This window comes from Macrobrachium nipponense, chromosome 33 (assembly GCF_015104395.2).
Source record: "Macrobrachium nipponense isolate FS-2020 chromosome 33, ASM1510439v2, whole genome shotgun sequence".
Classification (NCBI taxonomy): Eukaryota; Metazoa; Arthropoda; class Malacostraca; order Decapoda; family Palaemonidae; genus Macrobrachium; species Macrobrachium nipponense.
This window is the reverse complement of record NC_087219.1, coordinates 26,587,762-26,659,850: the sequence shown is the minus strand read 5'-3', so window position 1 is coordinate 26,659,850 and position 72,089 is coordinate 26,587,762. Positions and strand designations below refer to the sequence as shown.

General features: G+C 41.2%; 2 protein-coding genes across 3 annotated transcripts in view; both read right to left on the bottom strand.

Moving 5' to 3' along the window:
• LOC135203037 (LMBR1 domain-containing protein 2 homolog) overlaps nucleotides 1-12,074 on the bottom strand; it is a 73,496-nt gene extending 61,422 nt beyond the window's left edge. The window contains exons 1-2 of the mRNA XM_064232619.1: nucleotides 11,567-12,074; nucleotides 10,764-11,023 (exon numbers count right to left, since the gene is read on the bottom strand). Coding sequence (XP_064088689.1) covers nucleotides 10,764-11,023; nucleotides 11,567-11,740 — 434 coding nt within the window. The 5' untranslated portion in view covers nucleotides 11,741-12,074. The remainder of the gene's footprint in view (nucleotides 1-10,763; nucleotides 11,024-11,566) is intronic.
• Nucleotides 12,075-22,851: 10,777 nt separating this feature from the next.
• Nucleotides 22,852-40,803, bottom strand: LOC135203036 (sarcosine dehydrogenase, mitochondrial-like). 2 transcript variants are annotated; one of them, XM_064232618.1, is made up of 15 exons: nucleotides 40,613-40,803; nucleotides 34,907-35,040; nucleotides 34,369-34,525; nucleotides 33,405-33,568; nucleotides 32,931-33,078; nucleotides 31,273-31,461; nucleotides 30,959-31,164; nucleotides 30,218-30,380; nucleotides 28,421-28,568; nucleotides 27,986-28,124; nucleotides 27,369-27,563; nucleotides 25,157-25,357; nucleotides 24,228-24,555; nucleotides 23,854-23,978; nucleotides 22,852-23,486 (listed from the first exon to the last, which is right to left on the bottom strand). In XM_064232618.1, the coding sequence occupies exons 2-15, from the start codon at nucleotides 35,024-35,026 to the stop codon at nucleotides 23,043-23,045; spliced, it is 2,727 nt and encodes a 908-aa protein (XP_064088688.1). In that variant the 5' UTR covers nucleotides 35,027-35,040; nucleotides 40,613-40,803; the 3' UTR covers nucleotides 22,852-23,042. The 2 variants fall into 2 exon arrangements, with proteins under 2 accessions (XP_064088688.1, XP_064088687.1); XM_064232617.1 differs by having other exon boundaries at nucleotides 40,638-40,803.
• Nucleotides 40,804-72,089: the final 31,286 nt, after the last annotated feature.

The following is a 72,089-nucleotide window of genomic DNA, read 5'->3' as shown; positions in this document are numbered from 1 at the left end:
GTGATGGGGAAGGTTCAGAAGGAGACAAATTTTCAGTTGATATTTCCTGACTAACTAAACCTTTAGCTTTAGCTCCAGAAGCTGCTTTTCTCTTTTTAACTCTTTCTAACTTGTTAGTGTAGTTAGTAAAGATTTTCCAAGTTCTCTTGTCCCAATTAATACAATCCCCACAAGTTTGATCTGGTGTGCAAGTCTGACCCCTACAACCCATGCAAATTGAATGCGGATCATTACAAGTTTTAGCAATCCTTGTTAGTATCGGACATGTCTACAGACTGACCCAATACTAAGACTAATTCCAGGGCAAAATTTAACTATTTATTGAATTCCTAAATAGTTAAATATTGCCAAAATGGCTATCAATATATTTAAGAGTACTTCACCAAATAACTCTAACAACGAGTGACGGCAAAGTAATTCCAAAAATTCTGCTGATTGCTGAACTGTGTTAACAGTACCAGTTGGCAGAACAACTGAATTTCATGAGGTGTTGGTTCCTCTTTCCCCCGATAGTGGGCGGGGGGTATCACCTGACCAAAACAAACTACAGCTACCACAAATTTCAAAAATTTTAGCTGCTGACAAATTTAGAAACTACAGGCGGCCCTCGGTTAGCGGCAGGGGTTCCGTTCCTGGCCGCCGACGCTGGGCAATTTTCGACGCTGAGCGATTTTTAAGTCTACAGTCGCCGCACACCTTCTTTCGGAATATTAGACCAGTTAACAGCGCCCTAGACCAGTCAAATGGCGCTGTAATCCCACAACAAGTAAAATGACAATTTGTCGAAAATTGCATTTTTCCTAACTATACAAACCTGAGGTCCTTTAACAATAGGAAGGTAACTAGCGGCAGCTGGGACGGGTCGTAAGCTTCGAACAAGGGGAGAACGGTAGTTAACTGCTTGTCCGATCGTGCGCGCGCCCGCGCGCCCGAGAGGTGAAGAATCACTTTTGCTTTAGGCCCATGCAAAAAGTTGCAGAGTGAGGGGTGGCATGATGGTGGGACTATATGTAGGACCTCAGGTTTTGTATAGTTAGGAAAAATGCAATTTTCGACAAATTGTCATTTGTTCCGATACGTAATACAAACCCTCGGTCCTTTAACAATAGGAAGACTCACTTCTTGGTGGGAGGAATCTGAGTCTTTTTGGTGAACAGACTGGTGTTCGTCCAACCCTGGAGTGCCTCCCTGGTCGTAAGAGCAAGGGAGGGATCCAAACCTCTGTCCGATTGATCGGGGTGTGCACCTGCAGGATCAATGGTCAGACCTCTGGCCAAGTACTAAGAGAGAGGCAGCGTATCTCTTCGTACCAGCAAGCAAGAACTTGTTCCTGTTTGCAAGAGACAATCATAAAATGATGGGTTTGTCTCAATTTGGCATCCACTTCCTCCCCCCCTTTGTTGGAGGAAGTGGTTGGATAGAATTTACTCCTATCCCTACTGAAAGGGATAGGATGGTGCTCTATTGAGTAGCTCACCTGCATCTCGTCCTTACCCAGCAGGGTGACGACCGTGTCCCTCTACCCAAAGGTAGAGGGAAGAAAAAAGATGGGAAGAGGAGCCAGTCACACTCTCTCATTCCTCATCCATTCTTACGGTCACACCAGGACTCGATGCTGTTCAGCCTGCGAGGGTCTGGGTTAACTACACAACGTGTTGAGCAACCACCACGGTTCCAAGGAAAAAGATCCAAGGAACTGTGGGCAATATCCTGAAGGTAGAAGGAGGTGCATGCGGTCCGGTTGGACCAGGCGCCTGCCTTCATTACCTGCGCCACGGAGAAGTTCTTGCGGAACGCGAGAGAATGAAAGAAGAGGCGTCCACACTCATCCCGGGTGTCGAGTTTCTTCAGACAGCTCCGTCGCACCTTCACAGGACAAAGCAGCATAGCCTTCGTATCGGAGGCGGTGACGTCCATTAGGGAGGGTATTGTGAAGGACTCGAACCATCGTCAGTTACCGAAGGGTTCTGAGTCTTCGCTACGAAGATCGGTACGAAATCGAGCGTCACAAATCCCCATCCTTTTGTGGCTTGACTTCTCAAGAGAAGTCATGCAGTTACCTAAGAACGAAAAAGAAAAGGGAAGGAAAGTCGTATGACCTATCCCTCTTCTCGACTTTGGTTATGTACAGTACTCATACTGGACAAGCTATTAAGACGAAGTAATGATTGCTCTGGAACAACCGAACTAAGTCCACAGCATAGTTCGTAACTGACTCGGACGCTCTGACAGCTGCCGACTGACTGGTTCGGAATCAGTAGAGGCAAGTTGTCCAAGCATCCGGGTAAGTCACGTGACCTTCGCCCTTTAAAGAGTTATGCTGAGAGACCAAACAAATAAAATATTTGTTAGTCACCGATGCCGGACGGCGCGGCGATGATTCTCTTAATGCATAAGCTCAAAAGGCGAAAGTCAATTGCCTTCAAAGACCGAGGTCCCTGATGGCAAGAAAATCTCATAGACGTTGAATCTCAGCTTAAGGAGAAACAACACTATGTGACGTTGAAGACGAAGGTAGGCAATGAATGCAACCTACGTCTTCCAGTTGAATCGAGAGAAGGAATCTCAAGATTCTAAACCTGTGCTTACAAATGACTGGAAAACGCTAACCGCCATTTCATTGCTGTCCGTTGTGCAATGAAAGCGGGGCGTTCTTCAGTAATGAAACACAGGGGAGAGCCGCTTGAAGAACTGCTTCTCATGGGCTGAACGTTTGGAAGTAGAGCTGGCAGGTGTGGGAGTAGGCGATGTCTTTTCAATACATCTGCTAATTCCCGGTGGGGTGAACAATGAACAATTGTACACCTCCGAATACAAGATATTTTTTTGATGCAAACTCAGATTCCGCAAAAATCATTCGCATTATCGGGATACGATGCAGCAAGAGACTATTACAGAATTCTGTTACCGTGCGGTAAACAGAAAGATGAGAGTCGAATAGATATCTCTGTTTAAAATTCTCGCAATACCGAAGACGATGAATACTAGCGTTTCTCAGCAGTAGATGGTCATTCATGTATGCGAGAATCCCCGTTAATCAGAGACTTAAGTCCGTGATTGTTTGGGCAGAGATACGGTTGTTATTCAATCAAAGCAGGTGAGAAAGACATAAACAACCGTCTATCTCAAAGCGGCAGCTGATACTGAAATGCCTCGGGCAATTCAATACGCAGTAGCTGTCGCTGACTCGTCATCCTGAGTTGCCAAGTAATCCGTTTCACGAAGGAATGCGTTCGGCTAGAACCACCGAGCATAAAAAAGATATGCTCGAGCAATTATATTTAAGCGAAACGAATTTCGGTAAATATAAAAGCTAAAATGGTGTTGTTGTGACAACACCATAAGTATATAAAATTGAAACTGAAACTCCTGGGAGGTTGCAGGCAACCCTGGGTTTGCAGTTCAATTAGAATACTTTTCGTCTAAGTCGCAATCCGTAGAATAACCAGGATATGCGCCTACCCCTCGGACCATTCAACTGCTTAGCAGAATCATGTCGCGAGGTTAATATACGTAGTATATTTGTAGGATTCTGAACAACGATCTCCATCCTAAATTCTTTCCTTCAAGAAAACAAAATAAGGATTGGAGATCGACCACCTTCGTTCTCTATTAAAGAGAGTGAAGGAGAAGTCTTCCTCGAAGGAAGCTTCAATGGTGAACAGAATACTAAGACGATAGTTCCAGCCAAACTGGATATTCCCCGTCCGTTCTTCTCTATTCCAGGTTGGTCGCCTACTGTGAGATAGTCTCTTCTTTCAGCAGCAGTCTTCTTCCTAATGCTAGAAAATTCCAGGAATTCGAGCATAGGCGAGGTTCCCGATTATCGTGTAACATATCGGGGATTCTCGTCTCGCTCACTTTGGACCGTGGTCTCGCCTAAGTGTTTTGGAGATCGTAAGAAACTCTAAACACTCTGAATGCGCTAGAAATTCCGTAGTAGAATTCTAAGCAGTCTGTACGAAAACCCCCACCGAATTCGTCAACGATATCGGCTGGTGGTCCTCTCGATTCCCGTAGAAATCGAGAATGGGGCAGGATCCCTCCTCAACGACCGGGGCTTACGTCAGGTAGGACCCGATGGTCCCCCCTGGTAGCGCAGTCCCCAACGTGGGATCCTACAGAGAAATCTCTGTAGGATCCTTCCCCTTTCCCTCGTAGCCGTAAGGAGAGAGGGAATGGGGGAGGAATTGGATACTCGCTCGCCTTCCCAGTGGAACTAGCAGTTGGAGAAGAGTAGGAGCAGCCATCGCCTTGCGGCGATGGCCTCTCAGAGTCTGGGAAAACGTATCGTTAGGAGAAAAACGTTTTTCCCCGAGGAGGGTTACGAACTCTCACTGTAGGTAAGGGTCTGCCGCCACTGTGAACGTCGTCTGGGTGGGGCTGATCGACACCTGACAGGAGAGAGCCGATACCGTCCTCCGGACTCATTCCAGTCCTCGTCGAGGTCGAAACCTCTCAGGAGGACCGAAGGAGTATTTAAATACGGTGTCCGAAGACACGTAGAAACGCCGCTGTCGCAGTAGAGGAGGTGGAAGTAGCTTGATCGACCGGCCAGAACTGAGAGAGCCTTCTTGTCCGGAGACGAGAGACTCTGGTTCAAGACAGAATCGGTAAGCTCCGATCGCGGCATACCCACCGTCGGTTTGGGTTCCCTCTCGGGCCCCAAAACGACTCGAGCAGAGACATGGGCTCTGCTGGTGGGAGCGGCGATCCTTCCCCCCGGTCGTTGTGCTGACGAATCAGTGCAATAACCTGGGTAAAGTTACTCTGAATCTCGGAAGTTACAGCGTCTTGAGGAGTAGGACGTCCAGTCCCTCCAACAAGAGCAGCTCCCAGGACCCTCCTCCTTCAGAAGAAGGACCAGCAACAGATCCCTGACGGTTGCCTCCAATCACTTGCGCGTAACGTCCTGGTTGGTCCTAAGACCAACCTGGCACGTGCGGCGTCGTGACGGGATCGTGAGCAGAGCATCTCTCACGATCATCTATATACCTAGCTCTTCCTGGCGTATGCCGAGGAAGTTGAAGGTATCGGAGAGACAGAACTGACCGCTACCCCACCCCCCCTCTCCCCCTGACGGTCGCCTCCAATCACTTGCGCGTACGTCCTGGTTGGTCCTAAGACCATACGTGGCACGTGCGGCGTCGTGACGGGATCGTGAGCGGCGCACCTCTCACGATCACTCCTAGCTACCTCGCTCTTCCCCGGTGTAGCCCGAGGAAGTTGAAGGTAGTGGAGAGACAGACCTGACGCTCCCCCCCCGCTCGCTGGCAGGACCAGCGGTACGTGGGGGGCTGCAGCCGATCACCAACCCGCGGTGGGGATCGATCTGCAGGCCTGGCCGTGCCGCTCACCTGTGGCGAGCGGCTCGACTGAGCACGTCGACCCCGGTCCCGTGCGTCAGACGAGCTGCTGCTGGTCACCCGTATCCGCCCGGTCCCTGTGGGAGCGGCGGTCAGGTGACCTGCAGAGCTCGCTTTCGCCGTGAGACCGGTGAGCGTCCTCGCGGCACGTCAAACCGCTGGTACCAGCCGAGGCTGGTACCGTCGGTCGAGGGGACCTGGGGGACCTCTTCCCAGCCTCAACCCGTGGCCGGTCAGAGACCGTCACGTCCACCCGAGGTACCGGCTGGTCGCTGCGAGAGCGGCCGCTGGCCTGGCGAGAGTCACCTGAGCGGCTCTCGACAGTCTTCTGCTCCGTGCCTCGGTCATGACGCTGAGCGAACTCAGGCGTCTTAACTTTGGCTGCACGGTCACCCGAAGGAGATCGTACACTCGGAACTTCTCGCGGACGAGAAACCGAGCCGGTACCTGGCTTAGCAGCAGAGCTGCCAAGACCAGGCGAGGGTGTACCAGCGGTAGCCAGCACACCCTTGGTCCCCGTCTTCTTCTTCTTCTCAGAAGGGGAGACGGGCCCCGTTCCCGAAGGAACAGGAGGACCAGCAGAAGAACCCCCCCGTCACACCGGAATGTGACGAGCCCTTCGAAGTTCCCGAAGGAGTCTTCTTAGGGGAAACAAAACAAAACCCGTTACCAGCCATGGTCGCTGCGAGAGCGGCCGCTGGCCTGGCGAGAGTCACCTGAGCGGTTCTCGCCAGCCTTCTGCTCCGTGCCGTGGTCTTGGCGCCGAGCGAACTCTGGCGCCGAAACTTTGGCTGCAGCGGTCTCCCAAAAAAAAACCCGAGGGAGAGCGTACACTCGGGATCTCCCGCGAACGAGAGACCGAGCCGGAACCTGGCGTAGCGGCATCGCCGCTAGCACCAGGCGAGGAAGTACCAGAGCTAACCGATACTCCTCTGGCCCCGTCTATCTCTTCCTTACGAAGGGGAGACGGGCCCCGCTCCCGAAGGAGCAGGAGGACCAGCAGAAGGACCCCCCGTCCCACCGAGGTGGGACGGGCCCTTAGAAGTTCCCGAAGGAGACTTCTTAGGGGGGGAGGCAGCCTTCTTCTTCTTCGGCTTATGGGCACTTAGAAGTCGAAGGGGAGAGGGCAGCAACAGACGAAGATGACACCTTCCTCTTCTTCGTCAGCTCACGCAGGACAGTCGTCAGGTCCTCCATCCAGGCCGGAGTCGGGCCTATTTGCCGAAGCAACACGGCCCGGACTGCAACCTGTCCGGAAGGACCTGGGACTGGGGAAGACACACCATGGGCAGGACCAGCATGGACAGGCGCAGGAACCAGGAGCGACAGGAACAGCAACCAGCTCAGGAGCGGCAGGAACAGCGGCAGCGGTAAACACAGAAGGGACAGCCAAGCCAGTAGCGGGAACCACATCAGCGACAGGTACGGCAAGGCCCAGCCATCGCCTCGTAGAATCATCGGCAGCCAGCGTGGTACTGGCGGCCGGTCCAGGGGCGAGCTGCTGGAACAGCGGAAGTCTGGGGCAGGCAACACGAAGAAAACACAGGCGGCGGCGGCATACCCCTCCTCGGTACGGCGGCGACCGGCCCTAGAAGCGGCATGACGGCGTCACCGACACAGCATGGGGAGTGTAGACCAGCGGGGGGAAGCAGCATAAGCGGCCGTGAAGGTTGTAGTGGAGACCACTCCAAGGTCACCGCCCCAGACCTCGCTAGACTCTGCAGCAGATCGTGGATGCTAGGCACGCCCTGCAGCCGCAGTGGTCCATACCTGTCCAAGGTCGTCTCCCACGGCTGTAGCACCTGCGGTAGCACAGACAGATTAGTAAGAGGGGTTCCTCACACACGGGGGGGGGGAGACATGCCCCCACCCCGAACGGAAGGAAGACCCCAAAAACAAAATACGAGGAAGCTGAGCGGGGGGGGCAGGAAAGAAGACGAAGAATCGGATACCAAGGGAGTCGCGGGAGAGGCTTTCCGACGACTTCCTGGCAGACCTTCGCTTCCCCTAACCCCGCACAGCAGTGAAAAGTAATATGAAAATGAAACAGAATACTGCACTTGCGATTTCACTTCATAGAACTTAAGAGGGAAAAATCAATTCCCGGTAAGAGCGGAAACTTGATCCATAATAATATGATGCTCATAAAATATATATGAAAATGAACAATACTGCACTTGCTATTTTCACTTTCACAGCAATAAATCGTAAGGATTAATTCCCGTAAGAGCGGAAATTGATCCAAAATTAAATTTGATGCAATTAATAAATGAAAATGAAAAGAAAACTGCATTGCGAATCCACTTTCATTGCATTCTATTCATACAAAATAAGAGGCTCTTGCCGAGCGCAATCAAGCTCTCGGCAACGAACGCACAGGGCAAAAATATAATGAAAAAAGAGTACTTACATCTTTCAATTACACACTTTCGCCAAAATACATGACTCGGCGTGAAGTGCGCCCGCCCATCGGCCACCGACACACAATTCAAGGGTTTCCAATTCATGAAAAGAGCGGAAATCGCCGTCTCTACGGCGATAGCTCCATGTTGATTCATAATTAAGTAATGAAATGAAAACAGTGTACTTACAGTTTCATTTTCAAGTCAAACCAAACCATTAGTAGAAAACACAATATAAACAAAGCATACGACGATGAAGCGGGCAGAGAGCGATGACGAACACGTCCTTCACACCCGCGGCCGAAAGCAAAAGTGATTCTTCACCTCTCGGGCGCGCGGGCGCGCGCAACGATCGGACAAGCAGTTAACTACCGTTTGCTCCCTTGTTCGAAGCTTACGACCGTCCCAGCTGCCGCTAGTTACCCTTCCTATTGTTAAAGGACGAGGGGTTTTGTATTACGTATCGGAACAAATTATATTTTAGCAGTATAGTTACTATAGAATTTTTCAGTAGGAGTACTGTACAGTACATTATAGTATTATAAATACTGTAAAGTGAAAAAAGCCTAGCTTTAATCCTTTGGGTGTCTAGAGTAAGTAAAGATATAATAAGGTTTTAAACAGTGTACAGGTAGCTGTAGTGTTCAAGTTAAGATAATTCGTCTTCCGATAATCCAATTTTATGAGAGACCAAATTACAATAGCCTAACTTTATCCCATTCTCTAGTTACATAAGTTCAAAAACAGCAAAGGAGAATGATGAAAGTGTGGCTTTAACATTATACTACTTGTGTAACTGTGTACAGCCATGACCAACTGAACGAGAAACAACTTTTTTTTTTCTAAGTACAACCAACATCTGTTTGGCTTGTATTTCAATCATTGTACTATAGTACATTATTACCGTGGTTGTTATAAATGACGTTATGTAGAATAGGACTGCAATATCTTAATGTAATAACTTTATTCACTATAGATCAATGATCAATATATAGATCAAAGGTCAATAGGGAAATATACTGTTAAATTTAAGCCTAGTAATATCTGAAGCTGAGAAACTGTTCACAAGCTGCTAATGACCATTATCGTGCATTGACAACAAGGAAAATTCCAGTAAACGTATGCCATCGAACACAACCGTAGATAAAATTGAGATAAAATAATTTTAATCAAAACTTTTGTGGTTGAAAGAACACATTTTACTGTTGGTTTCATGCCGATAAAAGATAAATAAAGTAAAGTTCGTATTACGATGATGTAAAGGAAAATTGCAAACGGAATCACATATTGTTGTACTCAATAAACTCGCCGCCAACGCAATCTGTTAACGAGAAAAAAATTAGTTCACAATCACAATGAGACATATTCAAGTCATATTTCCACCTAAAAACACGTCATATAAGGAAAAATAACCTTGTCTCATATACGTCAAGTATCTAGATATTCATTCATGCTAACTAGAAGCAAGAAAGTTCGCTCAGAATCGTGTTAAATATGGCGAAACAAACTCGTATTTGCCATCAGCTTATTTCCAAACCAAAACATTGGCCACTCCGCGGAATACCGGCTTAGATCTACTGCAGTATTTAATAATACAATAATATGAGAATACATACAATATTATTGGTTACAGTGAAGTAATGTATAACTTTTTAAAAGATTTATGGAAAAGATGCATACTTACTTTTTCTTCTGTGCTCATCTTAATTTTCGTCACTACATAGCAGCAGCATCTCGAGCTCATACAGTTGTACCTCAATTTTTTGCTCTCGTAACAAAGCAAAATAAAATTGACTGAGTTGCACAGTTATATTTTGTACTTATATCCCATGGAAAAACAAATTGCAGTGTTGCAAAATCGAATGTATACGCAAGTTTTGTCTTTTAAAATCAATTTATACAACAATTATAAATATAATTTGTTATAAAAATGGAATTCAATTATATAAATTAAAATTTTATTATTCGGGTGTGACTGAACAACCTATTGTCCTCATTACGTGAAGGGCTGTTACAAAGACTTCAAATGGACATGCGTACTGCCACTGTATCATATTCACGTACAAAAATAAAAAAAAATACCCTGTAATACATTTTTTGGACACATTTTAAACATAAATGCACGAAAATTTATAACAAAAAGCTGAAGTTTCATTAACAAAATGAGTTATAATTAGCTCCCAAATTTATATAACATAACCACGTGAAGTCTTTGTAAATGCATTTTTCGGAACAGCGGCAGACAAGAACGGACATGAAAAAACATCCTCTTTGATAACTGGAGGGAAGTTTCAAAAGCTGCCTTTCTATCATATTTATGTGCAGAAATAAAAATGCCCAATACATAATACATTTTCATACACATTTTAAACATAAAAGCATGAACATTCATAAATCCACACATCCACAGCAAAATTAGCACTTATTTAACTTGATATTTTTGGCATAGAACAGCATCAGGGGCATATATTTTACTCTAATACCTATGTAATAACTCTCAATAAAAATTTGTAATATCATTTGCATAACCTTTATGGTCTGAACTGTATTTCTACAAATGTATGTACTCGTTAGACAAAATGTTAGACATAATGGCGCTAGCGGCACTGTTAACCGAAAATTGTGCCATAAAAATACCTTAAAATACCTTATTTTTTTTAATGAACATTTTTTACGACAGCCATAAAACTGATTCGCTGCTAAGCAATTGCGCCGTTAACCATGGGATGCCTGTATAGCTATGTAACTACTTGGTAAGTTGCATACATAAAAGCACATTTTTTCATCCTAAAACACACTACACTGTTCATACAGTACTGTACATGTGTACAGAACAGGTGTACAAAACAAAAGCTGAACTTATGGGTGGCTGGGGGAGTGCTCTGAACACAATTTTAATTTGAGATCCTGTTTATTTGTATCTGAATACTTTTAAGTTGAATGTTTGTAAGCAGGGTGGTGTATGTACACTAAATAAAAAAAACAATAAACAAACCATGTAAGAAATTGTGACGTCCAGTACACGACTCTCCAAAAAATAGGGAAAACTCCGTCGGGCACGAGACTCCACGGCTCATGGCAATCTTGTTGAATGGGCACAGGTCCTGGTGTGACAGTGACTGTGATATTTACATCATACGTAGTAGGAAGAATTCCTGTTTGGTTGGTTTCGTTAATTGCTGCCTCTGTTACCAAAGGCTGAGATGACTGTAGCTGGGACTCTAAAATTTTCTCTCTGCAATTCCCATAGATGGTCTGGGTTGAAAGAAAAGATGACATCTTAGCAAACAATATGCAATCATTACATATTAAGAGGTCTAAATTGCATGAAAGTACTACCTGGTAAATGTCAACTATAGAGGTACCTCATACTGTACTAACAAAGTTTGCATACAACAATTAATACAAATTCTTGATTAATCAATACTTATAAAGAACAAAATACATTAAATATATTAACACACTGTCAAGAAATTAGCATAAAAAATACTAATCTAAACAACATTATATTATTTTCTATTTCCTAAACTGTTTCAATAGTTTTTTTTATTATAGCAGCAATCAAAATTCTTTTCTATAATGGCACTTGCAAATTACATGATACTAACAATACACAACTACTACAATTAGTTATAAAAATATAATATACTAATTATGCAGTACAAAACAGCAACATAAAACCTGCTTCAGCATCCAGAAATAAAAAAGTCTTGACAGAGCAATGGAGTATTCTGGAAAGTTACAATTTACCTTGAATATCATACAAGAAATTATGACAGTGAAAAGCCATATACTTACATTAGAAACATCAAGTGGAAGAATGAAGACTATAAGCATGGAGAAGTACCATGCTATTAACACAGACACGGTAACCACCAAGTGGTGCCTGTACCAGTTTCCGTAGCGGAAGAGGACAGTCGCAGCGACTAAAAAAGTCACCAGCACTTCAGCAACTAATGGTCCAACACCCATCTTCAAAAAGTGCTCCTCTTGCTGACTAAGCCTATGTGAATTCAAGTGACAATTAACTTGTCAAAAGCTTCCTGTTGATTGTTACAGCTTTAACTTGCTTGTTTCCAAATAACAATATGCACTCAAGTTGCTGCAGTTAAAAACTATAAATGTGAACTAAAACTCTTCCTTCTTGCATTGACCAATATCTCCATAGTGAAATGGCAAGTGGGGGTGTCAGTGTCAATATGCACAATCACTTCCGGCTACTCAAAACAATTTCGTAAATCCTAAGACGTGCAAGCAACTAATGCAAACATAAGGAAGAGGTGCAGAAACGCGAAACGTGAGCTATCAGAACATGTGAGCAGAACCACGACCGGATCCCTGCGATTCCTGTAGCTGCTGTTCTTGCTGCAGTTTCCCTTTCTCTTGTGCAGCCTTTTGCATGGTCTCCAGTTTCTCCAATGTGACAGATTTCAGCGGCATCAACTTGGGTCGGCAGAGCGCCAGATTGCCAAAATCCTCTTGATAGAGCAAACCCTTGCGTGGCAAAACTTCCTTCAGCACCACAGCAGATCCCGATCCTTCCTTCATCCTCGACGGAAATGAAGCATTTAATGCTTCAGCGCTGAAAAGAACATGTGATCCATTATTTCTCTGCCTGCAAAGAGGGGTGAAGCACAAGTATTGGTAAACAATTTGTCATTATTATCCAAGGTATGATATTTCTGAATAAGTTGCAGAGTTCTGTTTGAAAAGAAAAATATACCATATTAGCATTCATAAGATAAACCCCTATTTTTATAGAACAAACCCCCAGGTGTAACTGACTTGAAATTCAAGCTTCCAAAGAATATTAAGGTGCTCATTTGATACAGTAGCACCTTTGCTTAACAGAAACATTGGGGGTCTGGCTTTCTAATAAGCAACAAAGAGCTTTCTGATAGGTAACAAAGAACTTATATTATGAATGGCCTGGACTTGAGTAATTTCTGGATAACTTACAGCTAACAGCAATTACACACAGTTCTTAACCTACAATAACCTTTGCTTTACCCTCTAATTCAATTCTAAAGATTATTTATGAATAAATCTTATAAAAATGTATCACATTCAAAAGTAGAAGTCTGTTCAGTAAAGGTGTTAATTATTTTGAGATTTGTTTTGAAATGCCATCAGTCCTGCCTAAGTGTATTCTGGTAGACATTCTGGCAGTGAGCTCATGCATCCTTAAGCAATCCTTATGTAGCCTTCTGAAAATTTATTATCCATGTTACCTACAAGCATTGAAATCATTCTGAAAGTAAAATGTTATCCGAGCACAAGAGTTATCAATTAGCCTAAGACTATTTTGTTGTCATACTTCTGACTAATCCTGTGGTAAAAATATCCTGTTTATTACAATCTCATGAAATTTCTTTATATTCCAAAGTCTATGAGCTACACTAACAGCCAATGTGCCACAGCCTCTTAGCTGTAACTTTCTAATTACTTCTGATTCAGATGGTAGATAAAGTAATGCTGCCTTTCAAAAATAAAGTAGGTTAAAACTGAAGATTACTACCATTCCCCTCTGGCACAGTAACTACCCGTTTAAGCACAAAATTAGCACCATGTTTGGTACAAGCCCCTTGGGGATGGAAGCAAAACCTTAAAAATTTGCTAATCATACAGCAGTTGCCTACACCATACTGTCATCACCAAAGCACCAAAACATTTTGACAGTAAATGAAAATATCGAAAATTACAATAATACTTAAAACATACTTAAATTTTGACTATATACATGAAAAATAAAACTAAACTAATCTATCGGTGTACTTAAAAATTTAATCTTTTTTTAATCTCCTCTGAACCGTGTAATAATACATCAGTTTTCGTTGAAAACCAGATGTTTTCAGGTTTCAACGAGCTGAGAAATGCAATAGTAGATGTCTACGAAGAGCCAAACTTCCAGAAATTGTATATCCGTAGGTCACGAACGATTGAATCGGCCCTGAAAAGAGCTCCAAAGAGGAGATTCAAAGAAGATTAATTTTTGAAGTACACAGAAATCATGCCCTGCTGTATTCATGGTGGTAAGGAAAACTACCAAAGTCGATCATCTGGTAAACAGCTTAATCAATCATAAGTGATCATCCAAATCAGGTCTATATTAACAGCATGTTTCCCATATTGGACGCACTGCTGACTGCTGCACTACTTTACTAGCTAGGCTTCAAATCTTTAAATCTCCTCTTCGGAGCTCTTTTCAGGGCCGATTCAATCGTTCGTGACCTACGGATATACAGTTTCAGTTAGTTTGACTCTTCATAGACGTCTATTGTCTTTTTCAGCTCGTTGAAACCTGAAAACATCTCTTTTTCAGCAAAAACTGATTTATTAATACAGTTCACATTGCTCGATCACCATTTCCTTGCTGTCACTGATATGCTGAGGCGGTAAACAAGGGTTCGCAGATGCGCAATTGACAGCTGTACCAATATCTATAGTAATCAGGATACAGCTGCCGTACCAATATCCAGTTCGTAAATATTTTGGTCAGCTGTTGGGGACCAGGCCACGGTAAGTCTTCGGTTTTACCTAGAGTTGAAACAAATGGTGATTTTTGTATAGCCTAGGTATTGTATGGATGTATGTGGCAAGTCATTCAATTCTGGCAAAGGCTAGGTTACTATACTCTGTTTTTTCCATCTGTCCACCAGCGTGTGGTGTTTGCATATGGTAACACTGCGTCCCGGGCTTGAGATAGTTACATTCAGCTTACGTTCAACAATAATAATAACCCTATTTCGAATCTTAACGGTGTAATTCACATACAGTAAATTATTAAAACACTTTTCGGTTGCAAATGTACGCCCAGATATCCTTTTATTTACCTAAAACTTACACATAGGGTAACTATCTAAAGCCCAGGACGCAGTGTTACCTTACGCATACACCACAGGGGGGTGGATAGATGGAAAAAAACAGAGTATAGGTAGGTACCTATGTCACAAATGATTAGGGTTAGGTTATTCATTCAAGTACCAGGTAAATATGATTTGCCTGACTGTGTGTTTTTCCTCCAAGGTTTTGTGTAAAACACTGATGTGATTCCTTGGAATTATACATCAGCCTATCAATAGGCTACAAGTCTCACTTCTAATTTGTAACTCATCCTAGCTAAAGTAGCCTAGCCTAGTATATCCTACTGACTAGTTCGGCCTAAGTTCTCGGGACAAGACTGATATGAGTACTCTAAATTGTAAAACTAGCCTAGTATATCTTTCCTAACCTTAATTGTAATTCATGTCCAATCCTGTGGGTAATTCTACGATGGCTATGCTATTAGGTATAGCCTAGTAGGTAGCGTAGTTAGTAGGTGGTAGGGTAATTCTAAAGAATAACTCCGCACGGACTGCAAGGAACACAACCGCAAGTACGACATCCACTAGGGATTGGGGCGTCCAATGTAGTATTTCGCCGTGATTAGTACTGGCCACTGGGGGTTAATTAGAGTCGACCGCCCAAAAATAACGGTAAATTCTTAATAAGCAACCCGAATACTATGGGAAACTGTAATTTCCAAAGAAATACCTAACGCGGAGTTATTCCTAGGCTATTAAGATTTACCGGTGGTAAGGAGGAATGTTGGTATTTCTACAGATGCAGTCCGCACGGACTGCAAGGAATGGTATTTCTACAGAAGCAATCCGCGGTGGCCTAGACTCTGGCAATTGACGTTTTCCTATGTTATTTTACTTACTGAACAAGAATTTAAAGTAATATTTATTCAGACGATTGTAATTAACCCCCAGGGGCCAGTACTAAACACAGCGAAATACATTGGACGCCCCAATCCCTAGGGGATGTTCCTTGCAGTTCGTGTGGAACTATTCTTTAGAATTACCCTGCAAGAAACGTAACCGCGGATACAACATCCACTAGGGATTGGGGAGTCCAATGTATTTCGCCGTGTTTAATACGTACTGGACCCTGGGGGTTAATTACAGTCGTCCGAGTAAATATTACTTAAAATTCTTGATCAGTAGTAAAACTCCATAGAAAAACTGCCACTGCCTTAGTCTGGGCCGCCGCGGATAGGTACCCTAGATTTACCCAAGGAACTTAACCGTGGATACGACATCCAATAGGGATTGGGGCGTCCAATGTATTTCGCCGTGTTTAGTACTGGCCCCTGGGAGGTTAATTACAGTCGTCCGAATAAATATTAGGGTAAAACATCACCGACTACCAACACTTATCATGCAGGACGGGTCTTATTCACTCAATATTTAATCGGTGAAACCAGAATACAATTACAACTCTAAGCATACCATTCAAAAGACTGAAGTTTCGTCAACATAATGTGATATATGAAAGCCTCATACGAACTAAAATAAGCATGTGACGCTCTTCGTAAAATAAGTTTTCAAGGCAGTTTTGAAATCCAATCTGGCGGCTACCATGTGGATGGCAGGTTCTGGTCAGTGACGGACACCGTCTTTCCCAGCCTTCCCAGCACTCATTTGAACAATGTTAGCGTATATATGTAACGTTTATTGATCTTACTCAAGATTGCAGTTGTAATCAGCACAATAAAACATTTTGTTGCCTATATTACTGAAAGTATGAAACTTGTTATTCCCGGGGTCATGGTTTGAACTGAATTCATTTTTACCTTATAATCGGTGGTTTTTATCCTCACTGCCATCACAACTGAAACTCCACAGTGCTTATTTGATTGTTATTATACACATTTTGGTCTCGATTCACTCCACATTGCACTTTAAACAAGTTGCTGTTCCTGGTTCCTAAGCGCGCGCCACAAACACAGTTACGAACAGCAGACGACCACACTGCAAAGATTTATTCCCTAAATTGTTTACTTTACTCGTTATTTAGTTCAACTTTACTTTGTTATTTAAAAACGTTAATTTAATTCATGTCTATTATCCCTTTTTTGCAACCAAATTGCCCCCAAAAATTACAGATACGTATTTCTAAAGTAGATACAATCCAATGTTTTTAACCTTGTCGTACATCTGGCTGCCGAATACCATAGAGGAACAGACTACGGATAAGTGGATTATGTTTTTTTTTTTTTTTTTTTTTTGCTAGCACTTTTCATTGATTTAAGTCTATATTAGCATTTTGATTTTTTAAATAACTGTAAGCCAGAAATAAATGTTACCTTTAATGTTTGCATGCTAAGAATGACAAAATCATTGTTGCCACATTAGTGGAGCTTAACACATACGCCGATGCATTATTATAAACCGTTTCCATGAATTCTAGTTGTCATAGTAATGCAATAATGATAAAATTACTTTAATATTTATGTATATATACTTTCAATACATGGGCTGATTTCACCAATTTCAACGTTTTGTGTAAGTCTTATACCCAGTTTGGAGGGTGAAAACATACCAATTGGCAACAGAGAGAGAGAGAGAGAAAGGAAGGCGAAGGAAGGAAGGACAGGGGTGGCGGCATAGGGGGGGCAAGGAGAGGGTAGGTGGAGCTTTTTACGCGTGTTCGTATCCATTTCTGGATAATGGAATTTTTGTCTCTAGGTACAAGGACAAGTGTCGTTATTCTTTACAATTAATGATTCATGATACCCTTATAAATTACGGCACTGGGTGTAATGCACTATAACAAAATCTCGTTCTCATACGAGTGTTCGTTACAGAAATATTGCCCAAAAACGTGCTTGCACTGCCTCTGAAACCAATAGTAGGTATGCTGCTTAGTTGTCAATCAAGTTTTTTGTAATCAAGTATTTTTTACAAGCTAGCTATTGTATAAATTTGTATTTTTCTCAATCAAAACATATGCCCCTCAATGCCAACTTTCCTCTTTTAACGACTTTCTGGTCATTGCAAATTCGGCCCCATTAATTTCTTATGGTTCGAAAACAGACAGAGGCCCAGGGACCAAAAGTGATTGCGTCACACTACGGCGGTAATCCGGCAGTAAAACATCTTCATATATCCAAAAAGTAAATAATAAAGATATATATGCGCATTACGATTATGACAATTACATGCATAGCTGATAATCTGCATGAATAACTGGTAAACTGTTCTGCAAGAAAGTTGAGTATAGCAATTATTTACAATAGGTACGAAAGTCAAGATGTCGTGACGTCATAATACAGGAATTAAAAGAACGTTCTAATTCCGAAGAATAATTACTTAAATTTGAGTCAGAATCGAGTTATATACTTTTTCAATAACGAATATTTTCAAATTAATCATCATAAATATGTAAAATATTGATGTTTTACTATTTATTTACAAAATTATCTAAGTGCACGCTTCGTCGTCTTCTACCAAAACAGTTGTTTACTTAAAAACGTCCCGGTAAGGGACCGTGTTCCGATTGTTGTGATGAAAGTGACCCAGCGTCTGTGGGTACAAGTGGTGTGTGGATTTATCACAGGAAATGGGAAGTTTGTTGACACAAACGACTCCGTAAACATCGAGATGGCGTCAATCTTCTATAAAAATGAAGTGTAACATCGAGATGGCGTCAATCTTCTATAAAAATGAAGCGTAAGTAAAAATTTTGAAAGCGTTTTGGCGAGATTCCCACTGCCGTGGACACCCTTTTCACTACCCTCTGTTTAAATCTTAAAATTTGACCTTAATTTCTAACTTTGGAGAAAATACTTACTTCGAAAAGAGAGTAGAGGTCTTTAGCTCAGTTTCTCACCAACAAGAAGTCGCGACTGATGCCCATCTCTGGTGTCAGGACGCGTTATAATGTACTTTTTCAGAGGGTGGCATGCATTGGTAGACGTTGGCCTGCTGCATGCCATGCGGTGTTTTACCCCATACTTAAAATTCTTGTTCAGTAGGCAAAACTGCAAAGAAAAACCGCAAAGGCCATTGTCTAGGCCGCCGCGGATAAGTACCCTAGATCTACCGGAGTGTTTCTCATCCAAACATTTGTGTGGTTTTCTTAAGATTGTCCAAAAGCCTATCAATTCAGATTCATAACCTATCTTAGCCTATGGAAAATCCTACACATGCTACCCAGTATAGGTAGCTACTACTATATGTCGTGGTACTAGCTAGGGATTGTAGACAGGTAGCTAGCTAGTACCTAGGGGTCGTAGGGGCTCTACCTAGGCTACTATACCTACTAGTAGTACCTACCCTAGTAGGTAGTATACTACTACTAGGTAGGTACTACTACTAGATACCTAGGTATAAATAGACCAGGCATTCCTAACTTAGTATTCGCCCTGCATACCTCACGTTAATTTAGGATGAACTGCGCATCCTGAACCCTAATTAATCCGAACCATCCTCGGGGAAGGATTCAGTAATCCGCTACAAGGCACCGACGGAATGACCTGACCTAGCTACCTAGGTATTTAGTAGAAAGGATCTCGTGTGGCAGGTCTCTCGTTTGACTCGATATGACGTCATATTCAATTCCGTGCGACATTTCCTAATGACCTGAAGGGTAATGACTAAAACATACAGCCTTACCGAGGAATGACAACGGCCTGGAGATGACCTACACGCTATTGTTATGCGTCGCAGTGACAGGTCACAGCTGTGAACGTCCATCGGCGGCCACGGGTTGATCAATAATGACGTCATCAGCAAAGTGCCAGACGTCGGGATGTCATCGTGAGATCTATTGTACGATACTGATGCATTCTAATTTTATGAATTTTCAGGCTTTGTTTTGTTATATATTTGAAATAAATGAGTGTATTATTAAGAATGAGAGGTTTTAATGGGTCCAAAACCAAATACAAACGTGTTAAATTTTATATTAGTGTTTTGCTATAGATCTTAACGCCATGATCGCCATCATCCTTCATCTGCTTGTTATGATGCGACAGATAAGATCAATGACATAAGCGAATCTAAAGAAAACTTAATTGACGAGCTATTAAATTACCTAAGAGCTACAAAATAAGATAAACAGATGGTTTGCGTAATGACGTAAACTCTTTTCATATTTATATCGTCATGCCGTGCAGAGAAGAGTTAAGAGAGCAGAGAACTCTTGATGATATAAACGATTTCTGATAAATTGGTAGACGATGCGAGAATATTTATTGACACGACAAACGGAAACCCTATAAAGTCTCTGGTATACAAATCACTGGTGTCATAGGTGAAGGACGATACGCTATTCCTAAAAGAAGAAGAATAGACTTAGTTGCAGCAAAAATGGTTAAAAACAAACCTGGAAACGAATAAGAACAAGCTAAAATTTCTCACTTTATATTTTCATCTGAAAACACATGGAAAAAGTCAACAACTACAAACTCAAAAGGGCTCTAAATCAGCCCGCGGAGAGAGAGAGAGAGAGAGAGAGAGAGAGAGAGAGTGTGTTATAAGGTGCTTAATACATAATTATGAGAGAATACGATAAAGCCGACACACCTACATTTTTTAGGGCTGTCGCCTTGTATAATAAGGCGCCCTATGAGGTAATGTTAGACTTGCGATAATCTTACGCTAAGTCGGTTGGTATTGCACTTCCATATTCATGGGAGTGTCTTGGGGTTTGTAGATCACTTACGAAGTCGGTATTATCTTCTTTGGTTAGGACGACGATGTGTTAAACTCATGATGATTCGGTGATGAGGTTAGGTTCTAGTAGAAACCCCGAAGTACAAAAATACTTATATTCTCTGAATTTACATGGTGAAGATCAAGTAGGATTGTACAAGTCTTCTAATGACGATAGCTTGATCGCTTCTGCCAATGATGATGGCTAATTCTATTCTCTCTACATGATAAAGCTTGGGTAAAGAGGTACAGGTCTTCTAATGATGATGGCTGACTCTATTCTGCCCTGTCTACCATCTCGGTTACAAGTCATAAAGGAGCAGACAGTAGCTCGAACATACGAACATACAATCAGATGACATAGTTACATACGAACATACAATCAGATGACATAGTTACTAATCACGTAGGCCGCTTGAGCTATAGGTCACGGTGTTTGTCTCAAGCAGGAAGCTTGGACTAAAGTTTGTAAACAAATGAATGACCACAGATGACGGCATGTCAACTTAGCCTACATACTTTATTGTATACGTCATCTTTAGCGTCTCTAGTCTGATCACATTCCTGCAAGAAATCTGGTTGACCTCTTTAGTTTTAGTCTTTTACATATATGGAATAACATTCCATATTTTTATTATGTAAACACTTACACATTCAGGTGACGTCAGCAGTGAATTTGAATGAATTTGCTCCTCGCTCAAACATTATTTGGAGATCCGAAGATTGCACACATGCACTGGGCAAACTATTCCATGTTTTAGCTGTAGCCAAGATAAAAGACCCTAGCAAACTGGGTAATTGTTAAAAAATATCCACTATTATATATTAAAAATATATTTCTATGTAAAAATATAGAACAAAGACTTTCGAACACCTGAAACGGTGTTCCTCATCATGAGGAACACCGTTCAGGTGTTCGAAAGTCTTTGTTCTATATTTTTAATATATAATTGTGGATATTTTTTAACAATTTGTTTTCACGAAACTGTGAATTTCTTAACAAACTGAGTAATAGTAAACCTGTTATTAGAATATTAAAAAAATAAAATAAAATGATTAAATATTGCTTGAAATGAGTAAGAAATATAGACCAGAGGTTAATCTTACATTAAAGTAAGGAACGTTAATCTCGTTCTCCACCCCTGCCCCCACGAACGATACTCTCCCCGAAATACTTTCAGGAAACACTGGTTTAAAAATGTCCTGGAACGGAAAAACAGATAAGGAAGAACGATAATGTCATTTACTAAATAGATAGTACAGTATATCATAATTATAACGAAAAGTTGTTATAGTCTTATAACATATAGGTTACTGGTAATGAAAAAAAAATGCAGTACAACTTTCATATATATTTGAGAAAATGTGTTATAGCTAAGAGAATATTGTGAACGTATAATGCATGAACAAGGAACTACAAGTTATTAAGTGATATACTACAAAACACTGATGCCACAATTGTTTTATTTTGATTATTGATGCTGAAGATCTCTGGTGGAAGATATTGAAAAAAATAAATAAAAAACTTGATTTTCGTGAGTCATATATATATATATATATATATATATATATATATATATACATATATATATATATATATATATATATATATATATATATATATATAAAGGATAGGATTTGCAGAAAAATGCTTAGGCTGATATTAAAGCCACCATGATAGTTTTGAAGAAGAATACTTTGGTTGATATTAAAGTCACTAAAGTCACCGTAGATCTTGACAAGAAAGATGCTGTGTGTATCAAGCACTGGTCATATAACAGATTGGGTGTAGAGAATGCGAATTCATGGTGTAGCGGGTAATTGTTGAGAGTAATTAAAAGTACTTTTGAGGAAAATGACGCTTCTATGAGAATGTGTGATGAAGGTGATTTCCAATTACATAACCCAATAATTTTATGGATAAATGATGACAAAAGTAAAAAAGAAAATAATAATAATTGTGAAGTGGCCGTGAGTTGGGTGAGGAGTGGCTGATATTTTCAGATCCAGTACTATAGTAGATTCCCATCAACCGTGCATTTGATGTCTAGGCCAGTCCCTTACGACGCTCCCGATTGAGTGTTGATAAGCCAATCACAGGACTGGAAACCCAGTCTCTCGAGAGAGTTCACATAAGCAGGATGTACGTTCTACCTATCCTGAAAGACGTATACTCAGGAGAGGTGCAACATAGATCCTAACCATGTGAACTCTCGAGAGCGACTGAGTTTCCAGCCCTGTGACTGGGTTATCAACAGCAAATCAGGAGCGTCGTAAGGGAGTGGCCTAGACATCAAATGAACGGTTGATGTGAATCCACTATATTTGGTGACAGTGAGCAGAAGCTGCAGAAAAAGGTGAGAGATGTTGTTAGTGTTTGTAGGGGAGGAAGCTGATAGTGAATGTTAGCAAGGGTATGATCAGATCAAAGTAGATGGGAACAAGAAGCTGGAGCCAGTTTAGAGATGAAAAACAGAAATTTGATGCTAAAGTTTCTTGAAATACAGTTCATTAACGTACTTCAGCATCATCTATTCACAATCTTTTCTGAACAAATTTGATGGACAGATAAAATATTAATAGGAAGAATAATACTCTGAATTTAAAACAAATTTATTTAAGAATTATGACGGTTGTATAAGATCATAGTTTTCCGATGGCTGGAATTGTAAGGTAAGGTATGGATATGAATCATCAACAGGGAATGTCGATAAATGTAGATTCGAGGAATGTCAATGAATGCAATGTAGTATCCACATTCTTGAAGAGCACTTGCATCCTCACAGATACACTTAGAGTTCACTGTATAATCCCTTCACTCTGAGATTCTTAGGATCAAAAGGCGATTGAAGGTGAATTTTGGCATCAAGCAGCTCTCCCTTCGACTCAACCTTCCAGTTTCCAGTTTTCAGGAAGTTGTTTGTGACGTTTCCAGCATCAGGTCGACGCACATAGCCGTAGGCCAAGGCTCGCTCTAAAGTGAAGGCATACTCTGCTCTTCTGACGTAGCCAACAGGTTCTCCGTCTCTCCAGATACCTTCCAGACCCCAAAGGGGCTTTGTTGGGTCATCCAGGGTGATGGTGACGATCTTCTTCTTAATGCCCTGGAGCTTCTGTTGTTCTATGGCCTCTCTTCCTAAGAAATTGGTGTCTGTCTTCAGCTTGCAGGTGAAGGCGAGACCGGCTTCCAGCGGAGTGTCGTCCGGCCGGATATCAGCGTGCCAGTGTCGATATCCCTGGAAAAAGTGAATGATTAGATTGCTCAGGGTTGTGGTATTTATATGGTAGGCAAGGTCATGCGCCGCATGGAATTCGATTATGGAGATCCAATAAAAGGATGGATTAAGGTAGCTACACACCTGACTTACAGTGCTGTGTGATAGATTATATGGTGTACCAATGCCATCATCAGTTATGACGAGATTTCTCTGATGATTTCGGGTACCGTTATTAGGTTGTCAAAGGAAAATTAGACCCAAAGAAGTGAGATTAAAAGCGTGAAAACAAAAAGTAAAAAGAAAAAAGTTCTTTTCACTAATAAAGAATCAAAGTCGTATTACATGGTTTACAAACAAGTACAGGTTATTACCTACTGAGACTTACTTTCTCACATGACAAGGAGTCTATTGCTCGATATCCTGCATTGACCAGCCCATAGGGCTTGTTAACATTCATTATGGCTTTGTAGACCTCGACTGCAGAGTCGTTAGGAATGTGGAGTTCCCATCCTGTTGGAAAAGAGGCTCGGACTGAGAAAAGAGATTGACATCATCACGTCGAAGAGAGATTCATATTAAATGACACATGTACTTATTCATCAGTATCGCTGATTCTTGCCTTCTTCACCCAGTTTCTTCATGTTTGGATTTTGTCCTGTTCAACATCAACTTACCTATTTAGAGTAATAGCAATAATCACAAATTTATTCCTCAAACAAACCTTACTGAAACTAAACTTGAGACATGAATTAGCCTTACCCATTTCTCCCACGAAGGACAGCCTCAGCGCTCTCACTTTGTGTCCAGCAACATCGATGACTTTGTGCGTGGAGAATGGGAAGGCCTCGTTGCTGAAATCGTCATCAGAAACCGTCTGGAGGATTCCTCTGCTGTTGGGTCCTTGCACGGACAACATGGCCATATCGTCAGTGTGATTGACCAACTGGACATCCCATTCGTGTGTCCTTATTTCCTTCAGGATGTGTGCTAAGTTCTGGAGTGCCGCTGCGCCTCCGGCTGCCAGGTAAAATCCTCTGCCTTCAAATGCTGGGTCACAAGGTGACCCTTCACCGCCTTCACAGATACTCTGATAACAGTGGTGATGATAATAATCAGAGAAAAGGGATTAGAATGGCTGAAGTAATTCAGGTAAAGGGAGGAAAAAACAGAGACAAAAGAGGAAAAACTGTGAGATGTTACTATAGAAAGGGTACATGAAAGATGCCTTACCTAGATAAATGCTCAAGTGATCATGTTACAATATATTATAGAACGAAATGTTAGATCTGATTTTGAGCAATGAAACGGAAACATACTTTCCAAAATGACTTTGTGAATGATTTGGCAAAATATGTCGATGTGGGCATCGTTCAGACCTTGCCTTGAGCTTTGGATTAAGTGGCTATTGATTACAAAACTGAAGAAGTCATGCAAGTTCATGACGATAATGTTATGCAAACAAAAACATGTAGACCTTTAGTTTTGTCATTTGTATTAGGTACTCAGTGCAAAATTTATTGGCAAGGTACTAAAAAGAGAGAGAATAAAGTCAGAAAACATGCTCACATGACGTGGTCTTGAGAGTTATTGTGAGTAAGGTGGAGGGAGTTGCGTTGCTTTCTTCACCATACTCTGGTTTTAAGTCAATTCAGTAGTGGGGGAATAAAAAAAAAATATGTCAAACGTACCACTGTTAAGTCAGCTTCGATGCCTCCATGTTTATTGAGCATGCAAGTATAGACAGTCATGCCAGTGTCCCTGCTGACGTCAGCAGAAAACAGCCAATCAGCAGCCTTCTGGGCATCGGGTCCTGTGATGTAGAATTTACCAAAGTAGGACATATCAAACACAGCAGCTGCGTTACGGCACCCTAGGCACTCCTTCTGGATCTGAGATTAAAGAAAGGGCATAGATGGAACTAGGTATTTTCGTACATTTGATTTCTTAAACGTCAGTTATCAGGCCATGTTAGAAACTTTTAGATTTAATAGCCATGTGGTGGCGTTTGGAAAGTTGGTTTGTATGATGAATTTTGTGTTTAGTTTTTCATGTTTGTTTCGTTTGACGATTTTATGTTTTTTTGCCAATAGTTTGTTTTGTATGTATATTTTGTTTGGGAATACATGATGTGTGTCGTTAAAAGATGAGTGCAGAGTCTTTTCTCGACTTGAATCTGCCGTGCTCCTGAATCGGAAGTAATGGAATATGTAGCTGACGGCAAGAAGGCGATGGTTCTCTGTGTGTATTTATCTGTATTTGGGGGTTTTATTCGTCTGGGTCGTGGGAAGTACATCTATGTTTTTTTTTCATCACGTAAACTGTTCTTGAACTATCCTACTGGGATCAGGGATTGAATCAGGGCCATTAGAATAACACCAAATTGATTACGTACAACATGCCAAAAGTGAAGATGAGCGTCTTTCCACCACTGAACTTCATCTAGGTAGGCAGCGTATAATTTTCTCTCTCTCACTGGTTGCTGGCTAGATCATTCGCCACCATGTGCATTCATTAGTTTATTTGTATCAGTGTTCATTGAATTGTGTCCTTCTGCCAAGTAACGGAGCTGTGAGTACAAACGTTATATTCCCTGCCCCGCGTCAACTATTAACTAGTAAATTTAATAGGTTTTCTTTACTACAGTGTTGATCTGTGAATCTCTTAGGGGCCACGTGGCCATCTGCGAAGCTAATCAGTTATTTGTAAAGTATAAGGGTATTTGCTTTGGATTATTGTAAGAGTAGTTAAGGGAGGTAAATATTTATTTTTGTAATAAAATCTTGTAAAATTCCGTCCTGCCCTATTCACTCCCCCTTCACGACAGTCCCAATTGCTGTTCCGTAGGGTAGGACATATAGCCACAGTCATCAGGCTACTGGTAAACCCCCGTCATGAGTGTTTTCACGAAAATGTGTGTGTGGGTGTTTGTTTTTCTCTATTTTTTTCTTGGTGCAGGTTGAGTAATGGATGGTTTACCTCCCCTCCACCTGTAATAGGAGGTAATAGCAATAAGCAATTCACCTTTCATAGGAAGTCTTATGTAAGGTAGTGTTAACCCAGCTTGAGGAGGGATCCTGACGTGAGTGTGGAATACCATGTTGTGTTTGTACTGCACTGGATAAGGATGATCCCTCAGCCTTAGTGCCCAGAAATCTCCAAGTGTAAGAGTAGTAATATAGACTGGAATCAACTGGGGAAACAACTTGTGTGAATGAGGAGCAAAGGGTCATTTAAGCTGGTAGGGAGCTGGAGGCCCTGTGAGCATAAGAAGAAAGGTGTTGGGGTGACCAGTGTTTACAGTGTGGGAGAACTTCTCTGAACAGTGGAAAGTTAGAGAGATATAAGTTAATTGGTCCCTAATACATTGCTGTTGACTTTGGTCATAAAAAGTCTTCTAACTCTTGGCTCAATTGATGGCTGCGTACTTTCCCATGAAAGTATTCGATCCAGTGAGTTGAGATTTTCAGAACTTACTTATGTGAAAGACACTGGGGAGCAAGAGTGTGTGACATTGTTGTTTATTTTGAACCAGTAGCGTCTGAGATTGTATGATGGTTTTGTTTACTTAATCGTATGTTTTATTTAATAAATTAGGCTATGTTTTGTTAAGAATATTTGAGGAACTGTAGTTATAAAATCAATAAATCAGGTTAAGGCTCTTTTGATGGTCTTCAGACAGACTATAGTAATAACGTTAATAAATTATGATAGGTACATAAGATACATAAGAGTTTTCTTTAGCAACCTTTAAATCTGTTCCCTGTCACCCAGCTCCAAAAGTTAGAAAGAAAAATGCCCCTTCAGTCATGGCCCTGTTACTTCTACCATCTCTAATGTGAATAAAAACTAGTGTTGTGAGGGTGATTCATGAAGACAAATAAATCAAATAATCTTACTGACCAGGTCATGATGCTTTGGGAAGTCAAACGAATAATCAGCTGTCAGGGCTGTGCCGTATCTTTGGTCTGTGTTTAGAGGGGATCCATAGGCTCCATACCAGTCGTAAGGCTGCGTTGGAGTGGGGACTAAATTGAACCACCCTGGTCGCTCCCATCCGTGTCGTTCTTGGAATACACAGCCTTGTTCCTCTAGGATCTTAGATAGAGATGATGTTCAGTGAATGATGATGTTCAAGTCTCTTGTGGATGCTATAATGCATCCATGGTACAGTAAAGGTATGCCATAACCTCATTCAAATATGTATTAAACAGATTTCAGTAACTTATCACACAAACATCACGAACAGGTTGACTACAAGTTGACTTATTGGTAGTCCTAACCACTTCTGCATAAGACTACCCAGCATTGACTAATGTTTCATTCTCCCCTTAAAGTCACTGACTTGTTTTAAACCTGTTTTTTATATATATGTAGCAAGCTGTCGACATGTGTTTATGTCATGTCTTACTGTATTCTGGATGCATCCTTAGCAGTGAATGGAATCTGATGTTTTCTTGAGGAATTTGTAACGGACAAGAAATTGAGTATGATGTCAAGAGGAGCAACAGCTTGCCTACCTCGTGCAGTGGCGACAGTCTTTTGTTTCGACCAGCCAGTGGTTCATCATGAGGGAAGACGATGCTGTAGTTCTTGGCGTAAGATTCGTGAGATCTTGCCACGACCCAGTCTTTGTCTGAGTTCAAGGAAGTGTGGAATCTGATGAAAAGGTAGGATCAGCATGCTTGTAGAACTGTATTTAGTTTACTAAACAAATAAAAAAATTTTTTTTGCCCATTTTGGTTTTTCTGATCATAATCAATCAGAGGAACACCAAAGCATTTTAGAAATAAAAAACAGTAAAATTCATGATGCTTTGTCATTTGATTTGTTTTTACTTGATTAGGGATAAAGTAAACTGAGTACTTTCCTCCTTTTAACTGAATAACCAAAGAATGGCACAACAGAAGGAAGATAACAATTTATTCTCCAATGAATTAAATAATCTCTCCCACCTTCTGATGTCATATCCGAACATATCAACGTCAGGCCTGCCATGAACGACCCACTTGGCTGTCTGATCTCCACAACCTCCGCCCAACATCATTCCAGCACTGTTGAAGCCGCAACAGTGGAAGAACCCCTGGATGTGAGGATCTTCACCTGTGGGTACATTTTTGGAAAGGTGATTATAATTCTATTTATGAAAATGTACATCTTTCATGCCTGCAAAACTGTGTTCAAATGTTTGCTGATAACTGAGTAGATAGGACAGTTGTACTTTAGACATACTTGTATGTGGTTATAAGAAAATAAGAGTGGTGAATGACTATGTGGGAAATTTGTTTCACTCAGTGGGAAGATTGAAGGAATATACACTACAAAATTACGAGGGTAATTCTTTCCACTGAATGCTCTGGTAATAAGGTAAATTGTATGAAACGGGCTGTTAAGCACACAATTCTTCCAGGCACATAACATGTTTTCAGACTTGTATAAGAAAGTCCAAAGGATTAATAAATTGCTCTGCAAGCTTAAGTAGGCTCATTTAAATCAAGTACGAGTAATTTGGGCAAATTCAATGAAACTAATGAGGACTTTGAGTAAATTAAACCAAGGCCATAAGATTTCCTGGGAAGTTCAGTTAGGCCAAGGAATTCAATAAAGTTTCGACCTGGTTAAAGTAAAGCTAAGGTAAAGTAATCACAAATAGTAATGGTAAGTATACAGACAGACTTATTTTTGGCTGAATGTTCTATTATATCCATGTAGTTATGTAAACCCTTGCAAATTTGTTAAATCTAAGTCTATGCACAATTAGTTCTCATAAACTCCAATATTACAACAGCCTATGTAAAAAAAAAAAAAAAAAAAAAAAAAAAAACTAAAATTAACTAAGGTAAGGAAAACAGTGCATTACGTCTTAAACAAGCAAATTAAACATTAATTAACGAAACTGCCTCCTATCAAACAACTGTTGACTCGAATCGTCCACCCGTGACCATGGTGGCCTAGCCTATATGGTAATCGTAAATCGACGTACTTTAAAGTTAGCCTAGTTTGGACACTCATCTTAATTCATCCCTAAACTGATAACAAATCCTATCTATTTAGTCAGTAAAACCAGTGACCTCTAATTATGTTTGTGGAAATAAATGGCTACATTGATAAGATTTGTTCTACTTACCAACACATGTTCCGATGACAGAGTACAAATGGCCGCTTCAAACTTTGGTTGTAGACAAGGATTTGGAAAGGATATGGGTTAGGATAGGTGCATAAGGAAGGGAGGTCATACGAACCAATTATCTTACAGGTTATTAAGTTCTGCAACCTAAACTATGTAAATTATACTCAAGTCGAGGTTGACGAAACAAGTTGTCGTGCTTCTGACATGCTGTCTGTTTAAACAAGCCCTAACCAGCCCCCCCTCGGCCTACAGCCAAAAAAAAAAAAAAAATGTATGCCAGGTCAATGGTCCTTATCACTTCCTAAATTAATTTCTTAACTAATTTGAAATGATAGTTAAATCTCTGTTTATTAAATCAATCTATGAAATTTTTAAATGCTAAGAAAAATTGACCGAAGTATTTAAGATATTGAGAATTTTGCTAAGCTCACTAAAGAAAATGGTGTATAGTTATTTGTAGTGACTGTTAATTAGAAAATATATATGTACAAAATAAATTTACAACATACTAAACACAGTCAATGTATTTAAATGTGACATGCCAGATGATTTATTTCTTAAAATGTCATATAGTTTCCTGAATCACTAAAGAAAAAATTTACAAGTTACTTGCTGTTCTTACCCATCAGCGGCTTATGGTCTGGTGTGAACGACTCTGGACCACAGACAGTGGATTTGATTCCAGTCTTTTCTAAAACAGGAACCCTGTTTATGGCACCATCGATGTGGGCACTAAAGACATTCCAGTCTAGTTCGTATAAGCCAAAAGCGAAGTCCTTATCTAACTGGGGTAACATCCAAAAAGCCTTGTATTAAAGCTTATTCAGAAGCTGCTGTCAAAGTTCAAAATCCCCTTTGAGATCACAATAAACTTAAAAGCCAGCTGCAGGGAGATTGTTTTTGAATGGTTAATTAGTCATTTCACCAAATGCATTAAAAATTATTGTTGGAGGACAAAATGTGACAATGCTTAGAGGTTAAATATGCTTAGAAATTTCCAAATGTTTTTCAAGCATTCGTGCACGCAGAACAACACAAATAAGTATTAATGTAAGTGTCACTTGTGCAGTGCATGTATTTTTCGTTGCATCTTGTTTATGCCTACTCTAGAGGGAGATAGTGAAAATGCATATTCATTTCTTCATAAACCATATTTTGGACTTTACAAACTACGCTAGCAAATGTATCTGAGCATATGTTACAAGTCTGCTGCATACAGTATTTTGAGGATTCATTTTATCACAAAATCCCAGTACAATTAATTCTAAAATTGTAGAACTTTGTATCATTTGGAAAAACAAAGGTTTACCAGCTATACAAAATCACAACTCAAAAGAGCAGTAGACCTATGTGCAATACTCACCTTCTCCAGCAATATGGGATCTTTCTCGTATCCTCCCACAGATAGAGCATCGCCCTGAAGCCTTAGGTAGACTGAGGCGTCGTGATCTCGTACATTAGGCATATTCTCAATCCCCTCAATTCTATCTGTTACTATGTAGGCGTGTTTCATGGGAACCAACGGAATCTCCACACCAACCATCTGGGCGATGCCACTGGCCCAGGCGCCTTGAGCAGAAGAGAATGAGACCATTTGTTTGAAACTAGTATAGACTATGCACTGTACACAACAATTGCACAATTATTTATTGTCTAACAGTAGCCAGCCTTAATTACCTGTGGCATTGACAACGGCGTTGGTTTTGATGATACCATAAGGAGTGTGAACTTCGCTGACCTTTTTACCGCCCAGAAGTGTGCCTACAGTTTGGATGTTAATAACCGGGCAGTTTTCGACCACTTTAGCACCTGACCTCGTTGCTGAACGGGTCAGTGCTGTGCAAAAACCTGCTGGATCCACCGTACCTAAAGAGAGATAATAAGCCTTATTCATGTTTTCTTTCAGGTTATTGGACTGGAAGACAGTAAATGAGAAGCGTATACATGGGAGAGACATGTGGCAGCATATAAACTGTTTTGGAAGACTGAATACACCGTGAGACTCTAAGGACTGAGGGATGGGAGAAATAACTAGAATATATGTGCTAAAGTAGGACTGCAGATTAGACAGAAAACTCTAGATCTATAAAACAACGTATAAGAAGTTAAAATCTGGAGGAAAGGGTTAGATAAGAGCTTGCAAGATTAAAGTTTACTTAGATTAATTGAATTCACTGATTAGGAAACGTGAAAAAAGGGAGGAATATTATTGTAATGCAGAAGGAGATGAAGAAGGCTTGCAAGATTAGATGAAACGATAAAGAGAACTTAATGATCTGGCAGAGGTCAGGGAATAACCTAGGTCTAAGAAAGTTGAATAACCGTCCTATAAAAGCGCAATATGCAGAGGATAGAAGCCATGATTATACTTTTGAAACAGAAGCTTATTTCTGTGAATTTGATTTAATATATAAAGTCTTTTGTATTGAGCAGTTAGCGAAAGAGCTCAAGAGAATAGCAATATGACTGGTATACCCATATCATGACTGTTAAGTATGGCTCCCACGCCTCAGCTTCATACACCTAGGCCGATACCCTGCGCCAAAAAACTCGGGCACATTACACCATTCATTCCCTGGGCCATCTCGGAAGTTCTAGAAAACATGATTGGTGGCAAACGGGCGATGTTTTTTTGTAAATATGAGCATACTTATCTCTGTTTGGGAGCTGTATTCGTTCAGGTCATGGGAAACTCATCTGTATATTATTTTATCATGTTAATTGTATTGGCAATGTCCTATCGGGACCAGGGATTAAATCTGGACCAAATGGAAAAGGCCTGACTGGTCGCATGGATTGTGCCGAATGTATACCAGAAGGCATCCTCCCTCCACTAAAGCTCTTAGAGGTGGGACGTATTATTTTCTCTCTCTCCCTGGTCACCAGTTAGATCATTTGCCTCCACGCATTTTCGTTAATTAATTGAATTAGTATTTAATTGTATTGTGTCTCGGCCATGTAACGCAATTGAGTGTGATGAGATGTAACGCCCCGACCCGCGACGACTGTCAGTTAAGTTAATTACCATGTTTTTCCTGGCCTTAAGCCAAAGTGAACTGTGAACTTCTTATGGGCCATGTGGCCGACCACTAAGTGTGAAGAATTACTTTTGGGAACAATGTCATGTGTGTTAACTGTGTGTCAGGTTTTTTATGTGTCAAAATTCTTTTTTTTTTTTTGTAATAAAACTTCATAAAATTTCATGTAGCCTAGTTCACTCGTCCTTCATGATAGAGCGAGAGCTGTCCCTTAGGGTAGGTCCTACTGCTAATAACATCTGGCCACCGGTTAACCCAGTCATGGGGATTTTCATGACAATTACTAGAACTATTTACCATCTCCTGGGCAGTAGAGAGTTCCTACAATGTCCTCCTTGTTGATGAGAGGGTAAAGTTTCTTTGTCTCCGTCGGGTCGAGAATGTGGCTCTCGATTCCTTGGGTTCTTCCCATCGTTAAAAGACGTTTGTACTCGTCCAATCGTGCCTAGAGAAGAAGAAGAAGACAGAGAATGCAAAGAAGAAGAAATGCATCAATTCGTGAATTCAAAACTAAGAAATGAAGGAGCAGTGTATGTTCCAGTAACTTTAGTCCTTGATTCATCTCTGGAAATGAGGAGAAATTCGTAAATAATATCGAAATATGAATTAAAAATGTATTGTTTTCATATCCTCTTTAAATAACACTGTATCAAAATAACAATTTATGGAAGTAACGGTTCATATTTAGTGTTATTGTATTCAATTTGTTGCCAGCAACAGCAGCCTGTTTGAAGAATAATTTTGTGAGTAGGCCCTATTATTATTGCTTACTTTGCTAGAGGCGATGAAGAGCCCACCATTGTTAATCCACCCTGGATCGACGCCTGTCTCCCCTTCCAATCTAATGAGCAGTTCCCTGGTGGTGTTAATTAGGTGGATCTCGGTGTCACTTGGTCTAAGGCGCCACAGCAACCCTGCAGTATGCCAGGTGGTGCCTGGAAGACAAGACAGACAGGAAGGGGGATATAAACAGGTGGCCCATGTTATATTCATATAATTTTTTTGCCTTAGTCTAAAGAGATATACTACATTCTTCAAAAGCAACAATTCTTCACATGATATTCCCTTCTATGTGATGTAGCACATCTTCAGCCTAATGCCAGACCTATGCATCAAGCTCAGTGACTAACGGTGCAGAGCAGTGAATTTGACCCAAAATGATAATAATCAATAACGTATTTTCTTCATTCTCCCTACCTTGCAAATATAAAAAGATCCGTTTCTATTTTTGTTGCATGTAAGATGCACTTGAGTCGTACTGACCTAACCATAGAGTACATTTAATTGCCAAAATATTAAGCTACTTTGCCATGACCTTCAAAACTTTGCCAGAAAAAGGGCTGATACTTGGCATAGAATTTAAACTATTAGAGTACTGGATATGATATGTTGATATTAAATTCCTTGTCCCATAAGTAGGTTAGATTAAAGAACATTAATTGGGAGATGCCCTACAATAGTACTATAGAATGCAAGTGCCTGCTCATGCGAGGTGCTGGCTGATGGGTCAGTTACCTAATAACCGAAAGTGTGACAATCTGACAAACTTTGGGCTTTAACAAGCCAAAAAATTAACATGTTCTGAAAGTGGAAAAGTCTAACAGAACTTTTGGTCCCATTAAACCAAATAAATGAACTTTTTCTGAAAGTGGAAATCTAACAATACTTTGGACCCCAAGAAACAAAAGTGAAAGTCTTCTGAAAGGTCACGTTAACTGACTTCTCACTACAATACCTGATGTAATCTTGTTCGTTTCCAAGAGAACAGCGTTAGTGATCCCCAGTCTCACGAGGTGATACAAGGTATTACAGCCCAGAGATCCTCCGCCAATGACTACCACATCAGCCTGTTCTGGCAAACATCGAGGACTGTCCGTGAAGGAATCCTGGTCCTGTGTGGAAAAATACCCTTAGTATAATCTCTCTTATTGATACAGAATTTAACTGCATACCTTTTCCAGAAATATTGTTGTCAGTTTTGCTTACTGGATGATATTGATCCAGAACCAATAGTTTAATTCTTCTTGTATTTGCAAGGCTGGGTGAACTAGAGTGCAACACTGTAAGGATACACGCAGTTAAAGTAGGTTCAGTTTGAATAATGAACATCACATAGGCCTAGTTAATCCAAGGGACATTTCCAGTATTATTTCTTGAACAGGGTGTAAATAAGGTTAACACGTTGGAAAGTGAAATTTGCCTGGTACTACTATGCAAACATTTCTCGAGGAAACCCATTATACAAAAAGTAATGCGCTTTGCAGTAAACGTACTTTGATGGTCGTTTTATAAGGCACTCCCTCCTTAGGTGCATAATTTCCAGAACTGGTGACACTTCTGATGAACACTGGATTCCACAGCCGACGCTGCCAACGGAAAGAGGCCGCCAACATTGTGCTCTGGATACCTGGATTATAATCGTGGATTTGAATGATTTTTTTTTTATCTTAGTTGCGGATATTGATAACATAACATTCAAAATACCTTAGGGAACTACCTGTTAGTCATCTGAAGAGCGAACTCTCAAATAGGCATAATGGATGTTGAGAAACAGGCATTTGATTTGAAAGCTGCTGGAAAAGTTGGTTTCATGTTGGAGTGTTTCTAAAAGTCTTTTGAACAACAGTAAAAACTTTAGAGAAAGTGGGAAGATATTCAACATCACTAAGTATGTATGTATTTGTGTGTTTATGCATGAGCATCTAATCTCTTCAGTGTCATCACAATGACATGGACGCCAGAGGTCCCATGTGTAGTTCACCTGAAATGTATAGTACCTGTGCAAGTGAATAATGGATCTTTGGCTGATGCTGAATAATTGTATAAACACTAGACACGACCACCGATAAGGCGATGACTCTTATCCAACTTGTTTGTGATGTGTGTGCAATTAGTTCAGTGGTGAACTGGGCAGGTTGCCAGCTTGCCCGATGGCAAGTGGGCCTCTTACACATGGGCCCCTTACACTTAAGACCATGGAAAATTTCATTACTGAACAAATTCCTTTCTAAATGTAAGGTTATATATATATATATATATATATATATATATATATATATACATACATACACACACACACACACACACACACACATATATATATATATATATATATATATATATATATATATATATATATATATATATATATATATATATATATATATGCGACTTATGACTAGTTGGGCTCCAAGAGGCCCCTGGCTTAGAATATTACTGGTTATTGTCCATCCCACACAACAGATACGATTTGCATGACAGTGAGGGAAAGTAGATATTTATTTGCCACAAGTATATGCGGCATGGTGAGTGAAATAATTCTGTGAAATATATATGTTTCTATATGTCGACGGGAAATATCTTCAAACTCGAATATAAGAAAAGAAATAGGTATTTTTAGAAGACAAAACATATACTATATTAATAATATTTGTGAATATATATATATATATATATATATATATATATATATGTGTGTGTGTGTGTGTGTGTGTGTTATATGTAAGTATGTATGAGAGAGAGAGAACAACTCGCAAGTATCGTACAGCGGTACAGGTACGGAACACGATCACAGTCACTGTTGTCAAGATGAAAATGTCACGATTCTCGTTAGGGTCATTAGGTTGCCATCTGTTGATATCTTTTATCTTATATAAGTTAACTAAGTATATATTACGTATGGTAATAACACGCATTGACACACGGAGACGATCCCTTATCTAAAGTGCAATGTGGGCATTAAAAAGGACAATTCCTTGCAGCACTTGTGCAGTGGTAGGGCAGAAGCGGCTCAACAGGCCTCAGCCGTCGTCCACGGACACAGTCAGTTTTGTAGCAGTACAGTTATGTATTTGACTATACTCTAGCTACGAAAGGTTGAGATTTTCCTACAATTAGCGGCAGTGGTAGGACAGAAGCGGCTCAACGGACACAGTCAGTTCTGTAGCAGTCTACAGTTTGACTATACTCTAGCTACGGAAGGTTGAGACTTTCCTACAATTAGCGGCGTTGACACGTTTCCCATCTTGCCAAAGGAGGTATTTAATCCTAATCCAAAAAGGTACAATTTCTGGATTAACCTCCTCGAGGTTAAGGTTAATCCTGAGAGTGGACAGCTATTTGCTTTTATTCACAAGTGGCTTCGATGTATAAGTAATATATCATGCCATGTGTATGTATGCTTATGTTTAACATACATATATAAAAGGTATATACTATATGTACAAATATATACACATGCATGCAAAATTTAATTAGGATTATATATATATATATATATATATATATATATATAACCCTGAATACTTATCACATCACCGTGATTCATATAAATTATTCGATCTACAAATGTCCTTTAATATCTAATTCGCTCTGCCTCAGAATTGATATATTTTCATATATGTACCGAGGGGGAATTTTTAGTTGATAATAATTTCGTCCCCCCATGGGATCGAACCACCGTCCAGTTGGACGGGAAACGAAATCTGAAACGGACGAAATTATTATCAACTAAAAATTCTCCCTCGGTACATATATGAAAATATATCAATTCCGAGGTAGAGCGAATTAGATATTAAAGGACATTTGTTGGTCGAATGATATATAACCCTATTTAAAATTTTCTTTGAGCAACTCGAAAAATGTACAACAAAGTCCAATATTTATAAACACTGTTTTGATCTCTTGCGTTTTGCTTTTGTACCGACGAATGGGAGGGAGGTCAGATAATCCTCTTATTACTGTGACCCTTGGCGGTCACTTCATACACGAGGAAATGGCAGCGCCGCTCAAAAATTTTGCCAAATCTACCAAATTGTCGCCCTTTTTCCCGAAAAGTTGGAACGGGTTTAAGAAAATATGGCAGCAGTGCTAATCACCCTCGAGTCTCAACCTTTTTTTTTTTTTTATAGTGACTGAAGTGTTATTACCTTGACACTTCCTTAAGAAGTGAGTTGCATTGATTTTTTTTGTAACCTGTCCTTTTGGTCTATCAGCATCTGATAGATCTTGCGAAGGTGATGAAAAAATGTCAAGGAAATGAAAATTCAAAATTATAATATGTGATAAACCGATTCTTACTGTACTAGGGTCTATGGCAAAATAAGAGCAATGTTGATATTGAAACATGACGAAGCTATAAGGTTTCAGGGCCTAAGCACATATTTCTTATTTTACTATACTTGTGACTTGTTAAACGGATGTGATTTCACAAATTATCCAAATGTACTATGCAGTTCTAAATCAATTTACAGTGACTAATGCAGCTGTTTCAATATTGTTCAGTGTAGGATGGCATATATATTCTTGATCCAAGTTTTGTTTCCGTTAACTTTCATTAATTTACAGATTTCATATACGCATCAGGCACAAAATCACATACACACACATATACTACGTATATTTAGTTGATGCCGTATATGACTTGTTATAATGCAATACGAATGAATGCCTCGTTACAACAAATACTTTAGCTTTTCAGGTGTCTGTATTTTATCAGCACATATAAACACTGCTTAGGCCAAAAAATCATGCAGAACTGATGTTAGCTGTGGTACATCTAAAAATGTTCAAGCGTGTGCATATTTGTAGATGATTGTTACATATATTTGTTACCTATCAGAAGCCGAGTTGCTACTTCTAGGAACTGTTTACGAGGACAAGTAACGTTTGCCATTTTTATGTTAACTGTATTTTGATTCTTAATAAATTTGACATTTTCCAGGTCATTGCTGAGTTGTTTTAAGACAGCCTACCATTCACCCACCTTCATTTTTTTATTGATTTCATTTTTTCATCAGTTTCAAAACTGTGTTTATTTTTTACCCTCAGTATCATATAAGATATTTTATAGAGTAGATAAACGTAATATATAATCTTTAACCTTTCCTACAGTAGATAAATGTAACAATAAATGGGACTGCGATGATGAAATGATTGGGCATTGAATTTTGCATCTAAAAACTTACAGAAGACGGAGCACAAGTGTTGAACTTGGAATAGACTGAAATGAGCTTCTGGGTGCCTTGCGAGCACTTGATTGCTTGCATTCAAGGAGAAGAAGAAGAGTAAGAAGAAGGAATAGCTAAATAGCAGAATAAACAAAACTGAGTCTAGTCGTTTTTATTACAAGAAGAAGAAGAAGTACAAGAAAGAGGACATTGAAGAATATGGACTAAGCAAAAATGAATGATGCAGAGGAAAGACAAGAACAATTAGACGATAAAGAAGAATAAGAAGAAGAAGAAGAAGGAAGAAGAATATAAGAAAATAAAAATAATGACTCAGCGGATGGTCAAGAGCAAGGAGACAATACAAAAGAAGAAGGCAATAAAGAAGAAGAAGAAGGCGAATAAGAAAGAGACAATCAAAATGAAGAAGAAGAGGGAGAAGAAGAAGACAATAAACACGAAAAAGAAGAAAAAGACAATAAAAAAGAAGTAGTAGTAGAAGAAGAAGACAATAAATAAAAGAAGAAGATGAAGAAGAAGAAGAAGAAGAAGAAGAAGGCAACCACTGTCTGTCCCAGACGTCTGTTGTCTCCAGAAGGTCACCTGAGGTAATGATGTGTTTTACCTGGCAGTCGACTTCAGCCAAACCTTTAGGCGCCTCAGATCACCTTCGATACGTTACTCGGATATCTGGGTGGAGACCTTTCCAGCCTGTTTCGTTGGCGGGGGCCGGGGGGGGGGGGGGGGGGGGGGGGGGGGGGGCAGTGGTGGTTGGAGATGGGTTGTATTCTTTAGTTATTGTACCAATGACTATTTTTATTAGGGGTTGTTGTTGCCTTTTGCGTATATTGTTTCATGTATGGATAAGTGTTGGTTGTTTGAAATGGATGGACAATTTGGAGCAGATCTGTTGATGACTACATATATATGTAGTACACACACACATATATATATATATGTATAAATATATATATATATATATATATATATATATAGATATATATATATATATATATATATATATATACATACATATATATACATACATACATACATATATATGAGTCATATAACATTACCGTTATTCATATACATACATCGAGCTACAATTGTCTTAAATATCTAATTCGCTCTACCTTGGAATTAATATATTTCTTATAGACTAAAATATTCCCCTTCGGTTATCATATTTGTGAAAATATATTAATGCCGAGGTAGCGAATTAGATATTAAAGGACACTTGTAGCTCGATATATTATATATATATATATATATATATATATATATATAGTATATATTAACTATATATGTCGGTCTGCAGTGGCCTTCTGCAGGCGCCGCCAGGTAAACTGATCAATAATTTCGGTGGCCGGATGACGTCACAGTGACTTGACATTAAGTAACAGTACGAATTTGATGATATTCGAGATGTGTTCATTAGCTTTTGATGAGGGGCCATTATTATTATTATTATTATTATTATTATTATTATTATTATTATTATAGAAGTAATTTATTACCACAGAAGAAGTGGCTGTAGATTACTTTAATCTTTCTGTTCTCAACGCAAGACATTTTTAGGCGCAATATAATTTTCACTTTTGTTCATCACTGAGTAACTGGAACAATTTGTTCCTATAAAGTGAATCGTGTATTTTACTGAAGTATTTAGGGGTTTGGCTTGAATATATTTACTCTTCAATGATTCGTTCGAGGAAATATATTAGACATAAATATTGTACATCACACACACACACACACTAATGTGTCGAACTCTGAATAGATTCCTCTTCAATGTTCTGTTCGAGTAAACACGTCCGATTTGAATGTCTTTTCCTACAGGAACATGTAAGAGGAATATCATTATCTGAATATATTCATCTTTAATATTTTGTGCAAGTAAACATATTTGACTCGAATATCTTTCCATCTGGCAACCGCGAGAAGAACGTTGTCGAATATATTCATCTTTTAAGCGCTGTTCGAGTAAACGCATCCGATTCCAGTGTCTTTCCCAACACACATGCCTACCAGGAGAATGTCTTTTCGTCTGTACCTTCGCAGCCTAAACCAAGAAATGGCTCCAGACGAGAAATCCAAAGTCCCAAATTCCTGTTCTCCTCTGCTGGAACTCTTCGGTAAGGAATAAATTTGAAGGTCTTTCAAGGACAGAACGTAGGTATGCCGCTCTCCCACCACGACTATTACTGTACTGAAGTTCCACCAGACCAGACTCTGACCAGTGCTGCCACACTCTCGGATTGGAATTATCGTACTGGCTCCTCAAAATTATGGGTTTTCAGTAAAAAATATCGTACAAAATTGTAGATTTTATCGTAATTATTATCTCACACTGTTTCTGATATTTAACACATTTTTATAATTTGACAAAATAATGAATTTATGTATGATTTCTTTGTAGTCATTAATATCTTGCAATCTACATATATAATTAAGAAAAAAATACAAATGAAACATTTCTCTCTACAAAAACGAAAAAATGGAATTATGAATAATTAGTTAATGTTATCAACAATTGTTATGGACAAATTATTACTATATTGTATTAACACTGTGGTAAAAAAAGTATACAGCTTAGAACGTCACTTCTTTCCATAATGTAAACTAAACTGATAACGAATTAACACGAAGATATGTGAGTTGATAGGCCAACCCATACATATCTTTAAGCAACCCAAAACATCGAAAATCAAAATAGCATCACTGAGTAGTAATTTAAAATAAATATATATAATTAAACATGACTGGTACTGATACCTATCCCATGATAAAGGAATTAATAACATTAATAATTGTAAAGTATATCTTTAAGAATCTTCCTAATCAAATTCATGTTCTCTGACGTTCTGGAATATCTGAGCATGATTATTTATTCTGGAAAACATATCATTTGCAGGAGTAAAATGAACACATGACCCTCCTGAACTTTTGATGCAACTAGCAGAGAGTAAAGCCCCATTAACTGTCCTTGTTTTCAGTCTGTTTCTTTGTTTAGTTTTAAAGAGGTTAACTTTACTGAACATTCGTTCGCATTCAGCATTAGAGTGCAGCAAGCAAAGAGCAGTTAGAGCAAATTTGGCTAGGTCTGAAAAACTACTATTTTTTTTTTTCCTCCTGGCCGGGGGCCCGACGCCAGGCAGCCCGACCCGTTCTCCTCACCACCAGTGGCCCCATCCCAGGGGACCAAACCGGTGTCCTCCCCACAAGGGTCCTCAACCCTGGCGGCAATAACCAGTCGCCTCCCCACTGGGGGGCCCACTCCTGGCAGCCCAACTGATTTGCTTCCCCGCTGGAGGCCCCACCCCTGACGGCCAGATCAAGTCTCCTCCCCGCCAAGGGCCCATCCACTGGCGGCTCGACCTGGTCGCTTCACCGGCGGGGGCCCCATCCCAGGCAGCCCAACCTGTTCGCTTCCCAGTGGAGGCCCCACCCAGTCTCCTCCCCCACCAAGGTCCCACCCATGGCGTTCCGACCTGGTCGCCTCCCGGCTGGGGGCCCAACACCTGTTGGCCCAACCTGGTCGCCTCACCCACTCGTCCTGGGACCTGCGATGAACTTTGCCCATTCATCCCAGAACCTGTGGCGGGCCTCGCACCACGACTGTCCTGGCAACTGTGGCGGGCCTCACCCACCTGTCCTAGCACCCGTTGCGGGTCTCGCCCGCCAGTCCTGGCACCCATGGCGGGCCTCACCAGGCAACCCTGGCACCAGTGGCGGGCCTCACCAGCCCACCCTGGCACAAATAGCGGGCCTCACCCGCCCGTCCGGGGACCTATCACAGGCCTTGCCCTCCTGTCCTGGAACCCATGGCAGGGCTCGCCTGGCCATTCCGACCCATGGCAAGCCTCACCCGTTCGTCCCAGCACCTGTGACAGGCCACGCTCGCCCGTCAAGGCACATGTGCCAGGCCTCACCTGCCCATAAGGCACCAGTAGCAGACCTCACACAACCATCCCATACTGCGACACTAAGCGGAATCCTGCCTGTCCAGGGACGCTCGGCGGACGTCTGCCCGACCATCCCGGGACCCACATCGGACGCCTGCCCGCCCATCCCGGGACCCGCGGCGGACGCCAGACTACCTGTCCTGGAACGCTTGTCGGACGCTTCCCCGCCGCGGGTCCCGAGACGGGCAGGCAGGCGTCTGCTGAGCGTCCCGGGACAGGCGAGCAGGCATCCGCCGATGGTCCCGGGTCGGGCAGGCAGGCGTCCGCCGAGCGTCCCGGGACGGGCGAGCAGTCGTCCACCGAGCGTCCCGGGATGGGCGGGCAGGCATCTGCTGAGCGTCCCGGGACGCTCGCGGCCCCGTCTGCCCGCCCGTCCCGGGACGCTCGGCGGACGCCTGCCCGCACCCGTCCCGGGACGCTCGGCGGAAGCCTGCCCGCCCGTCCCGGGACGCTCGGCGGACGCCTGCCCGCCCGTCCCGGGACGCTCGGCAGACGCCTGCCCGCCCGTCCCGGGACGCTCGGCGCGGGCGCCTGCCCGCCCGTCCCGAGACCCACGGCGGACACCTGCCCGCCCGTCCCGGGACGCTGCGGCAGAAGCCTGCCCGCCCGTCCTGAGACCCACGGCAGACGCCTGCCCCGCCCGTCCCGGGACGCTCGGAGGACGCCTGCCCGGCCGTCCCGAGACGCTCGGCAGGCGCCTGCCTGCCCGTCCCGGGTTTTTACGCTAGGCGGCCGCCTGCCCGACCGTCCCGGGACGCTCGTCGGGCCGCCTGCCCGCCCGTCCCGGGACCCGCTCCCGGGACGCAGCTGCCCGGGCACCGTTCCCGGGACCCATCGCCCGCGGAGCCGCCTTGCCCGCCCGTCCGGGACGCTCGGCGGCCGCCGCCCGCCCGGTCCGGGGACCGGCCTCGGCGGCCCGCCTGCCGCCCGTTCCCGGGGACGCCCACGGCGGACCGCCATGCCCCTCCGACCCGTCCCGGGACGCTCGGAGGCCGTGCCCTGCCCGCCCGTCCCGGGACCGCCCTCGGCGGACGGCTGCCCGCCCGTCCCGGGACGGCCCGGCGACCCGCCTCGCCCGGCCCGTCCCGGGCGGACCCAACCCCGGAGGGGACGGCCTGCGCCCGTCCCACGGGAGGGACGCGGCGGCTGCCTGCCCGCCCTCCTGGGACGCTCGGCAGCTGCCTTGACCCGCCCGCCTCCCGTGGACGCTAGGCTGGGCGGGAGGCGCCCACCAGTCCCGGGACGCTCGGCGGGCAGGCGCCCGCCAGTCCCGGGACGCTCGGCGGCCGCCTACCCGCCCGTCCCGGGACGCTCGGGCGGACGCCTGCCCGCCCATCCCGGGACGCTCGGCGGACGCCTGCCAGCCCGTCCCGGGACCCACGGCGGATGGCCCTGCCTGCCCGTCAGGGCCCGGCGGCGGATGCATGCCCTGTCCCGTCCCGGGGACACTCGAGGCGCCGCCTGCCCCGACCCGTCCCGGGACCCCGGCGGACACCTGCCCGCCCGCCCGGTACCCAGGCGGACGCCTGGCCCGCCCGTCGGAGACGCTCGGCGGGGCCCTGCCCGCCCGTCGGGATCTGGCGTCGCGGATGCCGCCCGCCCGTCCCGGGGGGGGGGGACGCTCGGCGGAACGCCTTCCCTCCCGCCCCCCCCCCCCCGTCCCGGGACGCTCGGGCAGGCGCCTGCCCCCCGCCCCGGCCCCGACGTCGGGCCCCGCCTGCCCCGCCGTCCAGGGAGCCTCGGGCGGGCTTTCTGCCCGCCCGTCCCGGGACGCTCGGGGGCGCCTGCCCGCCCGTCCCGGGACGCTCGGCGGCCGCCTGCCCGCCCGTCCCGGGACCGCTCGGCGGCCCGCCTTGCCCGCCCGTCCCGGACGCTCGGCGGCCCGCCTGTTGCAACCCGTCCCGGGAACGCTCGGGGCGGCCCGCCTGCCCGCCCCGTCCCGGGGACGCTCGGCGGCCGCCTGCCCCGCCCGTTCCCCCGGGACCGCCGGCGGCCGCCTGCCCCGCCGTCCCGGGACGCTCGGCGGACCCGCCGCCCCCTCCCGCCCACCCGGGACCCACGGCGGACGCCCTGCCCGCCCGTCCCGGGACGCTCGGCGGCTGCCTGCCCCGCCCGTCCTGGGACGCTCGGCAGCTGCCTGCCCGCCCCCCGTCCCGGGACGCTTAGGCGGGCAGGCGCCCGCCAGTCCCGGGACCCGGGCATCGGCGGGCGCCTGCCCGCCGTCCCGGTACACACGGGCGGACACCTGCCCGCCCGTCCCGTGACCCCAACTGGCCCGGACGCTGCCCGCCCCGGTCCGGTACAGCTTTCGCGGGTTGCCTTGCCCGCCCGTCCCGGGCCCTGCTCGGGCCCGGGTCGGCGGAAACGCCGCCGCCCCTCCCGGGACGGCTCGGCAGGCGCCTTGCCCCCGCCCGCTCCCGGGACCGTTCGGCGGGCGCCCTGCCCCCCCGTCCCGGGACCTCGGCGGCCTTCTGCCCGGCCCGGGTCCGGGCGCTTCGCGGCGCCCTGCCCGCCCTCCCGGGACGCTCGGCGGGCGCCTGCCCGCCCGTCCAGGGAACCGCTCCGGACGCCGCCTGCCCTCCCGGGACAGCTCGGGCAGGCGCCTGCCCGCCCGCCCCGGGCAACGGACGGGGCTTCGGGAGGGCGGGTCGCCTGCACCCCCCCGTCCCCGGGTGAGCTCGGCGCGGCAGGGCTTCTGACCCGCCCGTTCCCTGGGACGGGGGGGGGGCGCGGCGGGCGACCTGCCCCGACCCGTCCCGGGACGGCTCGGAGGGCGCCCTCGCCGCCCCGTCCCTGGGACGCTCCGGCGGGCGCCTGCCCCTCCCCCCCGTCGCCCGAGACCGGCTCGGCGTGGGAGCCTTGCCCGCCGGCCCGCCCCGGGTACGTTCGCGGACGGGCACCTGTCCCAATGTCCTGTGGGAACCCACGGCGGAACACCTGCCCCGCCACCGTCCGATCCCGACACCCACGGCGGGGACCGCCCCTGCCCCGCCCGGTCCCGAGACCCACGGCGGACGCCTGCACCCGCCCGTCCCGGGACGCTCGGCGGACGCCTGCCCGCCCACCCGTCCCGGGACGCTCGGCGGACGCCTGCCCGCCCGTACCCGGGACGCTCGGCGGACGGACTGCCGCCCGACCGGCCCCGTACCGCTCCGGCGGACGCTGCCCTTGCCCGTCCCGGGACGTTCGGCGGACGCCTGCCCGCCCGTCCCGGGACGCTCGGACGAGCCTGCCCGCCAGTCCCCCTGGGACGCTCGGCGGACGGCTGCCCGCCCGTCCGGGACGCTCGGCGGACGGCTGCCCGCCCGTCCCGGGAACCCAGGGTGGACGCCTGCCGCCCCGTCCTGGGACCCGCGGGCGGACGCCTGCCCCGCCCGTCCCGGGACGCTCGCGGCCGCCTGCCCGCCCGTCCACGGGACGCTCGGCGGCCGCCTGCCCCCGCCAGCGGGACTCTCGGCGGACTCCTGCCCGCCCGTCCCGGGACGCTCGGCGGCCGCCTGCCCGCCCGTCCCGGGGACGCTATGCGGTGGACGCCTGCCCGCCCGTCCCGGGACGCTCGTTTGACGCCTGCCCGCCCGTCCCGGGACGCTCGGCGGGCAGGCCCGCCCGTCCCGGGACGCTCGGCGGAACACGCCTGCCCGCCCGTCCCCGCGACGCTCGGCCGGGCGCCTTCCCCCCCGACCCCCGGGACGTTTTCGGAGCGGCACCTGCCCCCCCGTCCTGGGACGCTCGGCGGGCTCCTCCCGCCCGTCCCGGGACACACTCTGCGCCTGCCCGCACCGTCCCGCCCGGGACGCTCGGCGGGCGCCTGCCCCCCCCCGTCCCGAGACGCTTGGCGGGCGCCTGCCCGCCCGTCCCGAGACGCTCGGCGGGCACCTGCCCACCCGTCCTGGGACGCTTGGCGGGCCTCGCCCGCCAGTCCCTGCACACTGTAATAGCTATTCTGTACCTTAGAATCAGAATATGCCACTGCATCTTCTCAATTCTCCTGGGGATTCTCTGAATCTTCAACTTCTTTTCCTTGCACTCCACCAATCCTGCTCAATCCTCTCTTTCTTCTCCTGGCACCTCCACTAATCCTACTGAATCCTCACAATTTTCTTGGGGCTTCTCCTAATCCTCTTTCTTCTCACGGCACCTACACAAATCCCCTTATTTTCTTCACCCTTTCTATATTCCCTCCCTTTTCTTTTCCATCCACGAATCAATAAAACTCTAAGAAAACATTTTAACATATTTATTTCCCTTCTAGTTCAATTTCCTTCAACGATTAACAAAACAAACTTATCACAAAATAAACATCAAACTTTCCATACAATAAACATCTTCCTCATAATTTCCACATCTTATCCGTCTGAATGTGGCCAGTGCAGTCTTCATCACGCCATTTCTTCAACATCCATACAAGCTTCTGCACTTTTCACTTGCTCTCCTCCATTCGTCTTTATTTCTCCTGGAGCTTCTTCAAATTACACACCATTTTCTCCTTCGCTCCTCGCAGCCATCCAACCTCATCATCCATCTGGTCGTTCCGTTCGCTCTGGACACCGGCCTTCTTCTCCAGCGACTCCAGGCCACCATTTCCTTCCTCTAGAAGGCATGCCAGCTCCTTCCTCTTGAGTTTCGCTGTCTCAACTTTACACTGAAGTCCACACTTTTCCTTCCAACAAGTGCTCTAAGTCCTTCTGCAGGCGCTCCAACCTCAGTTCCAGGTCTTTCCTGGGTGAGCCTCGCTATTCGCGCCGCTTCTGCCATCTATAGCTGCACGTTTTTCTCCTTCTGTCGTAGCAGTTTCTCCAGCCCCTCAAGCAGGCACTTTGCGTCTGACCACTGCCCAGACACTTTACCTTATTCTCTCACAAAGGGCATTGTTCCTCTCCCCAATTTCCTTCACGTTCTTCTTCACATGCTGCTTTTCTTCGGCCATCTTGACCATCTTGTCTTCCACCTGCCGTTTCTCCCTCTTCTCTTTATCGTTCCAGCTTCGAGCCAGTGGGCCCTCTCTTGCAAGGCCTGCTGTTGCAACACCTCCTCAGTCATCTGCATTTCAAGAAAGCGTTCTTCCCTTCCGCCCGCCTTCTGCGTCTCTTCTTGGTAGTCGAGCCTCTCTTGTAGCTGAAGAATTATTGTCCTGTCCAAGTGCACACGCTGCTCTCTCTGGCACTGGATGGCTTCTCGCAACGCCGCAATTCTCTCGTTCACTTCCTTTTCCTTAGGCTCTTCAGCTCCATCATTATCAGTCAGGAGAGAAATCTCGCCAGCGAATAGGCACCCACACCAAACAACATCACTAATAACAGCTGCTGCCAAGGCCAGATAAGGCCACATTTTCTTCAAACGGAAATCCATATCTGAAGTATCCAGTTCATATACTCTCCTCTCTCTCACTCGATTTTCCGTTGATTTTCTATATTCCACGACAGATATTTTGGTTTATCGAAATATAGCAGGAAAGATTCTGAACTTTAATTGTCTTGTCTCTTGGTTTTATAAATTGCTGAAATCTCTCTCTCTCTCTCTCTCTCTCTTTCTTTCTTTCTTTCTTCCTTTCTTTCTTTCTTTCCCCGAAGGTCTGGAATTCTTTATTTGTTCCTTCATTTAGGTTTAAGGCTTTGCATTCAATATTTTGAGAAGAGAGAGAGAGAGAGAGAGACCTTACCTTACAGACCTTACATCTTGTTCGGGTTGCCCCAGGTCCCTCAGTGTGAGGTCACCTCTAACGTTACCAGAGAGAGTTGCTAGTACATCTTCTTTCGGTATATTTTGCATTCTTCCAATCTTGGATGGTCTGGGATGCAGTTTAGATATTTGTCGAGCTTATTCTTAAACACATCTACGCTCACTCCTGATATATTCCTCAGATGAGCTGGCAACGCATTGATAGACGCTGTGGGCTGCATTATACGATGGCTGGTGGCGTAGTGGATTAATGTCCCTGTGTGCTTTCCTTATTTTTCCTGGTATAGTTTTGGGCACTATTAATCTACCTCTGCTTGCTCTTTCTGATATTTTTAGTTCCATGATATTTTCTGCTATTCCTTCTATCTGTTTCCATGCCTGAATTATCATGTAGCGTTCTCTTCTCCTTTCTAGACTATATAATTTTAAGAATTGTAGTCTCCCAGTAGTCTAGGTCCTTAACTTCTTCTATTCTAGCTGTAAAGGACCTTTGTACACTCTCTATTTGTGCAATATCCTTTTGATATGTGGGTACCATATCATATTGCAATATTCAAGTGGACTACGAACATATGTTTTATAAAGCATAATCATGTGTTCAGCTTTTCTTGTTTTGAAGTGCCGTAACAACATTCCCATTTTTGCTTTACATTTTGCCAACAGAGTTGCTATTTGATCATTGCATAACATGTTCCTATTCATCATCACACCAAGGTCTTTAACCGCTTCCTTATTTGTGATGGTCTCATTATTAGGTCCCTTATATGTATTAGGGCTTGTGCCTTGTATGATAAGGCGCCCTATGAGGTAATGTTAGACTAGCGATAATCTATACGCTAAGTCGGTTGGTATTGCACTTCCATCTTCAATGGAGTGTCTGGGTTTTTGTAGATCACTTACGAAGTCGGTATTATCTTTACGACGATGTGTTAAACTCATGGTTCGGTGAGGTTCTTGTAGAAAACACAAGGTATAAAAATAGTATATTCTTCCGAAGTTTTACATGATGAAGATCAGGTATGATCGTACAAGTCTTCTATGACGATAGCTTGATCGCTTCTGCCAATGATGATGGCTAATCCTATTCCTCTACATGATAAAGCTTAGGTAAAGAGGTACAGGTCTTCTAATGACGATAGCTAACTCTGTTCTGCCTGTCTACCATCTCTGTTACAAGTTATGAAGGAACAGACAGTAGTTCGAACATATGAACATACTATCAGATGACATAGTTTCATACGAACACACAATCGAATGAGACACGCTACAGATCACGTAGGCCGTTTGAATAATAGGTCGGGGTAGTTGTCTCAAGCAGGGAGCTTGGACTAATGTTTATAAACAATTGAATGACTACAGGTGACGGCATGTTATCTTAGCTTACATACTTATTGTATACGTCATCTTTAGCGTCTCTAGTCTGATCACATTCCTGCAAGCAATCTGGTTGACCTCTTTAGTTTTAGACTTTTATATATATGGACTAACATTCCATATTTTTATTATGTAAACACTTACATTAGCTCGGTCAGCTACCAAAACCAACTACTGAATATTACTACTAAACTTGACTTGCATTTGACTTATAGGAGTGTGATACAGGACACTATGTGAATATATATATATATATAAGTAAATAAAAAATCATGGTGTACATGAATTGATTCAAGTAATAAAATATAAAACAATGATATTGGTAAATAATAGTGATCACATGATATATAATGATACAGTTTTTCACTTCATCTCTTTAAGATACTTATGCTACAGAAAATACTAATGTACTCTGATAATTGCATAGAATGAAGATTAACATGATAAAATCATATTTTAACTGATAAAAAATTTCATATATGAATTGATAAAGTTATTAATGTTTATGCTGATTGATTCGTTGATTTTTATGCTAAATGTATATATCTGATTCATTAATTCATATTAACTCATAAATAACTGCAGATAATGGTAAGATATAAGGTAACAGATTGATTATAGGCTACCTGATTTGTTATACATATGTATATGGATTCATATAATTATGATTATATATGTGCACTTAAATAGATTCCTATTGCGTACACGCAAAGATATATTTAGATTCTGTTATTCAGATCATTTATATAAGAGATTCCTATTGCGTACACGCAAAGATATATTTCGATTCCTGTTATTTACTGATCAATTATATATAAGATATATGATACTTTATATATATAGGATACATGACCGAGGTTATACTACTTCACTTTTAACTAGCTTTCGAACAACTTTTCGTCCATTACACAGTTTCCAGACAACCACCTATAGCCAATTGAAACGGCCTTTTTCAATGGTTAAAACAAGGGGAAAAAAAAATTTGCCTGGGCGGGTCCAACGTTCTATTTTGCGCTCATACTTATTCTCTGCATCCTAAGCTACACGATTACGTTCGCGATGAATAGATCATCCCAGCACGAGTCCTTCGCCAGCAAAGTAGAGTTAATATCCTTCGGGTCGTAATTGTCGGAAGTATGTCCCTTTTTGTAGTCGAATTCCGACAGCCGCTGGAGCATTCCGCATTAAAACGAGATAGAACGACGAGATACGGGGTCGGTCGAAGAAGTCCATGAAATTCCTTTCACATTGTAGGCGGTTGTTACTTGACTGTAGTCGTCCGCTGCGACGAACGATTTTTGAAGTTTGCGATGTGAAACTCTCGTACTGCAGGATACTGTAACCAGGTTCCATCAATCAGCCTGCAAGTGAAATTATACTTGTCACAAGGGCAAAGTAAATTCAGACAACATCCAAATACAGGGGAGGGGAGAGAGCCATTTAGACCAGACTTAACCCACATGAATTCGTTGATATTTTGGAATTCAAAGAGTCCGCTGTACAAACTTTTTTATCCATGGCATTAACAATGAGTGAACCTATCCAGGTCTATGAGGACTGTAAAAATATCCATTAATTATAAATCAGATATTCAATACGAATCCCAAAGAAAATTCGATATTACTGGTAGTAAGTTACTAGACAAAGAAGTGGAAAACGGAGCTAATTGTAAGATTGCCAGGCAACATAAGAGTCAAAGAGAAGATTAATCATGATTCTATGTGCCCTAACAAAAGTTTCATATTCAATTTTCTCGTGCGCATCTTCTGAGTTAACAAAGTTTAAAACATTATTATAGGTAGGAGATGCAACGAAAAAAACCACTATGTAAACTAATTTCTAAATAAACTTTGGGTTTTTCAAGAAAATGTGACATTTTCCCATGAATGTGATTTACCTGGATTGTAATAAGCTAATGTTGCAAGTAATAATCCATATCCATATCGTGATACTTCTAAATGTCTATGAGGGTTCAGAAAAAAACAAAAAAAAATTAATTCATTTTGTTGTTATAGAAATTCTATTTGCTGATATTGTTCATTAATTTTAAAATGATTACGAGTCCTTAACTAATTGCATTACACACACGGATAAGAATATGTTATGTGGCCTGTCATGTGACCTATGAACCACATGTGAAGTTCATGAACTAAGCATTCCTTTCTCCAGTCAATCTGCTTTTGCAAGCAGAGACGACACACAGATGAAGCCTGTGTAAGCAGATTATTGAGGTTAAAGGAAACAAATGCTGATACGGCAATGATGACGTCGTCACTTGGCAGGAGATTGCTCTCAGCCAGCTAAGAGTTACGTTACTTGCTGTAAGAGATACGACTTTAGTATTTTCAAATGATATTTTAGTGTTTTAATTCTCCACCCGCATGAGAAGAATGTCTGAAAAAAAAAAAAAAACAAAAAAAAAACAGTACCAAATTGAACAAATATATTAGTTTCATGTTTGGCATTATGTTTAAAATAATATTCCTTATTCAAACTATATGAAAAAGGTTTCCATACAAATTCGATATATATTATTAGCCCTGTATAAGATTCCTATAGGATTATTCCTAGATAACATTTTCACTTCTAGACTTCCTGACTTTAAAATCTCTTTTATTTTATTTTATTTATTTTATTTATTATTAGTTTATTTATTTATTTATTTATTTAATTTTTTTTTTCATTGACTACGAATATAAATCACCGGGACAGACAATATGTCAGTAGGTTTTGATATGTGTTTGAACTTTTAGCTTATTTGTCCTTACTAAAGCGTTAAGTTAGAGTTCAAATCTTTACGCATATATATTTGATATTTAATGGTTACGTTTTGTTATTGCCTATTATCGTGATTCCCTTTTTATTATTTAATTTGAACCCTTCCGACTTCTTACGGAGTGTATTATATTGACTCCACTTGTATCCATATTTATTTTATTTTTTTATATTTATTTATTTATATATTTTTTTTATATATATTTGATAAATTAATGGTTGGCTTGAATATGTGGAAAAGTGTTCTAGCGGCGTACCGTATAAGGCTACTTGCGCATCAATTCTATAGATAACAAGATATAAAATGATAAAGGTATTTAAAAACGCGAGAACCGCTATAATCGGTCGGATCCAATATCACGAGTTGTAACTCGTAAGACATTGACACTTCCTATTTAATTATCCGTTATTCTACCAAACCGATTGACTCTGGGCGATAAAATATATTATTGGTTTTTTTTTTTTTTTTTTTTTTTTTTTTTTTTCTTAATGGAAAGGAATTCACACCACGGTGTTTATGGAGATTATTATTGATTTACACCACCCGAGTCAGATTAATCATGTGTTGAATTCCATGTTTACTGATTTAGCACTCATAAATATTCCTAACGCACTCAATTGCGGTGTTTTGTTTTAGTGCTATTAATTCTATATAACGTGTCAAGGAACTATTAACACTAAGAAGTGTTATTCCCTCTGTCAGACTCGTAATTCTGTTAATAATTCTACGTATATTCTTTCAAGGATTGATTTGGCACAGGATAGGCCCCTAAACTGACAGGTGCCTTAGTGTATCCCTTGTTTTCATGACACGTGTTACAATTAGTTATGTGCTTTTTATATCTGTAAGCATTGTAGGCCAGTAAAATAGTGATTTGGCTTTCTGTGAAAAAGGAGGGAACCTGGATGACGGAATGCAACCAGTTTATGACGATTGGTATGAGAAAGAGATTATTAACTACTACCTGGTCGTTAGTCATCTGCTGTGTTCTTCGGGTTTACCTCGTCACAGACCTACATATAATATTCATTTGATTACATTATTCTGATACACATACTTTATATACCTAGTTTGCTTTAGGGTTTCTGCTCGAAGTGTGTATTGTTTTTGCTTAGCCGCTGACCCTGTTTCCGTTTCGAAGTGTTTATTGTTTGGGTTATGTCTGTAGACGCTTGCTTTGTTCAGTTTGTAACAGTTCTGCGTTCCGACCCAGATATTCAATGCTCGCGATCTCTTGGGTTAAGGAATTTTCTTGTTTAGATACGGTTTTAACAATAGGCACGGATGTTTCTATATCTTTTAGTCCAATTAATGGTTCTTTGCTGTATGATGCGGGATTGCGGGATAATGCGTCAGCTATGATATTTGCTTTCCCAGGTAGATATCTTATCTTGGCTCCAAAGACCTGAATGATCATTTGTCACCGAGTTCCTTTTGGACTGTGATTAAAGCCTTTGAAAAAACTCGGTAAAGGACTCATGTTCAGTAAGGACTTTATCAGGATAGCCATAGATTATGAACTTAAAATATACTAGTGAGTTAAAGATACCTAGCCCTTCCTTGCCTATTACTGTATATTTACTTTCAGAGGGCTTTAGTTTACGTGAATAAAAAGCTATAGGGAAGAACTGTTTTATTTAGCATATTACTGAAGTAATACCCTCTTACCCCTTGGTCTGAGGCGTCTGTTGCAATAAAAAAAAAAAATTCCTTATTTAAGTCAGGGATTTTTTAAGTTAGGTAAGCTGCATTTTCCGCTTTTAAGATATTGAACGCCTGTTGTTTGATGCTTTTCAGACCATAATAAATCTACGTTCTTCTTCGTAAGATCTGTTAAAGGAGCTGTCATGATGAAGAGTTTACATATTTACATACGATTGTAATACCCACTAAAGCGCGAAAGTGCTGTATCCCCCTTTTACGTTAATAAGTACCGGAAAGTTATGAATAGCCGACACCTTACCATGGACTACTTTTAAGACCTTGACCAGACACAAAACCATATACAAAAATGTTCGGTTTTTAAAAAACTCTCATTTAGATATTTTACTCTGAGATTATTTGTCTTTGTCTCTGTAGCACTAGCTCTACTTTATGTGAATGTACTTCTAAGGTATTAGAAAAGATTACAAGATCATCCATATAGGCATGTAGGTTATCCCCTAAAAGTCTCCAAACACTATATTGTAATTGGGGCGCAACGTAAGCCGAGCATACGTAAAAAATTGATAATGTCCCCTGGGTGTGCTGAAAACGGTGTATGAGGTACAATCACTTAGGTAATGGTATCTGGTAAAAGCATTTAAGTAAGTCCAAGTTGGTGAAAAAAAAATTTATTCTAACCTAACAGAGATAAGATGTCGTCGGTACATCGCACTGGAACTATCGGAAGTCGTTTTCCTTGTTTGAAGCGACAGTAATCTGCGCAGATACGCCAAGTCCGATCTTTTATGGGCAATGATGGCGTTTTGAGGAAAAATTATATGGGCTTATTTGATTTCCTAATGACTCCTATTACTAACATTTTTCAACTTCGTCATTTATCTCTATTTTGAAATTTCAGTGAGATTCTATACGAAGGTACGTATATAGCTTTATGTTTGTCCTTAGACCGTGTTTTGTGTTAAATTACATCCGCTTTTTTCCAGAGATCACTCGCCAGTGGAGAAACTTCCTGGTATTCAGGTAGAAAATTAAAAAAAAATCTGCTGAATCACCTCTGCTTGAATGACTTTACGGATATTACTTTAGATAGATTATCAGAGAGATTCATCCACGACTGGTTGGGCGTGATAAAATTAGCAACAATAAAAAAATGCGATATTTATAACTTCCGTATCCACGATATGTATACTTTTAGGGCTTTGTTCGCGGAAATCGTTATATTTCAGAGTGTCGGGAAGGATTAAAAATTTTCATTTCCCAGCAAAGTCTTTTTCAACACGCACTAAGACATTCGAGGGTGCATGCTTCTCGAGATTTTTGCGTGCAAAGTACGACTGCGGTGTGGGAGAATTCTGTTGGGTCATTTGAACAATGTTACGATTTATGAGACAAATGTATAGTTCCTTTATCTAAGTTATTATTTGATTAACTGTCCTCATTTTTGTTCAAAACGGTTTTAATATGTTTGAAGGTTTATAGGATTTTCCTTTGATAAACACGCCTTATTTTGCAGGATGTCAAGATAATATTTTGTATACCCTAGATGGATCTTACAATTACACTACATACAGATCAACGTTTTTTATAACTATAGAGGTATCTGTAAACGCTCGCTTATCCGGACTTCTCATTAGGGAAGTTCGAACAACAGACGGTGAGTCCGTAAATACAAGATATTACGTGTATTAAAGAAATAAAACAAGATATTCTAATTTTTACGGCGCGTACAGTTGGGCTTAATCCACCAGTATTTATTATAACTTAATGTATTAAAATTAAAACGAAAACCTGCTCTGATTACTTATACGGTCGTGTGATGCATAGGAAAAATCCTTTTTAGTTCAAAAAGATATCGGTATGTATGAACCAACATCGCTTTTTCCCCACTCTGCTAGAGTCGCTTATTGTGTGGAATTGCTTCGCTTTGAAAACTCGGCAGATTTAACTAACCTTGACCGCTTGACTAGGTGACACAGTCACCGAGTTTGCTTGTTTGATTCTGAACGGGCTACTGTTTCTATTTCTTTTTGTAATAATTAGGATCCTTCTCTTTATTACCATCGGCAACGTATTGTGTGTTTTTAGCATTATGTTGCTGGTTACGTATAAAGCAATGAATGACGAACTATTAGGAACTGAGCGATTACTAATTAAGACGAGTTATCTCTACTGCATTCAATCTTAACTGTTTGTACTTCATTCTTTTGCTAAAATTTGAAATAGTGAGGGATCCTGGTCAGCGCATTTAGCCTGATGAAAGTTTTTACAGACATGTTATCCCTTGCAATCCAGCCATATTTTTAAAGTTAAGTTGAGTCATTGAGGTTCGATATTTTATATAACTCAAAAAACTCAAGGCTAAAACTGCGATCGGGACTTTGCAAAGGAGCATTTATTGTCATGACCCGAAATAGTGTTACCTCTAATTTATATAGATTTGTACGGGTGTTCCACTTGTTTTTTTGTGTGTTTTCTAATCACTACGGTGCTTAACGACCCTATCCATGCATCTGTATAAATACAGACGTCCACTGCGTAAACGCATATTCACTGTTTAATATGATTTGTTACGTAAGGGATTAATAATCACCCAAAAATGATAAAATTAACATAGTATATGATTATGATATTTCAGTATGAACTTCTGGAAACAGACACTCAAAGATAAAAACTCGCAGTAGCGAAATCTCAATGATGTAGATAATTTCTGTAAAAAAGTAAGATTAAGAATGTCTCGTAACTTCAGCCACAGGAATAACGAAATTCGACCTGTAAAGGAAACACTCAAAGTTACTCCAAATGAATAAAAATTGTACTTAGCTTGCTTTTGTGGGAAGTCACGGTGTTCCGATAACGACACAGGCCTTGGTCCTCCTTCTCTATTTAGCGGACGACCTGGTTTGGCTTCAGTTTCCCCCGTGCGCGTTGTTTCGATGATTCGAGCCCTTAAAAATCCGATGCTGCAGACGCGTTCGGTTTGTTTCTTGCAGTGCCGGAAACGCTCACTAACGATGTTTTCTTGAATGATTCTAATGAGAGACGAAGCTTCCGTTGCCGTAGGAAAAGGACACGTCCGGTTTTGTTTTCTTGAAGTTATTCACTAACGATGATACTAAGTTGCTTGACGAATCTTGTTGTTTTCTGAAGTCGCTCACTAATGATGATACTAGGTAGCTTGAAGAATCTGCTGCTTTCGTCGTCGTTGACTTCATGATTTATTATTCTGTTTTTTTCTTCGTAGGACGTTGTAGAGTTCTTCTGGTCCGCTGGCCACCAAATATTAGGGCTTGTGCCTTGTATGATAAGGCGCCCTATGAGGTAATGTTAGACTAGCGATAATCTATACGCTAAGTCGGTTGGTATTGCACTTCCATCTTCAATGGAGTGTCTGGGGTTTTGTAGATCACTTACGAAGTCGGTATTATCTTTACGACGATGTGTTAAACTCATGGTTCGGTGAGGTTCTTGTAGAAAACACAAGGTATAAAAATAGTATATTCTTCCGAAGTTTTACATGATGAAGATCAGGTATGATCGTACAAGTCTTCTATGACGATAGCTTGATCGCTTCTGCCAATGATGATGGCTAATCTATTCCTCTACATGATAAAGCTTAGGTAAAGAGGTACAAAGGTCTTCTAATGACGATAGCTAACTCTGTTCTTGCCTGTCTACCATCTCTGTTACAAGTTATGAAGGAAACAGACAGTAGTTCGAACATTATGACCATACTATCGATGACTAGTTTCATACGAACACACAATCGAATGAGACACGCTACAGATCACGTAGGCCGTTTGAATAATAGGTCGGGGTAGTTGTCTCAAGCAGGGAGCTTGGACTAATGTTTATAAACAATTGAATGACTACAGGTGACGGCATGTTATCTTAGCTTACATACTTATTGTATACGTCATCTTTAGCGTCTCTAGTCTGATCACATTCCTGCAAGCAATCTGGTTGACCTCTTTAGTTTTAGACTTTTATATATATGGACTAACATTCCATATTTTTATTATGTAAACACTTACATATGCATATAGCTTTCTTTCTCTGTCTCCATAATTTATTGATTCAAATTTATCAGAGTTAAATACCATCCTATTTACCTCTGCCCAATCATATACTTTGTTAAGGTCTCTTTGTAGAGCGTTCCTATCTTCATCACAAGTAATTTCTCTACTTATTCTTGTGTCATCTGCGAAACTACTCACTACCGAATCCTTCATATTATTGTCTATGTCTTCAATCATAATAACAAACAGTATTGCAGCTAACACCGTACCTTGCGGCACACCGGATATTACCTTGACTTCATCCGATTTCTCGTCGTTTGCAATAACTATCTGTTTTCTGTTGTGTAAAAATTCTTTTAACCATCTTCCTACTTTATTATCCACGATATTGTGTTTTCTAATTTTCTTCCGCTAATATATTATGGTCTACTTTATCAAAAGCTTTTGCAAAGTCTAAATAAACCACATCTGTTTCATTTCCGCTTTTCATATTTTTGAATATGTTCTCACGGTGGACTAACAGTTGGGTTTGTGTACTTTTTCCGGGTACGAAACCATGTTGTCCTTTATTAAACAAACAAATTTTTTATTTTTTATAAATGTTTCATAATATTTTTCTTCATTACCCTTTCATACACTTTCATAATATGTGATGTTAGACTCACAGGCCTATAATTACTTGCCTCTAGTCTTGATCCACTTTTGAAAGTAGGGGTAATATATGCTAATTTGTGCTCATCATAAATCTTGCCTGTATCTACACTTTGTCTTAATAATATTGCAAGTGGCTTTGCGATAGAATGAACTACTTTCTTTAACAAAATAGCAGGAATTCCATCAGGCCCTGCAGCAGCTCCATTTTTAATTTCATTAATAGCCTGCACAATATCAGCTTTCACTTAATATCTATGTCAGCTAAATATTCACTATTTTCATCCCTTACTTCTATATCATTATCTTCATTATCTTATTCTAGGGGTGAATTCTCTCTTATATCGTTCTGCCAGTATGTTGCAAATTCCCTTTTTTTTCATTCGTTAATCTCCCTTCAATTCTCAGAGGGCCTATTTCTATTCTTCTTTTATTCATCTTCTTCGCATATGAGTATAATAGCTTTGGGGTTTTGCTTGATATTTAATAGGGTTTTTTCTTCCAAGTCCCGTTTTTCATTTTCTTTTGATTGTATAATCTTTGTTCTGCATTTTCTATCTTACTTTTTAGTTCTATAACTTTCCATGCATTTTTTTCTTTGCAAGACCTTTTTTCCACTTTCTGATTTTCTGGAACAAGATCCTTCTGTCTCTTGGTATGCATGAATGATGTTTACTTTTCTTCTTCGGTATATATTTTTCCACTATTTTCTCCAATATTTTATATAATATCTCCGTATTTACCCTTATGTCATCACTTACGAAAATGTTATCCCAATCTTTGTTTAATTCTTCATTAATTTCTGACCATTTATATTTTTACTGTAGAAGTTGTATTTTCCATATCCTTCCCACTTTTTCATTTCTTGCTTATCTCTATTTTCACTTGCTTTGGAATGAACTGTTAATTCTATGACATTATGTCTGAAATATTCGCATTATAAACTATTATTTCTTTAACATAATTCATCTCGTTCACAAATACTAGGTCTAAAGTATTTTCCTTTCTTGTTGGCAGGTGATTTATTTGTTGAATGTTGTATTCTAGTAGCATATCTAATAGCTTTTCAAACTTGCCTCTTATCTTCTGCACTACTATTACTCTCTTTTTTATATGTATAAGTACAACCACAATCTCCTATTCGTTCTTTCCATTCTACGAAAGGAAAGTTGAAGTCACCAGATAGGAGAATAGTCCAGTCCTTGTGATTTCTACATATATCATCCAATTTTTCAATTATTAAGTCAAACTCTTTAGTATTAGGAGGTCTATATATTACTATGTTCATCAATTTTTCAGATTCAAATTCTACCGCTATTAGTTCACATTCTGAGTTACTTAATTTCTCATATATTTTTTTTCCTTTTTTTTTTTTTTTGGCCTTGTTTTTTTGTCTTTCCCATATATTGCGGTTCCCCCTTGATTCCTATTTTTTCTATCTGATTAATAAGTTTTGGAACCCTTTTATTTGATCATCATTCCAGTCTCTTGGAATACCAGGTTTCACTTATATTCATTATATCTATTTTCTTTTCATTTTGGGTTAGTTCTTCTAAGTACTCTATTTTTCTTTTGAGTTACGTATCGTAACTAAACCCTGCGCATTCATCACTATGATGGTTTGCGTGTTTTTCTTTTCTCCTTCATTTAATACTGGTAGTAATAAGGATTTTCCCATGTCTCTTTCCTGTTCTGGTATGTTGTTCTTTTTTTCATTTCCAGAAATTCTGACATTAAAAAATCCAACTTTTCCATAATATTTGATCTTCCTTCATCATAATTATTCATTTTGTGTCTGAATCTGCAATTTTCTCCGTTTCTGCAATATCCTCTTGCATAATAAATACAGTTATTTATCTCTTGAGTAGAATTTCGGAGCTGATGCTTTGAAATTTTTTGCTGACACCTCTGCATATCTCATTGGTGGTTTGCTTTTCTCTTTTACCTGATATTCTTGATTTCTCTCTTTATTTGTTTCTTTCTTATTTTGGATTTTATTACTTGGTTGGTTATTTATTTGATTATGATTCATGGCTACAGGGTGCATATATTTGCATTTTTTGAGAGAGAGAGAGAGAGAGAGAAAGAGAGAGAGAGAGAGAGAGAGAGAGAGACCGTATTTTTGCGTAGAAAAACAGAAAAATAGAGAATCTAATGTGTGTATAAACATGCTTAGTGTATATGCTTTAATTGAGGTTTATATTAATATTATTCATTCTGTCTATCTATATCTATATATATATATATATATATATATATATATATATATATACATATATAATACTAGTATATATATATATATATATATATATATATATATATATATATATAATAATAAATATATATATATATATATATATATATATTATATATATAATATATATATTTATATATATATATATATATATATATATATATATATATATTATATATATATATATATATATATATATATATGATATAATGCCCCAAAGTCAGGTCACCTTTTAGGCATGCTGTCTACGCACGAGGAACGCCAAAGGACACGAATGAATCAAAAGTATATTGAAGCAGGAATGCGCACTCAAACCCACTATTGAAACCCACTCATCGAAATTATGACAGCCCTTAAGCAAGCTTACCGCGCGTGCGCACGTGTGTGGGGGCGTAATATACGTGATGTTGCAACAGTACTAAGAGAGAGAGAGAGAGAGAGAGAGAGAGAGAGAGAAAATGGTCACGGTTGTTAATGATGATGTTTTTCCCGATCACAAACCGTCACCAGGCAGTGTTTTTCTTCTTCTTTCGAAATAGCGTATTCAGGAACTTGGCCTTTTTCTATTTAAAGGAAATTCTGATGGCCACAGCTGTGAGTAAGAATAGACCAACGTCGTGAAATGACTGTTAACAGTGTGAATTTTATAATCTCATTACATTTTACCAGTATCTGTTTATTTATTTCATTATTTGTCCATTTAATTTTTTTCTTTTCCAATTACTAATCTCTTCTGTCTGCTTATCTGTTACCTTCTATTACTACTTTCTAATGAACATCATTATATTCTTTGGAAGCTTGAATTTCAAGTCAGTGGCCCCTTTGGTGGGCTTCTTCCATATGAATTTGGGTTTATAGAACCCCCTTTCCTTTCTGCCTTTTTATTATTTTTTCGGCACTGGGCAAGAACAGGACCTCTGGTTGCCCGTCCCAAATGCCCCTAACATTTCGCACGTCCGTCAACAATCATTATGCCAATGAGTAACTTGAATTATTGGCTAATAATAATTCACTGACACACAACTCGTGCGTAACGCTGCCCACTTGTTTTTTAGGATGTCGGATGTCTGATACCATTAAGAAGTTTTCTGTTTCCTGATTTCGTGAGCTAGTTTATCGTCCCTTCTATTTTAACCTTTTTAGCCTTTCTAGGGGACCGTTGTAGTCTCAAAGTTAGTATTATTATTATTCTAAAGATGAACCTCATTCATATAGAATAAGCCCACCACCACAGGGTCCATTGACTTCAAATTCAAGAACAGAAGGTAATGGGATATACAGAATGAAGAGATCACCAAACACACACACACACACACACACACACACACACACACACACACACACACACACACACACACACACACAGAGTTTCATTAGCGACTTGTGTTTGTGATGGTTAATTTTTCAGAAATCATTTTCACTTGCAATTTATAATTGTTACCAAAAGTTCCCCTACTCAAATGATTCTTCAATTAATTATTTAGTTCAATTGAACGTTTGCTTACAAGTATGCACACAAAAACAACTAACCAATTTCCTTTTTTTGTTTCTTTTTTTGTCTTACTCTTCTCTCCTTTCTCTCTTTCTCTCCTCTTCTCTCTTCTCTCTACTCTATCTCTATCTCTCTCTATCTCTTCTTCCTCTCTCTCTACTCTCTCTCCTCTCTCTTACCTCTCTCTCTCGTCCGGTTTCTTTTACCTCATCTATGGCAATAAATTCGGGGATTTTCCTTTGTTTACCATTTTGTTCAATGAATTCATTGAATTCGCTCTCTCTCTCTCATCTTGCCCCTAAGGTCTGGAATTCTTCATTTGTTCCTTCATTTAGGTTTAAGGCTTTGCATTCGATATAAGTGAGAGAGGAGAGAGAGAGAGAGAGAGAGAGAAGAGAGAGGACGAGAGATAGAGAGAGAGGAGAGAGAGAGATAGAGAGAGAGAGAGAGTGTGTGTGTAATTTTGTGTAGAAAAACGGTGTATTGGTATATTTACATATTAAAAGAGGCATGTGCAAATTACCTCCGTTTGGAATAGGAAAGCTAATGTGTGTGTACCATTCTTCGTGCATAATGCTCTAACTGAGGTTTTTTATTAATATTATTCTGTCCATCTAGGTTTTATATTATACTATATATATATATATATGATATATATATATATATATCTATATATATATATATATGTATGTATGTATGTATGTGTGTATGTATCTATGATATAATGTACCAAAGACTAGTCACATTTTAGACATGCTGTCTACGAACGAGGAATGCCAAAGTACACGGATGAATCAAAAGTACTAAAGCAAAACTGCACACACCTGAAAGGGGCTATTGAGACCCACCACTCATGGCAATAGTGACAGCCCTTACAAAAGCATACCACGCATGGGCAAGTGTGTGCGCGTGTGTGTAATATACATGATGTTGCAACATTGCCGAGAGAGAGAGAGAGAGAGAGAGAGAGAAAATGGTAATAGTTATTAATGATGATGTTTTTCAGGATCACAAACAGTGCCCGGGTAGTTTTTCTTTTTCTGTTTTCGACATCGCGTATTCAGGAACCCTTTTCTCCTTAAAGGAAATAGTGGTGGACACAGCTATGAGTGAAAACAGATCAACATGAAATGTTGGTCTGAACAGACCACTGTACCGACGAAGATAGGGCGGCTATATACCGCTATCTATACTATGGTGCCTCCACTTGTATGTATTTGAATTTAAATTTATTCTTGTCAATCGAAATGTGTGTGGTGTGATGGGGTGAACAGCAGTTTTCTAAACATGTGTGTGTGTGTGCGTGTGTGTGTCCATGAATTGTGTAGACAGCATGCCTGGTGGAATAGTTCCTCCTATTTGAGCATACCGCGACATGACGCCACGCATAACAGATGAGACGCATAAATGGCTGCGCCCATGGTGCAATAGAAAATTGGTTGTAAAAAATAAGAAAACCCCCTTTCCAAAACAAATTTTCACCGGGGTACTTAAATGGAATAATACCACATATGGAACATCTGTAATGCAACCAGAAGTTCCCCTTTAAGGTCCTGACCGTGGGGAAATTGTCCATTTGACTTAAAACCGAAGTAGAAAATGTCACTCCTCTCATCAATTTATCTATTCCGTCGAAATAACAATAAACTCCTTGATGACTCAACTGCATCACGGGAAAAATAAATCATAGCTAGTACCGAAATATGCCCAAAAAGGGTAATTGGACATGAGACTATGCAAATCTTAAGAAAGAATACTACATAGGGATTTACTTACACAATTGACAAATAATAATAATAATAATAATAATAATAATAATAATAATAATAATAATAATAATAATAATAATAATAATAATAATAATAATAATAATAAAAATATTCTTAATACCGAGTTCTATTCATTAAATAAATGAAGAAACAAACCAAATCGTCAGACTTGATTATAATTCACTTATATCACCAATTGCAACATCAAAGTTAAATGATGATCAAAATTGGGATATGAGTATATATTTGCTCATTTGCCAGAAGAGTGTCTTAACTCGAATATTGCTATATTTCGGGAAAAGCAATCTAAAGTTGAAATTCTCTATACTCTGTCCATTTATATTTAGATGATTCTTTTACTGAGCTGTTTTAATGACAAATACAAATAAGAATTTTTCACCACAATATGGAATAAAGAACAGGCTTTCTGCTGGTATCAATAGCTCAAAACACATTTTTTGAGTTGTGTCACTCTTCTGACAAATGAGCGATGGTCCGACTGACAGTTCGATTTTTTACACGTGGACGTTCACCCTTCTAACAGTCGTGGGGGTGAACTGACGGGTATTACTGTCCCTTTGATCCAGGTATTATTGTAGTAACTGTCCCGTTTATCCAGTGTTCTGTGGTGACACTCCCTTTCATCCAGGTATTACTGTGCTGTCAGTCACCTTTAACCAGGTATTAATGTGGTGACTGTCCAGGTATTACTATGCTGTCCCTCCCTTTTATCCAGGTATTACTGTGAAGACTGTCCCTTTTATCCAGGTATTACTATGAAGACTGTCCCTTTTATCCAGGTATCACTGTGAAGACTGTCTCTTTTATCAAGGTATTACTGTGCTACAATTAACGAGGAAATTTGCATTTGAACGAATTGAAAAAAAAAAAAAAGCTTATATCTAGCACGTCGGACTTGGCCAAAATACACATTTTTTTTTTTTTCATATGTGATAAAACCCCCCTCCCCCTTTTATATGGAAAGCCGGGTATTTGGGTGGGTGAAAAATCATTGACTTACCTATCAGGGGATCCTAACCTAGGATGCCAGGCCAGGGGGATTCGCTCTCATGAGCGTCCCCCAAAACTACTCTAATTTATGGAACTGTGAATTAAAATAACAGGGTTGCAATCCAATGTAACCAAGTCAAAGGCACAGAAGGCCTTACATAGCCGGACTTTTTTTGCCGCCTCCTGGACTGCAACGTAACCTTACCTTTCGGGAACTTAACCTTAAAAATGACATCTGGGAATCTACCTTACCTAACCTGAACTAAAACCGTAGGCTATCAGGTCATAGCTGGTAGGACCTAACATAAGCCTAAGTTACCAGGTCCTTATTAACCCTACCGTGCACGGACTGCAACTTAACCTTACTTTGGGAACTTAACATTAAAAATTATCATCTGGGAATCTACCCTTACCTAACCTGAACTAAACCTTAGGTATCAGGTCATAGCCTGGTAGACCACTAACATAAGCCTAAGTTACCAGGTCCTTACTTAACTAGTGCACGCTGCACTTTAATACCCTTCATTAAAGTATCAGGGACCATTTAAAACATATCCTTGTATCACTTCCCCAACCCCCAACCCAAAAAAGTTTACCCTTTTCAGAATCAGAACCTACAGATACTATAGGTTGCCACGGCAATGTTAGAATACCTCCTTGTATGCCTATTCCGCTCTTGTATTTTCACCCACCTAAAATACCTATACCAAATTACCAATATCCGCTGTAGTCCGCAACAATTTTGGGATATAGCCTATAGAGTTTCAGCAACCTTACACTGATCATTTGTTCCCGAAACGAATAGGAGGTAAAACTGCATAGAAAAACGGCAACTGTCATAGTCTAGCTCGCTGCGGAATAGTTATATAGATCTACCCATACCTTTTTATTCACAAGCCAACTGATGCCCAGTAAAATATAAATTAATTGATTTCTACCATACCCGTATCCTCCAGTTGTAAAATTGCTGCAGGAACTTGAGCGAAATTACTTGGTCTTGAAGACACTCAACAAACCATCTTGTAAATAATATTCCATCAGTTTACGTTCTCAGATCAATCTGCTGATATTATATAAGTAGAAAGTTATCTTCACCTCTTTCATACACTATTAAATAATATGAATGGCGTTAATAGTTGTAAATCAGGAGTCTCTATATAATGAAAGTTTGCTTCGTCACCGACGTCGGCCGAAACCGAAGGACTTCTGTTGAAAAACTTGAAATGCCATAGATGTATACAGCATATACAAGTGAAGCTTCTATATTATTATGTGATGAAAAATCATTTACAGTAAAATATAAAAAGATAGATTACTTTCTGGTAGTGTTATTAAAATGAATTTGCGCTGGACTCGTCATTCAGAAATCCCATATATACTGTAAAGAAGTGTAACAGGATGTTTTGCCTCGGACACCGATCGAGTGTGTTACACACACACACACACACACACACACACACACACACACACACACAGTTCTCATGTTAAGGCAAAATGAGAAGTCAGTGATTAATAAAACAGGAGATAAATGGCAACTTTTTGAACGTTCTGTGAATTATCAGAAAATGCCTATTTCAACTTAAAATCGAATGATACTTGTCTTCTACGTTCTGTTTACGTCGTCCTGACCGGATCTCCCCAAGGGTGACATTTCAGAATTTCGTTGTTAAACAATTCCAACACTACCTTTGATGTCTAAAACTGAAAAAAAATATAGCATACATACTGCATATAGCTACTGTTACAACCCTGATATAGAGATACATTACTATTCTTCTACTTTGTAATGCTGGCGGGACCCGGTCAAAAAGAGGTCACCATGTAAACAAGATCCGAAATAGGGCAGCCAGGCCCAGGATCAGGAGAGTAACGCTATCCCTAAGTTATAAGTTATACCACCTGTAACGGAGTGAAGGAACAATAAAGCTGTGAGTACTTTACACGAAGTGTGTATTTAATCCACCTTAAGCCCGCGAAAGTATTAAGTTATGACAATTGTCTCTTAGGTTTGTACAGCAGCTTCAGGTTAGTTTTCACAAGAGCGCCGCCAACAACGAAACCCCACTTGAAGGAAGAAGACTCGTGAAGTTATAATCCAAGAAGAGGAATCCAATGATGAGTCGGTTGATTTGAAATGAATAGTAAACAAGAGTTCTGTTCAACCTTATGTTGTTAGTTGTCAATTGAATCATAAGCCATTTTTATTTGAAATTGACACCGGTTCAGCTATTTCCACATTAAAGTATGATGATTTCAAGAAGTTAAATTGTACATTACTGAACTGTAGAACTAAATTGCAGGGTTATAACCAAGTGCCAATTAAAGTATTTGGGAAGATCAAAGTTTCAAATTTTCTATACAAAGCAAAATCATTCAGACGTTAGTTCATAATTGTTGGGTCAGACTCCCAAATAACTTGATAGGTAGGAATTTAATATAATGTAGATAGTTTGAAAACAATTAAGAACTGTCAAGCCCGATTGTATCCTAAAGTTGGTCATGTTCCTGTTTTTCAGAAGGTCTGCACGGTGCCACTGACGTTACGCAGTGAGGCTGAGAGTGCGCTGCAAGAGCTTGAAAAAAATAAGATTATAGAAAGAGTAGAATTCTCAGATTATGCCTCACCAATTGTTACTGTCAAGAAGCAGAATGGATCCCTTAGGATTTGTGGGGATTTTCGTAGAATAAATGAAATTCTTCATGAATCTAAATTCCCATTACCTAATATGTCAGAATTAATTTCCAGTGTGTCTGGATATAAGTATTATACCAGACTTGATCTCAAGATGGCTTATTTGCAAATGGAAGTTGCTCCAGAAGACCGTAAATATTTTGTAATTAACACACATTTGGGTCTATATAGATATTTACGCTTACCATTTGGTATCCATTCTGCTCCTGCAATATTTCAGAAGTTCATTTCCCAATTGTTAGCTTTTTATGGTTTTGCTTATCCATATCTGGATGATATTGTTATAGGTGGAGACTCACCAGCTGAACATGATAAACGTCCAACTAGCAGAGAGAAGAGCCCCATTAACTGTCCTTGTTTTCATTCTGTTTCTTTGTTTAGTTTTAAAGAGTTTAACTTTACTGAACACTCGTTCGCATTCAGCATTAGAGTGCGGCAAGCAAAGAGCAGTTAGAGCAAAATTGGCTACGTCTGAAAAACAAGACTCTTTTTGGGACACTTCTCCCCAGAACTTATCAGGTGACTCATTAACGAGATGTTTAAGCTCATGTTGCAATATGGGAAACATTCTCCATTGATCATCCAGCTTTTGAAGTAGTGAGTGGTCATCTGGGGGTACAATCAGAGGAAGCTCAGATGCAAGAGGGAATAAGGAGGGGATTCTTTCTCTGAATTCTGATGAGAGAGCTTTTTTTGGACAGAGAGTTTAACTTTGACAGGACACCATCATTGAAATTATACCTCTTCTTTATTTGTGTGCATGCCACTACAAGGAAACTTCTACACCTCTGATAAAACTCCTGCTGTTGAGCTTTCTTTTCCTGTATGGAGGGGTTTTTTAATCCCTGCATAACTTTAACTCCTAGGTACATTTGGTCCTGTCCATAAATGAGAGAAGGAGGTCTCTGAATAGCATGGACACTTTATCATGGAGAACTGTTATTACTGCTTTATCTGACGGGAAAAATTTGTTGAACTCAGTAAACTTTGGAAGAACCCAGTCAAGGAACATGAAATATAACTTCATGAAGGGAGTTGATAATCAACTATATTGCTAATAGTTTCTCAGCGAGCCACTTCTCCGAGAAAAATAGCTTCAGTGCCTCCCACTGTTCCAATAGCCTTTGAACCACGTTACAATTGGAGACAAGCGGCGGCAAGCCATGTACGGACTCCGAAATAATTCTTTCTTTTTTTATAGAAATTAGCCTGTTTCATGGAGGAGTTCACCGACCATTTATATTTGTAATTAATTACTTATCAACACCTTAGAATTATCGCACAAACTGTACGATAATGGAAAATGCTATCGTGCATCGTACCAAGGCCGTTTTTATCGTACTTGTACGATAATTATCGTACGTGTGGCAACACTGCACCAGACCTCCAACCACGCCGCCACGGTTCGCGCGCTCCCTCGACAACTACAGAAGAAGAAGAAGACGAAGAAAAGTTAGCATGACTAATCTTGGAATTTCTGATGTGATTTTTGCAGTGGTTACATTGGCACCAGTAAAAGAAGCCAGATCTCCTACTAAAATAAAGAAGAAGAGGAAGAAGCAGCAGAGCCTTGTTCTTGTTGTGGGACAGTCGGAGACGAGTTCAATCGATGTGGATCGCTAAGCTTTTTGATGAATGTGTTACCAGAACCTCCGTGACCAGAATTACCAACAACAGCTACAAGTAAGCCTCATTTTTCTCTCTTTCAGTACGAGCGAGTAATTATAATACACATACACAAACACATGCGCGTTAAGGACAGAAAATTCCATGAAAGTTTGTAACTTTTTTTTCCCCTTTTTAATAAAATCTCCGCTAGATGCTAACCTGTTATAATGAGGTCCTGTTAGTGACTGTATTGATGCAAGGAACAATTGTGAGAGTGATCATGTTTAATACACACACACACACACACAGACACATACACACAGATACACACACACACACACACACATATATATATATATATACATATATATATATATATATATTATATATATAAATAACCATATTAATAACCAGAATTACAGATTAAACTGGAATTTGTCACGTATATTTATAGCAGCAGATGTCGGTACAAAAGCCGAATGGTGGAGTCGGCTTGGATTAAACAAAGAAAGGTAATGAACAAAGCAAAGGGCGCCAGGGATTAAAGAGAAAAGTGAAATAGTGGATGGACCTCTTGGTATAAATACCACCTTTTCTGTACCCTTTCGCATTCATTACCTACCTGAAGAGGGAGACACCATCTCGGAAATAAAGTACTTACTTTCTATGTTTTGCATTTTAACGCTCCTTTTCTTATATGTATATATATCATATCATATATATATATATATATATATATATATATATAAAGATAAATGCCACGAAGGGCTTAGAAGTAAGGCTAAGCCAGCATAAATACTCTGTAAAAACTGGGCAAAAAATCTAATGCATTATTTATTCATTTAAGTGAAAACAACCACCGAATTAATTGGATTGAAAGTTCAGTAATTGCACGGTCAAGAGATGTCTTATCACGAAATCTTTTAGAATCTGCTTTAATACAACTTACTTTTCATTGTAATTTCAATGTTAGTCGTGGCCTTTTTCATTTAGACCCTTGTATCTGTAACATGTTTAAGAATGACCTCAAAATATATACTTACTGAAACTTAATCAAAAATCTTGCCTTAGAGTTATTCAAAAATTTTATTGTAATGTATGTCTGTCATGTTTTGTGAATATGGTTTTGTTTACCAGGTTCCGTATAGCTGTCACCTATAATCCTTTAATTGTCTGGAGATTGTATCTGAGATGATTGTCTTAAACCTTTAATTGCACCCTTTGTTTATGCTTGTTTGGGAAGGTTTCTTATCTTCCAGGTGTGTCGGATTCTAGGCACTAATCCCTTTATAATCCCTATCTGTCAGTTATACGAACCTTCTTGTATTGTCTTTTCTCGTATTTTTGTCAGTATCTGCTTCAGTAAAGGGCTTTTAAGCCGAAAGATCTCGCAGAATCCTTCGTTTAATTTTCCTTCGTGGCATTTATCTTTATTTATGGATTTATCACGTTCCTAACTTTCGTGATTCTGTTATACACACACAACACACACACACACACACATATATATATATGTAATATATATATATATATATATATAGATAAATATATATATATATATATATATATATCAAGGGGGGAAAGGGGGGGGGGGATTGAAACATGTCTTACTGGGTTTTGAAACATGCCATGGCGAGGTTTGAAAATGTCTTACTTTGGTTTGAAAAATATCCTGCTGGGGTTGAAACATATCTTTTTCGGGTTTGAAAAATGTCCTATAAGGATTTGAAATATGTCCTCCTGAGGTTTGAAAAATGTCCTACAAGGGTTTGAAAAATGTCCTACTGGTGTTTGAAACATGTCCTCCTAGGATTTGAAAAATGTTCTACTAGGATTTGAAAAATGTCCTACTAGGGTTTGAAAAATATCCTACAAGGGTTTGAAATATGTGTAATGGGAATGAACACTAGACATATATGATACATAATTGATCGATCAAAACGAGGTCGATAGGGAGTGAGAGGCAGAAGGAGGCAAAAACAGGCCACCTTCGAGTGTTAGTGTCTGAGAGATATGCAAAACAGCGAATTCCTTAGAACAAATTTGATAAACATAGCCGATCACACTACAGATATTGCGGACTCGCAATGTCCTGAATAGCGGGACGCTCACATGACTGTGACGTCAGAGGCCAAGAGAGTCCAAGTGAAATGGAAAACACACGTACGTCGAAAAAAAAAAAAAAAATTAAAGTGCGTACATTCGAAGGTCTATTAGCGTGCGTGCATTCGTATGTACATTAGAATGTGTACTAAGTGCATAAGTACGTTAGAGCAAAGGAATGGAATAAAATTCATAGTGTGGTAATTAATGGGGAATCATACGACAGACGGTGAGTGAAAGAAAGACTTTGATAACTTTTACATATTCCATTGATTTTAGAGGCTGTAAATGGGGAAGCGTAGAAAAGATTTATAGGACATTTATCCATTGCACGTGTTGATGCATTTCAGTGTTTACTAATTGTGGTTTCTTTACTTCAGGATGGATTCGATTGTTGCTACGTAATAATGAATTCTCTAGACTTTTACCTGACGTTTATTGATACAGACT

Excerpts from the sequence above, each read along its gene's own strand:
- LOC135203036 (XM_064232618.1), bottom strand. The coding sequence starts at position 35,026 with ATGTTGGCGGCCTCTTTCCGTTGGCAGCGTCGGCTGTGGAATCCAGTG. Across the intron at positions 33,079-33,404 it reads TCTTCATCGCCTCTAGCAAA|GCACGATTGGACGAGTACAA; the intron begins GTAAGCAATAAT and ends CTTCTTCTCTAG. Across the intron at positions 28,569-30,217 it reads AGACCATAAGCCGCTGATGG|GTGAAGATCCTCACATCCAG; the intron begins GTAAGAACAGCA and ends ATGTACCCACAG.